General features: G+C 34.4%; 1 protein-coding gene across 1 annotated transcript; it reads left to right on the plus strand.

The window, feature by feature from the left end:
- The first annotated feature begins 2503 nt into the window (after positions 1-2503).
- Positions 2504-55370, plus strand: LOC136032457 (RNA-binding protein 28-like). Its single transcript, XM_065712768.1, has 12 exons — positions 2504-2645; positions 3972-4180; positions 6750-6780; positions 16460-16734; positions 25544-25712; positions 26796-27072; positions 29995-30214; positions 36133-36307; positions 38478-38695; positions 44263-44412; positions 52888-53229; positions 55191-55370. The coding sequence occupies exons 1-12, from the start codon at positions 2504-2506 to the stop codon at positions 55344-55346; spliced, it is 2364 nt and encodes a 787-aa protein (XP_065568840.1). The 3' UTR covers positions 55347-55370.
- Positions 55371-72089: the final 16719 nt, after the last annotated feature.

The raw sequence follows: 72089 nt of genomic DNA on the forward strand, positions 1-72089 counted from the left end.
TCTGAGTAAATATCTAGAGTAACAAAGTATTCAGATAGGCTAGCTAAGAAACAAGCTTAGCCTACCACTAGAATCAGAATTCTATTCTCTATCCAAATATGACATTTGTTTCCATTTCGAATTGAATTTAGCCTATCCTTTCTAAAATTACCATCATATATGGCTCATATGATATATTCCCTATGCATTTATTTATTCTTGATTTTGTCACTGTCAATTTACAGTTAAACCAGTTTTAACAAAATTGATGCTAACATAAGTATATAAGCTATCTAAAATTAGAGAAAACAGTATCATACCTTAGGGCCTGTAAAGGGTTTATGAATGAATTTACAATAGAAACAAATGTCATATTTGATTTAGGATAAAATTCTAATTCTAAAGGTAGGCTAAGTTAATTTCTTTGTTATCTGAATACTCTGTTAATCAAGACATTTACAATTTTTTGAACTAAACAGCATAATTGCAAAATAGTAGCTCCTTCCAAGCCTCTATTTAACCCTGTTTCTTAATACAGACATAGAGATAGACAATTACTAGGGTAAATAGCTCTTTTTGGGAAAGACTATTTTTCTTCAATATTCTGGAGAAATAGAGGCCAGTTGTGAGGGAAGTAACAAGAGCCCTGCCTTAATGAGGAAACTTTCAACAATAATTTGTCAGCATAAGTTAAAAATGTGGTCTTTGTTTTGACAAGCAATTGAAAAGAAAAAAAAATATATTTAATATTCCTGGCTTATAGAATAAATACATCAAGCCATAAAAGTTACATTTGTAGAACCAGAAGAAAATCATCTTTCTATTAATATGTGATTAAAGCTGAAACACTGAAAGGATATATACATCAAAATAGGGTAATTGGCATTTCCAAAAAGAGGTCCTTGCTGGTAAGTAAATTAACTAATAATTTCAAGTGTTTGACCTTAAATAGCTATAGTAATAACCATATTGAGGCATACCTTAGATCTTTAGCTATTCATTGATATGTACAACTCTTCTCAGTTCCTCTTTGGTAACAAAATGTAATGGTTTTAGTTTTACATAATTTTGCTCAATTGGATCCTAGTTTTTTACCTTATTAGTCAACTGACAGCTGTATCCAAGCCCCCTTTATGAGCTGAAGCAAATTTACTAAACCAATAAAAATAATATCATTAGCCATGTCAGTCATTGTTGCAGGAGAATGTCATGGAATCATAGATATATTGGTACCCCTTTAAGACGTGTAAATTGTTCTATAAGTAGTGTTTCCATTTGTGATAGTACTAGTGAAGTTGGCTCTACAAAATATACAGAAACTGAATTATATGTTAGTGCTAGATCAGATACCAGGAATTATGAACCCATATTGGATACTGTTTCTTTCTGGATCAAGCAAAGTTAATGATGACAATACTATTATTGAAGGACTTATGGTATTATATAACAATGTAGACTGTATTACTACAAAGATGAATGAGATTAAGTTGGTGATGTCAATGAGGCATTAAGTAAGTTTTTTTGCCTTCACTGAGGTGAAACCTAATCATACTGCATTTGCTCTTACTGATACACAAATTCAAGTGCCTAGATTTTAGCTACTCACCAATCTGTCAAAGCCAAATGGTAGAGGGATAGCAGTGTTTGTCAAATCTCTGCTCCAGGTAAGAGCTCTTACAGTAAATTCAGATTACAAGCCTTAGGTTGAGCAAATATGGATAAGGATTCTGCAGTGAAGTCTTCCTGTAGTCATAGGCTGTTTTTATAGAAGTCCCAGCTCCCCTTGTAAGACAAGTTCCCTTCTAGCAATTGCATATTCTATTAATAATGTCATGAAGCAATATTATAAGAATGTTCTTATTGCTGGAGATTTTAATTTACTGGAACTACAGTGGATTAATGAGTTTGCTGTTGCACAAGGGGTTGAAAACTCAAATTGCCCACTTCTGGAGTGCCTTCATGAACATTTGCTATACCAAGCAATTGATTTTCCGACCAGGTATAGAAGTGGGCAGAACCCAGCCCTAATAGACCTTTTGTTTATTAATGACTATGAGATGATCATTAGTATTGGCTCAGAACCACCATTTGGAGCAAGTGACCATGTTGCAATTACTTGTAGGCTTAGGTTGTACCCACAAAAGGATAATTGGATTAAGCATGTGTACACAAAGTATAACCAGGTTAGACAAGAGTTGGCACACCAGGATTGGTCATTCATTGATGATAAAAATATGGAGGAGGCTTGGCTTGAAATTAAAAGGGTTTTAATCAAAGCAACAGAAAAACATACAGTAATTTCCTTGAAAAGAAGACCCAAAACCTTAACATTTATCACTCATGTTGTCAAGCAAGCTGTATGTAAAAAGAAGAAGTATTGGAGCAAATATTAAACTAATCCCTCCAATGAAAGCTATGAGAATTTTAAACAATCACAAGCTCTGTCTATCTGTGATGACCCAGTGTATTTTATTTGTTATGCATATTATATTAATAAATTGAATTGAATAAAGTTAGGTATCTCATGAGAAAGCTTACAACAGAATATGAAGAGGGATTGACATTAGATTCAAAATCTAATCCTAAGAGATTTTGGAAGTATGCTTCAGCTTGGAATCCAGGGAGACACTTAGTTACAGAACTACTTGTGAATAACAATATAGTTAGTATCCCAAATGATATAGCTGAATTGAGTTGAAAATTTAAGTCAGTGTTCACGCCTCCAGATGGTGCCCCCTTACCAGAGGCACCAGAATATTCTATTAAGGAACCTATGCAAAAGATAACTGTGGCTGCCTCTGGCATGGAGTGGCATCTGAAGCTGCTTAATCCTAACAAATCAGTTGGTCCTGATGAAGTTCACCCATGAGTATTGAAAGAAGCTCATGCGGAAATAGCCCATCCCCTTACGAACATGTTTCAGAAGTCTCTTGATACTAAGCAGATTCATCATGGTCAGGTACTTCTTGCAGGGCCCCACAAGGCACAAAATTAGCTGGAATAATTTTCCTGGCTGTAATTAATTCCCTGCTTAACCATCACGACGACCATTACAAGTTTGTAGATGATCTATCCATAGTGCTTGCTTACCTGGTCAAAAACACTATCATAACAAAGCAGTTTTCAGACCAGTTATTTGATCAGCTAAAGACCAAATGCTCAAGTCATGATCTTACCATTAACGTAGCCAAGTCGAAGATAATTCGTTTCAACCCTCTGAAGCAGAATATAGATATGCCACTAGTCCCTTTCCCGATTGTGAACGAAATAAAAATCTTAGGAGTAACTTTCACTAGTGATTGTAGTTTCAGTGCCCATATTAATTTAACCATCCACAAGGCTAATGCAAGCCTTCAGACACTTACCAAAATGAGGCGTTTTGGGTATGATACTAAAAGCCTTCTCCATGCCTACACGTGTTATGTTTGCCCATTGCTCGAGTATGCGTGCCCGGTGTGGGGTCCATCTGCTATTCGCACAGTGTACCTATTAGATGACATAGAGTGCGTCCAGAAAAGAGCAACAAGGATTATACTCCAAGACCATGGCATACCCTACGATCAAGTCCGCACTAAATTAAATTTATCTCCACTTGAAGTCCAGCTGGAACACCTTATTCACCAATTTGGAAAATTCATCCTAGCCAATAAGAGCCACCGATCACTACTACCCAAACCAGCCCCTCCCAATAGCCGAACTTGATTACAAAATAAACTTGTACCCCCTAAAGTACGAACCAATCGATAAGCAAACTCATTTGTGCCTTTTTTCACATCAGTTTTTAATGCTGAGTTGTAGTGTGTGATTTTTGTTTAAATGTATGATTTTTGTGAAAAAACTGAATTTAGCTCTATGCTATGATAGTTTTTAAATATACCGATCTCTCTATCACTCTCCTCAAGACTGGCGGAATGCTAACATTACACCTGTACACAGAGGGGGTAGCCACAACAGAGTCTCCAATTTTTGACCCATTAGTCTTACATCTGTAGCTGGTAAAGTCTTGGAAGGAATTGTGAATACTCACATTGTTGAACACCTGACCACCAATGAGCTGCTCAGTGATAGTCAGCATGGCTTTAGACATGGGCACTTGGTTGAAACTAATTTGATTGATGCATATGATTATGTTACTGAGCATCTAGATCAAGCAATCCCTGTTGACTTGGTTCTAATGGATTTTGCAAAAGCCTTCAATAAAGTATGTCACCATCCACTAAGGACCAAGTTATTTGCATTTGGAATACATAACGAAATTGTAGAGTGGGTGCTCCAGTTTCTTTCTGGGACAAGGCAAAGGGTGGAAATATTTGGAAAAAATGGACAGGTATTCTTTTTAGAGGAGGTGAAGTATTAAGTGGAGTGCCCCAGGGAACCATCTTGGGACCAACTTTATTCAACATTTATATTAATGATGCACCAGCCACAGTCAAAAATAAAATAAGTATTTATGCTGATGACTCCAAACTCATTGGACCTGTAGATACACCTGATAGGAGAGCCTCTATGCAGAATGATCTGTGGGTACTTTCCCATTGGGCAACTTTGTGGAGGCTTGAATTCAATGTAAATAAATGTCAAACAATCCACTTTGGAAGAAAAATGAGAAAAATGCCCTTATCCTCTGTTAGGGATGGATGGATCAAGAAAGACTATTATCTCGTCTGAAGTGGAGAGAGAATTGGGGATCATAGTCGATAAAGAATTAAAATTCACTATACACACACAGACAGCTGTAGCCAATGCACTCCAAACCCTGGGCATTATAAAAAGAACAATCACTAGTAGGTCGCCTATGATTATGACTAAATTATATAAGGCATTGGTCAGGCCTCATTTGAAGTTTGGCATGGGTGTTGCTAGCCCCCTCAACAAAGATGGCCAACAGAAGTTAGAAACAGGCTACAAAAGCAATTGAGGGATACAAATACTTAAACTACTCATCCTGTCTGAAGAGGCTGAAACTCCCCACTCTTGTTTACACACGTAAATAGGGTGATATTATTATGATCCATAAGCTCCTGAATTATAACTCTCCATTAAATATTACTCCATTTAATCCTTATTTCACTGGACAGTGTGATTTAAGGTAATTAGATTCTGTAGTTTTATGAGGTAAATTCTAGTTCAGAGGCTTTTTGTTATTTTTGGAAGCAGTCTAATGAAGTTTGGTGAATAGATCTCTAAGGAATAAGTCATGAACCTTAATGATCTTCTGGGAAGATAATTTTGATTTACCTACCTCTATTTCTCCTTCTTCCAGAGAGCACTTACCTTTCGTGACCTTTCACAAACTTTTGTAGCCTTGGTTATTATAAAAGTCGAACCTTACACAATAAATTTTCTGTTCAAATAAGACACAAAAAAGTGTTTCAAGTGTATAAATTTGGTAAATCACAATTTATAAGGTTTTAAAGGCTTGTATAATCATTCTTATGCTTAGAAAAAAATGCTGGTAAATTTTTGTTTGTTTTTATATAGGCTTATTTATCTAGAAAAAAGTGAATCCATCAATCCTTAACTTGTTTCCAGCTATGATTTTAGGTATCACTCAATGCCTTTTTTATGCTCTTTTTAAATCTATTATTGCATCCATTACTTAAAATTTATGTATTCCAAATGTAGCTAATGCAATCCAATTCAATAAGCTTTTGAATTTAACATTTGTATTGAAAGGCCCATTTTCTATCCAATAACTTTACTGTATTATGACAGTAACAATTAGAAAAGATGAGAGAAAAATAACCAATGGCCATATTTGTTCAAAAATTATGGAAATGAGGCTAAATTAAAAAATGTTTCAATTGACAGAACTACAAAACTAAAAAAATTAAAAGAATATATATGAGAAACTGAAATGAATTATAAATTTAATAACTGAAGAAAACTAAATATAAAAGGAAAAATACCCTTGTTGATGTAGTTACAAAATATATACAATTAACATAATTTGATAATTAACATAATCAGGCTAAGAAATTGATAAACAACACTAATATAAATGTGCTGATACTTTTTCTACAACTTCTTCTATTTTTTTTTATCATTTTTGTTGAAGGTAAAGCAATATGTTATTTTTCACTTAGTTTTTCTTTGTATTGTTGTTAGGCTAACACAAAGTTCATTGCACAGAAAATGTAACCCTTTCTTCAGAGATTAGAAGAATATTCAAAAGTTTCAAATAGTCTAATATTAATAACTTCAATTTTTTGTGGGATTAGATTACTATAAATCAGTGCCTTTGAAATAGTCAACTTTTGAACAATAGATTCATAAGCAAATGGTACTTCATGTTTCTAACCATGTTTTAAATCCAGTTTTAGCAACTGTTGCTTTTTATGTAATGACAAAAATAAGTTATCTTCTGGAACACCCTTTAAGGGCTTAAGATCCAACTTCCCCAAGAAGGAATAATTACATGTAGAAAGAGAAAAAGAGACATCATTGCAACTTGGAATCTACATGGGCATAGCTAGCAGGGGCTCCAGATGGGCAATCCCTGTTCTAGGAAACTTAGCAATATTGAAAATTAACTCCAATTATATCCCCAGTATTAACCCCGATTTCACAAACATTGGAGATAAGACTTATTTTTACCTAGGCTTATAACATTTTGTGCTATGGATACAGGGCTGCCAAGAGATTTTTTGGATGACTTGGTTTGCACCACTACTGATAGTTGTTTGAGCAATCTTGCATTTGTATAACATTATTTTAGAGAAATAGAGAAGTCTTAATCCTTTTTAATAGGTGGAATTATTATCTTAAAGGTGTTTTTGTCTGAGCTAAATTCTTGGATCTGTAAGCTTTCTAGTGATTTTTGGAACATTGTGAACATCTCTTAATACCAATGGCAAAGCATGTAATTCTTTGTTTGGGTAGGAATGAAAAATATTCCATATTTTGTTTATATAAATTGTTTTATTGAAATTAAAATATGCAACTACAAACACAACACACAGCAAATAGCAATTTTTCAAGATTATTCTTGCTTGTCGTAACAGACATGATCTAAATTTGAAAAATAAAATTTTCTCTGTCTCAATTTGAAAAAAAATATGTGCAAAACTAAGATTTTTTCTTTAAAAAGAACTATATATAAAACTCATTGTGAATTCCAGAGGCTGACACTGCTCAACCCTTAATTTCTTAGGAAATCTGGTCTAATTTTCTTGAAATTTGTATGCTTATTTCTCGTGTAACATTGACACACTTTTTAATGTCAGATTTACTTTCTTTTGATACCCACCCTTTTGCCTACTAGCAGTGTCTACAAAAAATTTGTCACTGCTAGATTTCATACTTAAGATTAAGAAAACTTGTACTGGGTAATTTTCCATATATTCCCACTCTGCTTAATCTTTTTTATGCAATATAGTGAAAATTTGAATAGGGCAGTAGTAGTGCTGAATAAACAGTTTTCAGAAACTGTTTTTATCTTTTGGATGTTGAACAAATTATGAAGAGGAAAATATATGTATTTTTAAATGGAGTACACCAAATATTATTGCATTTTTGGGTTCTGCAAAAAATTCTAGATGTTTTTCAGGCTTAGTGTTCTGTAGGCCTGCCTATCTTTAACCATTTATAGGATAATGATAGTTGGAAGTCAAGGGAAATGGTTTGCACATTCCTATTCTAGTTTTTTTTTAAGCTATGTATAATTATTTGCTGGTAACACCAAATGAGGTTTCAAAACCGATACTTTGTTTGAACCTTGTTTGGTACAACCTACAGATAATTTCAGATAGCTTATAAAAAACTAAGATAGAAATGTGCCAGGGGTGGATCTGGAGCAATGTGACAGGGGTGCCAATGAGTAAATTCTTGGGGGAGGAGGGCAATGTGACAAAGGTGCCAATAATTGACAAATTTATTCAAAAAAGAGTAAAGAAAAGAAAGAAAACAGGATAAGAGGACGCCAGAAAAAATCTTGTGGGGTCTCCCCTGGCCCCCCGGATCTGCCAGTGGAAGGTGCAAACCATTCCTTTTAATTTTTCAAGGCTAAAGTTTTAAATACTGTCAAAGAATCAAAATGGTCAACTTCTAATTTTTAATATGTTGTAAAAAGTAGGAGATAGGTATGGGGCATTACATATGAAAAATGTCCATATTATATGTAGAAACCAAAAATTCATTAATATGTAGGGTATTCTGTTTAAGAAAAATATATTTTTTGTTCTCCACACTTTTTAGATTGCCACAAAAAATTTATTTTCTAAAAACTACTTTAAAAGTTGTCATACTCAAACATTTCCTCTGTATTGGACCACAAAAAAGCTAAGGGGGTGGGAGAATACCAAAAATGACCCTGTACATATATCAGCATCTTACCCTGTGCTCCCTGCACTAGTCATCTTATTCTATGCATGATCTTCCTTTTAATTAGATTATCATCATTCTTTCTACTGCTATCCACTTTCTAAAATTATTTTAGATGATATTTTATCCACATTCTATTGTAATTTGCTTAGGCTTAACTATATTTATTTTTAAGTTGAGGCTGCTGAAGCCTGCTTGAACAAAGGACCCATGATAAAGCTTATTTTGAGGTTTTATTAATTGAGAAATCTTCTAAGGGCTACGTCTGGGACAGTCAGGGGAGTAGGATGCATTGTCAGAAAAGCAAATGACATGTGGAAGTAGCTTAAGATAAGGAATCTTATGGTTCTGCTTTCATTTGCTTAGCGTCTTTCATTAGAAGTGGCCAACCAGTATATATTCACCTAGAAAAACATTTCTGATTAAGAAATTTCTTTTAAATTGGGATTAGGTTACTTTGCATTACAAACCTGATGCTGATGGAAAATAGGTTAGGGTAAGATACCCAGTAGTTGGACAACCAATCAGTTCAACAGTAAATTTTCTGTCATGTCATCTAAAAAGTGAATTGTTTTCCTATTAGATTTTTCTAATTTTTTTCAATAAGTATGTAATTAGCTTGAATATGTAACCCTAACAATTTGAGTATGCACATCATCAAGCCCAATTTTTGACACGCTTTGAGCTTTAGCGTAGAATCTTAAAGCTAGAGCAGATTATTCGAATCATAGACGTTTGTTGTCAAGGATTCATTAAGTCTAAGGCAAGTGTTTGAAGCAGAATCAGTGTATGTCAAGGTAAGTATGACTGTCTCTAATATATGACAGTGTATGGCTAGGATGTAAGGGTAACTTTTGTCCAGGTTTAAACATTTTAGGTTTTCTCAGATTGTAGTTAGACAATCATAACTAGCCTAGTCTCACCTATCATTCAATCCAAATATCTACGTCTTGTGTGAGATTAGGAAATTTTTGTCCATGTTTGTAAAAGATGCATTTTAATCAAACTTTTTGTCCAAGAATATGCACTGTCCAAGCACTGTGGGTATTACCTTAGCCAATCAAACACACCAACAGAATCAGCAAAGTTTTGTATATATTCTTTGGCCATATCTGGCCCATTGCTGGGGATGGATCATATATACTATGGTGGGTTAGTACCTATTATGTCTGGAAGCAGTGTTCATTTGGGAATCAAAAGTATTGTTCTTTGTATTATCATAGAGACCAGGCCATGCAAAAGAGTTTTACCAGAAATAAATAAAAAAACAAGTTTTTTTTAAAATGAAAATAAGGAGCGCCATTAAAACTTAAAACGAACAGAAATTACTCCATATGTGAAAGGGGATTTTCCTCCTCAACGCCCGCTCTTTATGCTAAAGTTTGACTCTTTATCTTAACACTACTTTTTAAAACAGTGAAAACCTTTAGCGTAAAGAGCGGGACGTTGAGGAGGAAAAGCCCCTTTCACATACGGAGTAATTTCTGTTCGTTTTAAGTTTTAATGTCGCTCCTTACTTTCATTGAAAAAAAAATTGTTTTTTTATTTAATTTCTGGACGTTTTTGAATTAATACATGTTTTGATCTTGGCTCTCTGTACATAAATAATTAAAACGAAATTTGCATATTAATTTTTTTTTTGGCTAAATGGCTTTCTCATTGTTTTAATCGGAAGATTTAGAGAAAAAAGGAGCGAGGGAGGAAGCCTAGTTGCCCTCCAATTTTTTGATTACTTAAAAAGGTAACTAGAACTTCTAATTTTTTACGAACGTTTTCATTAGTAAAAAATATACGTAACTTACGAATTAACTTACATAATGGACTTCTGTATTTGTATGTTTTTATTGCGTATTTGAGGGGTTTACCCCTCGTCAATACCTCACTCTTTACACTAAAGCTTAAATTTTATCCCAATTCCTTAAGAATGACCCCTGAATAGCAAAGGCCGTAGAATAAATAGTTGAAATTTATAAAAATGCTTTAGCGTAAAGAGCAAGGTATTACGAGGAGGTAAACCCCTCATATGCCTAATAATTTCTGCACGTTTTAAGTTTTAATGCTGCTTCTCACTTTCAGTAGAAAAAATTTCATATTTATTTTTTCATCGTTTGTTTTTAAATAATGCTAGAAAATCCTGCGCCCCCTTCATTGAAAGTCTCTTCCCCCATGAGAAGTTCCTCCATGGAAAGATCCTCCCACGTAACCCCCCCCCCCTCAACTCTCCCTCCCAAACCAAAAATATCCCCCTGAAAATGTCTTTACACTTCCCAGTAACCTTTACTATATGTAAACAGAGGTCAAAGTTTGTAACTTGCAGCACCTCCCACGGGGACTGCAGGGGAGTAAGTCGTTCCCAAAGACATTGTTATTAGGTTTTTCGACTATGGTGAATAACATGGCTATCTCAGAATTTTGATCCGGTAACTTTGGGGAAAAATGAGCGTGGGAGGGGGCCTAGGTGCCCTCCAATTTTTTGGTCACTTAAAAAGGGCACTAGAACTTTTAATTTCCGTTAAAATTATCCCTCTCGCTACATTCTAGGACCACTGGGTTGATAAGATCACCCCTGAAAAAAAAAAAAACAACAAAAAAACAAATAAACACTCATCCGTGATTTGTCTTCTGGCAAAAAAAATGCAAAATTCCACATTTTTGTAGATATGAGCTTGAAACTTCTACAATAAGGTTCTCTGATACGCTGAATCTAATGGTGTGATTTTCGTTAAGATTGTATGACTTTTAGGGGGTGTTTCCCTCTATTTACTAAAATGAGGCAAATTTTCTCAGGCTCGTAACTTTTAATGGGTAAGACTAATCTTGATGAAACTTATATATTTAAAATCAGCATTAAAATGCGATTCTTTTGATGTAGCTCGTTGTATCAAAATTCCATTTTTTAGAGTTTTGGTTACTATTGAGCCGGGTCGCTCCTTACTACAGTTCGTTACCACGAACTGTTTGATTAAATAAAAAAAACAAGTCTTTTAACTGAAAATAAGGAGCGACATTAAAAGTTAAAACGAACAGAAATTACTTCGTATATGAAAGGGGCTGCTTCCTCCTCAACGCTCCGCTCTTTACGCTAAAGTTAGACATTTTCTCTCAACTCCACTTTTTAAAACAGTAAAAAACGCTTCTAAGTATACTGCCTTTGCTACCGTAAATCTCTGCATATCCAGTATCCTAACCCAATATCTCACCATGGTCACTAGCCTCATAGATCGGAGCGATACTAGCCGAAAAGTTTTTTTTTACTGTTTTTAAAAGAAGAGTTGAGAGAAAGAGTCAAACTTTAGCGTAAAGAGCGGGGCGTTGATGAGGAAAAGCCCCTTTAATATACGGAGTACTTAATATACGGAGTAATTACGCTAAAGATTGATTCTTTCTCTTAACTCTACTTCTTAAAACAGTAAAAAACTTTAGCGTAAAGAGCAGGGCGTTGATGAGGAAGCAGCCCCTTTCATATACGAAGTAATTTCTGTTCGGTTTTAAGTTTTAATGTCGCTCCTTACTTTCAGTAGAAAAAACTTGTTTTTTTATTTAATTAACAAGAAGAAACATAAGCGACATTATATTTGTCATGGGTAGGCATGTGTGTTGCATTGGTACTCGTAACCTGGCGAATAAGAAAAGAAATAAGACGAATCGAGCGTTAAAGGGATAAGGAAGAATGCCCATTGAAGAGATAAAAAGAGATATGTTGAAGAGATAAAAAAGGAAAAGAAAATAATTGGCATGGTTGTAAAAACTAAAATAATTATTTGCTAGTTTATTTTCCTTGGTTGGGATTTCTTTTGATTTGAACGTGTGTATAAAAAATAATGAAAAAAATTGTTCAAGGGGGAAGACTTCACAGCCAATTTCCCAGTTCAGGTCTTTGCACTCAAGCCAAATTTAATGAATTAATTGCGGTTTCCAACAAGAATTTCTGTAATGTTTGATGAAAATCGAGTCACAGTCTTGCAGAAATGAAACAACACATAGCAATTGAGCCATAAGGCTCTTTGCCACAATTCTTGACTCTTTGCCACAATTCTACTTTTTAAAACAATTAAAAACTTTAGCGTAAAGAGCGTGGGACTGCGGAGGGGATAACCCATTTCATATACGGAGTAATTTCTGTTCGTTTTAATTTTTAATATCGCTCCTTACTTTCATTTAAAAAAACTAGTTTTTTTTATTTAATTTCTGAACGTTTTTGAATTAATGCATGTTTGATTTTGGCTCTCCGCACATAAATTATTGAAATGAATTTTTTTTGGCTAAATGGCTTTCTCTTAGTTTTGATCAGACGATTTTGAGAAATAAGGGGTGGGGAAGGAGGCCTAGCTGCCCTCCAATTTTTCGGTTACTTAAAAAGGCTACTAGAACTTTTAATATTCTACGAACGTTTTTATTAGTAAAAAATATACGTAACTTAAGAATTAACTTACGTAACAAACTTTTATATTCTTATATTTTTATTATGTGTACGAGGGGGTTTGTACCCTCGTTAATACCTCGCTCTTTACACTAAATCGTAAGTTTTGTCCCAATTCTTTAAGAATGACTCCTGAATCTAAAAGGCCATAGAATAAATAGTTGAAATCACTAAAAATATTTTAGCATAAAGAGCGAGGTATTTATCTCCTCCTAAATACCTCGCTCTTTATGCTAAAGTATTTTTAGAACCCCTCATATGCGTAATAATCTCTGTTCGTTTTAAATTTCAATGCTATTCCTTACTTTCATTTGAAAAAACGTTTTCATGTTTATTTTTTCATTGTTTTTTTTATAGTAATGCTAGAAAATCCTGCGCCCTTTTCATTGAATTTTTCTTCCCCCATGACATATTCCTCAAAGGAAAGATCCTCTCACAAAGCCCTCTCCCATCAACCCCACCCCCCAAACCAAAAAATCCCCATGAAAACGTCTGTACACTTCCCAATAACCATTACTATATGTAAACACTGGTCAAAGTTTGTAACTTGCAGCCCCTCCCTCAGGGATTGTGGGGGAGTAAGTCATTCCCAAAGACATAGTTATTATGGTTTTCGACTATGCTGAACAAAATGGCTATCTTAAAATTTTAATCTGTTGACTTTTGGAAAAAAATGAGCATGGGAGGGGGCCTATTTGCCCTCCAATTTTTTTGGTCACTTAAAAAGGACACTAGAACTTTTCATTTCCGTTAGAATGAGCCCTCTCGCGACATTCTAGGACAACTTGGTCGATAAGATGACCCCGGGAAAAAAAAAACAAAAAACAAATAAACACGCACCCGTGATTTGTCTTCTGGCAAAAAATACAAAATTCCACATTTTTTAGATAGGAGCTTGAAATTTTTGCTATAGAGTTCTCTGATATACCGAATGCGATAGTGTGATTTTCGTTAAGATTCTATGACTTTTAGGGGATGTTTCCCCCTTTTTTCCAAAATAGGGCAAATTTTCTCAGGCTCGTAACTTTTGATGACAAAGACTAAATTAATTGAAACTTATATATTTAGAATCAGCGTAAAAATTCAATTCTTTTGATGTATCTTTTAGCATCAAAATTCCGTTTTTTAGAATTTCGTTTACTATTGAGCCGGGTCGCCCCTTACCACGAACTGTTTGAAAAGAAAATAATTCGGTATTTCGGGGCTTCTGACATTATTACTCCTTTGCGGAAGTTAGGCTCAAAATTGAAAAAGGATTATATTTTTTCTCTGGGCCCCTTCCACCTCTTAGTTCGTTTATTTTCCCGTTAGTTTTCACCTGTTTTCGCTTTATAGTTGTGTTATCTTTTAGCAGTTCTTTCGTTAGTTGAGTTATGGTTGTGGTATATATGTTTTATCGCTCGTATAGTTGTGTTATTTTCAAATTATACTCCATAATAGAGAGGCTCCGAACACCCAGCATTGTATATTAAGCTCTCAATTTGACGTTTTTCTTCTAACGTGACCAGATTCGTCCTGCGCCCTTTTCATTGAATTTTTTCCCCCATTGCATATTTCTCCAAGGAAAGATCCTCCCACATAGCCCCCTCCCTCAACCCTACCCCCAAAACCAAAAAAAATCCCCCTGAAAACGTCTGTACACTTCCCAATAACCATTATTATATGTAAACACTGGTTGAAGTTTGTAACTTGCAACCCCTCCCCCAGGGACTGTGGGGGAGTAAGTCATCCCCAAAAACATAGTTATTATGATTTTCGACTATGCTAAACAAAATGGCTATCTCAAAATTTTGATCCGTTGACTTTGGGAAAAAAATGAGCGTGGGAGGGGGCCTAGATGCCCTCCAATTTTTCGTCACTTAAAAAGGGCACTAGAACTTTGCATTTCCGTTATAATGAGCCCTCTTGCGACATTCTAGGACCACTTGGTCGATACGATGACCCCTGGGAAAAAAAAACAAAAAAAAACAAACAAACAAATAAACACGCACCCGTGATTTGTCTTCTGGCAAAAAATTCAAAATTCCATATTTTGTAGATAGGAGCTTGAAACTTCTACAGCAGGGTTCTCTGATACGCTGAATCTGATGGTGTCATTTTCGTTAAGATCCTACGACTTTTAGGGGGTGTTTCCCCCTATTTTCCTAAATAAGGCAAATTTTCTCAGGCTCATAACATTTGATGGGCAAGACTAAACTTGATGAAACTTATATATTTAAAATCAGCATTAAAATGCGATTCTTTTGATGTAGCTATTGATATCAAAATTCAATTTTTTAGAGTTTTGGTTACTATTGAGCCGGATCGCTCCTTACTACAATTCGTTACCACGAACTGTTTGATACATTTCTTTTGATATCCTTCAACTTTCTGAAAACTCACTAAGAATTTCACGACTAACAGTTCTTACCAGACGTTTGGTGTTTTCTTGGACAGGGCAATTCCACCAGTTATTAGAAAACGATAAATTCAAAGACCACACTGCCTTTCCATGACGATAAATAAAAAGTTCATAGATTACTATGTACATATCAATGAACGTTGGAACATAACTGCAAGCATAAGTTGCTCTGAATGAAGGATGAAGCCTAAAGGGATCAGAAAATGCATTGAAAAAGAAATGAAACCAGAAATGAACATAAATTACCACAAATAAATATGGGATCTCTGCTTGCCCCCTAAAGTTTCCTTAAAGTATTGAGTTCCATTTGTTATCTATTGGAAACTAACTACATTAATTAAATAGAAAGTTTTGTCGAGCCAACTGTCTCTTTTAAAATGAAAATAGACACAAAATTATGATACAGTTCTAGATTTATTGTTAGATCTCCTGTGTTTGCAGTTTTTTGGTTTTTCTTCCTATAGAATTGCTGGTGTTTGTGACATAAAACTAATTATGCTTATTACAAAAAGACAAATTGATAAACTGTTTGGCAGATAAAAAGCCTGAATGCATTTTAAATTTAGTAGACAAAATTGTGTCAGGAATCCTAAGTCTTCTGCAACTGAACTTTTCTTAAAGTTTAAAATCTTTAAATTTTGAAAAGAAAGGTTTTGATATGATGACACAAAAACTATCTTGGTAGGTTTTTTTTGTCTATTTTATTATGAATGAAACTGAACGTTGAGAAGGCAAAAGAGATCATATGGTAGTATATGTTAAAAAGAATACGATTACGCTTATACTTTTGAATTGGTGACTATGTAAGCGAGATCCCAAAGGGATAACCATAGATGACCATGGGGAATGCTGGGAACTTCAATACCTCTCTAAGAATACACAAGAATGGCAATGCTTTTTATTAACGTACTTCTAACATTTAAGATTTTCTTTGAAAAGGTCTTTTCTTCGGTCTTAACTGTCTTTTATAATATTTTTTTTAAGGTTTTCATCATGTCAGTGGTGTTATTTTATTGAAACTAAGGGGGTAAGACTAATTTTTTCTAAGCTTTTAGGTTGGGATAATCTTGTGGTCTCTTCCATGATCTCAATATACATTCTAAAGGAGCTATCTTCAAATGAAAATACTATGACAGTCAGTTTTTAAAATCAATAGGGATGGGGGAATATCCCCTTCCTTTCATTGACATCTCTGCCTCATCTGGAAAATTTTCCTGGAAAGTTTCTAATAGTTTAGCATATTTATGTGAACCTTGGACAAAATTATGCGATACAAAGCAGAATTGAAGAAAATATTGACTTTCGAGTTTGTTTATTAATTTGTCTTATTTTTATAGATGACACACAGAACAAAATTGCCTATATAACATACAACAAGAAAGAAGACTGCACCTTGGCAGTAGAGAAGCTGAACAAGACCATTTTCAATGGTCACCGAATTACTGTCAGAATCAGTGGTAAGAAAAAGTTAGAAGGAGAAGAGAGTAAAGACATTGAAACTACAAAAGTTCAAGAAATTTATGAAGATAAAGAAAAGGAGGTACTAGACACAACCAAGACTGAAAAAATTAACCGGAAGGCAAGACTGATAGTAAGAAATCTGTCATTTAAGGTAAGAACTTTTTAATTCTTTGTTTAAAACTGCAAGGTAGGTGCAGAAAACATGGTCAGCGTGCCATTTCAAAGAAGTATGAGTAATTTCATGGCCAGGAAATCAACATGCTCATAAAATAAACAAATGAAAAAAATACAAAAAGAGTTTTGTCTTTAAAGTTGGTTTAATTTCAATTTGTTTCTGTTTTTTTTTTAAATTAGATTGATTAAACTGGGTTTTAAACAAGAACCAAGAGCTCATATGGCACCTGTGACACGGTCGGAACCTAAAACTAGCCTCGGTACTAGAGTTATCGATTTTGCTGTTCTTTGTTTATGGCAATTATTACAAAGATTAACTTGCAAATACGGTGTTCATGTAGTCTCTCCTTGTTCGGTATTCTACCTGTAAAATGACTGTTCTCAAGTCCATTTTCGCAGGTCCCTGACATACCTGCCAATTTTCATTTTCATAGCAGGTCGAGAAGCACCGAACTCGCCAAAGCACTAGAAATCCCTCCAACTCCCACAAAGAGATCGGATCTGGCCCAGTTATGTCAATCACGTATCTAGAACTTGTGCTTATTCTCGAACTCACCAAAGCACTAGAAATCCCCCCAACTCCTCCAAAAAGATCGGGTCCGGTCTGGTTATGTCAGTCACGTATCTAGAACTTGTGCATATTCTTCCCATCAAGTTTCATACCAATCTCTCCACTTTAAGTGTTTTCTAAGATTTCCGGTTTCCAAAATTTAAGCTTCCCATCTCCACCCCCAATGTCCCCAGATTTGATCCGTGTTGAAATGGAGCATCTAAGACATGAGATCTTTCTATATATCAAGTTTCATTAAGATCTGATCACCCATTAATAAGATAAACATACCTCAATTTTAATGATTTTTCCTCCCTCCAGCCCCCCCCCCAAATGGTCGAATCGGAGAAACGACTGTTATCAAGTCAATTTTGCAGGTCCCTGACACTCCTACCAATTTTCATCGTCCTAGCATGTCCAAAAGCACCAAACTCGCCAAAGCACTGGAACCCCCCTCCCCCAACTCCCCCAAAGAGAGCGAATCCAGTCCGGTTATGTCAATCATGTATGTAGGACTTGTCCGTATTCCTCCCACCAAGTTTCATCCTGATCTCTCCACTCAAAGCATTTTCCAAGATATCCGGTTTCCCCCTCCAACACCCATAAATGTCACCAGATCCGGTCGAAGTTTAAAATAAGAGCTCTGAGATACGAAGTCCTTCTAAACATCAGATTTCATTAATATATGATTACCTATTCGTAAGTTAAAAATACCAAATTTTTTCTAATTATCCGAATTAACCGTCCCTCCACTCCCTCCCAGATGGTTGAATTGGGGAAGTGACTATTTCTAATTTAATCTGGTCTGGTCCCTGATAGCCTGCCAACTTTCATTGTCCTAGCTTATCTGGAAGTGCCCAAACTAGTAAAACCGGGGCCGACAGACCAACCGACAGACCGATGGACAGAAATGGCGATTACTATATGGCACTTGGCTGACGGGCAAGTGCCATAAAAACTATTTATTTACTTTTAGTAATAATCTTTTTCGTCATTTTCGTATCAATCCTAATTTGTTGGAAATATCCTGTCAAAGTTAATTCAATAAATGCACAAATACCCTTAAGATGATGGAGGAGGGGGAACAAAAATACTAAAAGGGTATTTTAAGACTCACGTTTTTTTAAGTTTTTCTCCATCCTTCCCTTTGTGTTTATGTTTTGTAAATTCCTGTGATGAAGGTAAACAAAGTGGTGGTCCCACTTCGCAGCTGAACTTCATAGACTATAGAGACATTGTCTATGAAGCAATCCTTGAATTTTAAGCTCAAGTGTTAAGAATTGATGCAAAATAAGGGTTTCTTTATAAGTAGTACAATTTTTTTTTGAATTAGCAAGCACATTTTTATATTTGAGATTAGTTATATGTATGCTGCAGATACAGTAACAGTAGCTCAACCTTAATTAAGAGGAGAGGGTGGAAGATCTTTCCAAGAAGTTTGTGCAATGCCTAATATTGAAATTTTCTAGGAACTTATTCTTTTTCCTGAACTTTCTCTCCATGAAATTGTTCTGAAAAGATTCTCTCTCTTAGATTCATTTTTAAATGAACCTATAAATGGTTCAATCCCATCCTCTTTGGGTCAGACCTGCCTGTGTCTGTTACCCTAGTAATATAACTTGTTGGTGAAGCAATGGGTACTCTCCACAAATGTGTCTTATAATGTTTAAGTGGCTTGTTGTAAATCAAAATCGTGATCAGTTCCCTATTCTGTGTTAGATAAGTTACACTAAAGCTTGCTTACTTAGACTTAGGGGGTTCCCACGTCTGAAGGCGCATAAGGCAGCAACACTGGTTCGCCACGACGACCTGTCGTGAGCCATCGACCAAAGCTCCTCCATCGAAGACACCGCCAACTTCGCCTTCTTCTCTAGCATCCTGCCAATGGTTATTTTGAGTGTCCCTGACTTGCGGAGGCCAGGGGGTGTCCAGCACCATGTGTCATGTGGCAGCCGTCTATCAGCCATTCGCATCATGTGCCCCCAATACAACCATCGTTGCTTTCTAATGACATCGAGGACGGGGGTATGATTTGTCATGCTATGAATCTCATCATTTCTTATTCTCTCCGCCCAATGTATATTCAAAATAGATCTTAGGCAGTTATTACTGAATGCCCGTAGCGGTTTTTCTAGTTGCGCAGTGATGCTCCAAGTTTCACAGACATATACAAGGACGGAAAGGATATTGCTATTATAAATTCTGAGCTTTAGCTTCTGGGAATATTTGCTATTTCTCCAAGCATTTATAAGACAATTGAAGGCAGAGCCAGCCAATGCTATTCGGCACAAAATTTTTCTTTCAGGATTTGCATCTTGCGTAAGAATGCTGCCGAGATATTTGAACTCTCTCACTACTTCAATTTCCTCTTTGTTGACCAAGAGTCATTCAGCTAAGTCAGGAATGACGACATTTGACATTGATTTAGTCTTGCTAGCGTTTATGCAGAGTCCAATAGCGTTTGCCACACGCCCAAGTTCATTTATATTGTGTTGTATAGCTTCTGATTTGTGAGCGAAGAGTGCAATATCGTCCGCAAAAACAACATCATGAAGTTCCTTTAGTGGGTTTAATTGTAGACCCCCACTGAAGCTACATCCACGAAGCACAAAATCTATGACTGTGGCAAATAATAATGGCGATAGAATGCAGCCCTGCCTTACACCTGACTGAACGCTGAATCAATCCGTTAGGCAACCTTCTGTTTGTACTGCGCACATAATAAATAGGTATAGTGCTTTAATTATATTTATAGTTTCAATCGGGATCTCGTAATGCATTAGAATTTTCCACATGGTCTCTCGGTGTATCGAGTCGAAGGCCTTGAGAAAGTCTATGAATTCTATGAGAAGTTGAACTTGCCATTCCTTAGATTCTTTGAGCAGGACTTTCAGGCTAAATATTAGGTCGCAACACGATCTGTTTTGGCGGAATCCATGTTGTTCATCTCTCAGAACTTTCTCAACTTTACTTTGAATTCTATTGAGAATATTTGGCACAAAACCTTGCTACCAACTGATTGTAAAGCGACGCCTCTCCTGTTATCACATTTAGTCTCTTGTCCTTTTTTGAAGAGTTTGACAATTACTACCTTTGGCCATTCACTCGGGACTTTTTCATCATCCCAAACAGGCGACAAAAGTTTAAATAAGGGGACTGCTAGGGCGCTTCTACCATATTTCAACATTTCTGGGGGTATGCCATCGTTGCCGGCTGCCTTTCCGTTTTTCAAAGTCTTTAGAGCCTCTTTTCCTTCACTCAGCAAGAGAGGTCCGGAATATATTCCAAGATCGAACAATGTTTCTTCAGGGATATTTAAAGAAGTTGTGGAGGCACCTGATTTAATACCTCGCTGAAATGCTCTATCCAGCATCGGATTATGTCATCCGTCTTGGTTAATAAGATGCCTTCTTTGCTTTCAACTTGGGTCGAAGAAGACTTCGAAATACCCGCAAGCTCTTTCGCTATAGCGTAAACAGTACGACTATCTGCCCGCCTGGCGGCTACTTCAGTCTGCTCAACCATAGTTTCGAGGTACGCTCTCTTATCATTCCTAGTCCGTGTTTTGACTTGTTTATAGAGACGCTTATACTGCGCTTTCAGATCATCTAGATATTCTCTAGTGCATTTAGTGTTATGCTCATGCCTATCTACGAGAATTTTGACTTCTGCCCTTTGATCAATGATATCCCAGGTACTTTCAGATATCCACTACTCTTTCTTCTTCCTGTTATATCCCACAACTTCTTGTGCCACCTCTTTCAGGGATTCGACGGTATTTTCCCATTGGTTATCAATTGACAACTCGTCCCTTAGCATGGGAAACTTATTTGACAAAGTAGATGTATACTTTTGTAATACATACGGGTCCTGCAGTTTTCTCACATTAAATGTTTTTACTGACCGCTGGGGCTTTATGACAGTTTTTAGTCTCAGCTTAAACTTAGCAACAACAAGTGGATGGTCGGAATAGCAGTCGGCACCTCGAAAGGTCCTAACATTCTCTAAACAACGTTGTCTGTGCTTGGCAATTAAAATATGGTCTATTTAATTTCTTGTTAAACCATCAGGCGAGTTCCAAGTATATTTGTGTATTTGTTTATGAGGGAACATTGATGTGCCGAAGATAAGTTCATGAGTCAAACAGAAGTCAATTAAACGTGTGCCATTATCATTGATTTCCCCCAGTCCATGCTTGCCAAGGATAGCTGGGGCATAGGAGGCATCACTTCCAACTTTAGCGTTAAAGTCACCATACACGGTCACAATATCATGCCAATGCGCTTTAGCACCAACATTTGACAACACGCGATAAAAATCATCTTTGGTTTGATAATAGGTATCATTGGTTGGGGCATACACAACAATAACTGTCAGTTTGGCCTGCGAAGTGGCAAAGCGAGCACGAAGGATCCGCTCATTAATAGGTTCCCAGTCCACTAGGCATTTTTTGGTCCAACTGCTTAATGCCATTTAAACACCTGCCTCTTTTCTAGTTTCAGGTCCAGAATACAAAATATGGTATGTCTCACTATTCAAAGTACCAAAACCGGTAAGTCTGGTCTTAGAAAGTCCAGTAATGTCAATACGGAACTTATCAAGGCAGTATTTACATCTTCGCCAACTTTTTCCCCGCTCGGGCCTTAGACGTTCTGACAATTTTTCAGTGAAAATAATAACTAAATTGCCACTAGGAGGGAAATAGAATCATCAAATGTTTCAGGAATTTCTCAAGATATGTGACTTGTAAACTTTAGCTGAGTATTATTTTTTTTCATATCTCTTTTTGTTTGTATCTAGGGTATGTTACAATTGCAAAAACAAGACAAAGAGCTTACAATGTATTAAAGTAGCTGTGTCTCTGTATCTATTCTTTAATTAAACTAAGCGCTGTCATTACAGACTTTTATAATTTATTCTGTTGAGTGAGAACTATTGTTCTTATATTTTCGTCTATTTACATGTAACTCTTCTTTTTTGGTTTATTCAAAAGGTTTATATTCCCTGAAAACCAATCCTTGTACTTATCGGTCGATAATTATAGACTTTTGATTACAGGATTAGGGCTAACGCCCCTCTATGCCTTCTAAAGATTATAACCCCATCTGTGCATTGATTAAAAAAATACATTTTAAGCTATTCTATATAACGTTAACAAATCCAAAATAGTCAAGACTTTCAGGAATTAATATCAGAATAACTTAAATTGTACCATAACTGGTATTCTACCACAACAATACCATAACTTAAATTGTCAATCTACGTTCATTTATTCTTTTTAATAACCTTGGTGATTATGGTATTTTTATTCTGTTATGTCAAGACGCATAAAAACATATGGCTTATATAAAAAGTGCAGTTGACATTCTCGTCTTTAGAAGATATTGGGGGTGATAGCCTTTCTTCTGTTTGTGGCAATTTCAATTAGTTTTAAGTTTGAATAGGTTATTTACTGCAATTTCTGTTCTTCATGGGTTCATTTGTTTATTAATAATGATTAATGATCGTTTTATGCATGAATTATTATTTGACTTTGTTTCTACTCATTGCTGGTTTGATATAGCCCTTTATTTTTCTTTGAAACACTGCTTTTGGAGAAAAAGTTTTTTAGATTACTCAGGTATAAATCTCATTACTTCAACACTTTAACATGTAACTAGTGAAAAACAAAACTCAGTAATTAAATTAAATTAAAGAACTTGGTCATTCATCTCCAATCACAAACAATACTGATACAAAATCAAAATCCTTTTTTAGAGGGTTCTCCCTGGAAGGTGTACACTTTGGCATTCTGAATAATCGTGGATGGGAGGGAGGCGGACGTAAAGATAGCCACTTCACAAAAAAGAATCTATAAAATATCCGTCCTTCACCCTCTCATATGCCAAGTGAATTTTTAGACCACAGTTAATTAGCGTATCGCGTAAGAAGGCTTAAGAAAGTTTGCAATGAAAATTGGGAACGAAAGTCAAAGAAAAGGGGAATTATGAAAGGAAAAAATGGACGTTTATCTAATGAATAATTGGGGCTCCAGGCCCACCACACCCCCATGTCCTACTGGTCAAAACACCAAGAAAGAAACCAAAAATACAAAGAAGCTAATCTACAATATTTCAAACTTTGCAAATCTTCTCTTCTTCTACTCCTCATCTGTGTTTAGTCTACGGGTTACCAATTATGCTTGGAAGAGCTTGACCTAAGATTCACTGCCATCCGTCGTGTTTCAAGTACTGCACCATTGGAATAACGGGCTGTATAACCATCGTAAACATGTTTTTATTTTGAAAAAGATAATAATCCTCGTAATTTAGCGTAAATACCGTCGGGATTGGCCTGCCGTGTGAGAGAAAAAATGCATATACCCAACGAACCACTTAGAAAAAGGGACAGTATCTTGTGGGTTCTAAGTAATTAAATAGTAAGGAACTTGCGGCACGAGTAAAGGTGAAGGTCTTGGAGGAATATGTCCTAACTAGTAATGGGAAGAGTATCTCCCAGGGGCCATAATTTGGATAGGCTAGACCTTGGTAAGGTAATTAATTGCTCATGCAAGGCCATAATCCTTTATTGGCTGAGGGGAATGACTGTCATATCTGACCTCCAGATAGGGTTTCCTCCCCACCACATACTGAGGTCAACTACCTCAAAAAGTTCATAGGACAGACCTCCAACCCCTTCTCATGCTCTCGTTATGCACCTTCAGTACCACGTGAATTTTTCAATACCCTTTGTTGTTCTTCCCCTTTTACATCTCGATATTCTCGGTTTTACACTAAGAAGTTCTAGGGTTTCTACTCCCCTTCAAGCTCTCCTTCCCTTCCGCAGTTGCGAGCTGAAAAAAATGACTTCCGTATGTTTCAAAGTGCTCTCCCGAAGATTTAATTAATACTCGGTTTGATTTTTAAAATTGCTTGTAATGCCTTTGAAAATCTGATGCCATTGTAATCTATGGATTAAGATGAAAGCCCTCCCCCCAAAATCCCCAGAAAATTTCGACTCGGTTTCTCTTGGCAATCTCGAGATATTCGAATTTAAATAGTTCCTATTAGTAGCCCCTCTTTTTTTAAATGTTTTTTTTTTTATTTAGTTTCATTTCTCAAATACGTTCTTATTTAAAGAATCAATGGACTAGAGCAAACCTTCAATTTTAGCCATATATTTAGGTTTCATTAAGCACAAATCACATTCAGGCCTTTTTGGATTTTTAAGGGTCTGTCAACATCGCACATATTTGCGGTGCTTTACGTTCGTTGTAGTTTTGAAGTCATTGTTTATTGTAATTCCCAAAAACCCTGTTTGCATGTTTAAGGTAATATGGGGCATTGAATATGGCCGATCCTGGGATTCCAGTTCAATTGTGACTCCAGGAGGTTTTTCCTTTATATATACGCCAAAACTGCATACATGGGTAGAGATTAGGAATACCATTCCAGGACTTTCTAACAAACAACTCAACCTTAAGAAAATATATTAAACAATCTTTAGAATATGGAAAGAAGTTCGATATTCAGACTAAAAACACATTTTCTAACAGCCTCCTTTTTTATTCAAGAAAAGTTCTCTGATTTCTCCTCCTACTCACAAAGGAGTATTTTGTAGTATATATATTCGTAAAAATTAAGTTCACACTCTTTTCAGGGATATACGATTTTTTTTTATTCTTAATGAACTAACCTTTGCCTTTCCCACTTCGTATCCTGCGCTGATGTAAACGAGAAGACGAAGATGATAGTTTTCTAGTAGACTGACTAAAGTATTCTAACGGTTAAAAACTTAAATAAGTGCGCTACAAAGAGTTTATAAATAAAGCAGAGTACTGATCACGTGACTTTTATGCACCAATGCACTTTTCTTTAAAAGGGCTGGAGGTTTCATGGCGATTTTTACAAAAAGCTTGCATAATCTGCAGAAATTTCAGGTATTGACTCATTTTAAAACGTTGAAGTACTGTGGTGTCATGAGATTCACTTCAGTACATTGCTTCACTTTGTAAATCAGCATTATCCATCATTTTATGTTTACTAAGTTGATTATTAACAAACATCGTCACTCCGAATTCGTCTGAATCTAAACCAGTACGCCTTTTCCATCCTCAAAGCCCATTGCAGCGGGTCTCTCCTCTGCAAAGGCTTTCAATCTTAAATGATGGGTGCTGGCCCTCTACATTTTATATCTCTATTATATGCCTTCGTTGTAGTGTAATGCATTGTTTGTTTCATTATCATCCTTCATTTAGGCAACAGAAAATGAAGTCAAAAAATATTTCAGTCAGTTTGGAAAGGTTTTAGATGTGAATCTTCTCAAGAAGGATGACGGAAGACTCAAGGGATGTTGTTTTATTCAGTTTGAAAAGACAATGGAAGCGAATAAAGCTCTTATGAATGCAAATGCCAAGGAGTTCAAAGGTAATAGTCTTCATGTATTGTCTAAAAGGGCTCCTTAACCGTAGTAAACATTTACTTTCCTAAATCCAGTATTTCACCTTATCCCAGGTTATATAGACTATCTGATGCTCATGAAAAAAAGTCTCATCTGAACATTTTTTTTTAATAAAAAGATTACAATTAAAGTTAAAATCGTGATTCTAATCCTGAACCAATTGCTAGTGGCACGAAAAATATGTAAGGATTTTTTGTGAGTAAATATCCTTGACCACAATGTTAGAATTAATTCATTGTATATTGATTTTGCTCAACGGATCCCAAGCAGTCTTTACTTTACATCAGGGCTCTCATGACGGTTCTTAACCTCTTTTATGCTCATAGTTATGAAAAAAAAGACCCCTTGTAAGTCCATCCAAACGACCCCCTTTAAATCTATTTGTATTTATTTAGTGGCGCTTTTGAATGTCAAGATAGGTGAATTTTAAGCACTCGCCCCTATATTTAAATAATTCAAAATTTTTCTTGTAATATCGAGACTGGTTATAGAACCTTAGCTATTACCTTTCTCAAGCAACTTTCAGACCCAGTTCCTTATTATTTTTTTTTATATATTTTATTCTGTAGCAGTCATCCAATTGAAAATATCAAAATTTAATAAAGAAGAGGTTGGATACTATTCCTGTAAAAGTATGTTAAAGAAGTTAATTGTCATAATCACATTTGGCATTATTTTATATGTGTCTTAATTAATGCAAATAAATAAATTCTAGTTGTGTCAGCCTATTTTAATGGCTTTACATCAATGTATCCTTACTAAACGAGACCCTGTAAAAAAAGTACAAACAAAAGATACCAAGATGCATATCCCTGTAACAAGGACATGACTGCAAGTTATTTTCGTATCTAAGATACCATAAAAGCCATTTTTATATCAAAGATGAATTTTTGCACTTTTTGCTATAAGGAAGAAAAGTGAAACGTCAAGAAAATTTGTTCTTTTTTGTTTTGTTTTTGTAACTGGATCTAGTAAGCTAATTTACTATTTTGTAGTAAATAATTTAGAATATCTCTACAAAACTTGGTCCCATTATTTTATCTTTCCAGGCAGACTGATTGCTGTAGATTGGGCATTACCCAAAGCTAGATACCTGGAGGGTAAGGCAGAAAACACTGAAGATACCACTGAAGCTGCTAACGACACTACGGAAATTACGTCTGAAGATAGACTAAATAATTTGAATTCAAACGCAAGTGATGAAAGTGACTCAGCTATTGAAAGTTGCAATGACTCCCAGGAAAATGATGCTGACACTGCGTTGGAAGAAGAAGATGAGAATGATGACAATTTTGATGATAATCCCGATGACGACGACGATGACAGGTACACACACGTCTAAGGTTCATGCTCTGGAATCTTTTTATGGGAATGGTGCAAAATTAATCAAACAAAAAAGATTTTTTAGGGAATTTTATTAGTTCAAAATAAGTATCACGAGCCTTCAGTACCCCCCACTTTAGCAATAGCTATAAACATTTTTTTTCGTAAACTTGAAATTTAGATAGATGTTTTTTACGTATTTAAAAATTGCTAATCCGTCTTATAACGAAATAGACGAATCTTCAAATGTGGAGCTCCTCAGGTAATTCTTGAAAAACCCCGTAGTCATTTTCCTTGATGCTCACAGTGAAAATTCAGTAATTATCGACCAATAAGTACTAGGATTGGTTTTCATGGATTGTAAACTTTTGAATAAACCAAAAAAGACGAATTACCTGTAAATAGACGAAAATATAAGAGCAATAGCAAAAATTCTTACTATAGTAAAAACAATAGTAAGAGCTTTTGATGAAAGGAAGGAGAAGGGCGAGGGCTCGAAGCATCTTAATCCCTGCGTTCCTGTCTGCTGTTGATGAGGAGTGATAACAGTGAAAGCTGCTATTTTTTTTTAGCTGAGTTGAATTATAGTGGTTTATCTGATATGTTTTGTTTTACTAATCTACTGTACTGCTTAAAAAAATATTAGTTTTTTATAATGGAATTGTGTTGCGAGAGCAACACTTTGGTTTTGTCGTGTTTTTTTTTTTTTTTTTTTGTTCCTAGCACCCCGATTTCAGCTTATTCCTAGAAAGTGGTAAGGGTCTAACCTCTGCGGTTTTTACGGAAAGTGTGGACCTTAGGCCGGATTGATGAATATGACTTTACATTTTGGAAAGCTTCGTAGAACTCTTGCCTGGGGCCAAAAAGGATGGTTTTTGCTTGTCCTTGAGCCAGAGCCTATAGTGTGTGAAGTGAAGAGGAGTTGTATAGCCTATGTCAGAGAGGACTATCTGAAGTTATGCAGCCAAGCTTTCGTTTCATCAAACCATGTTTCTGCTTTCGAGTGGAAAGCTCCGTTCTAGCAGGCAAGCAGGCAGGCACCAGTTTCAAATTGAAGATGGACTAAAATCTATAAGTGTTAAATATATGCGACAGTTACCCTGCCCCACAGCCAATATATCTTCTTTGAGTGATAAATAGAAAAATTTAGAGAAGCAAAAAAGCGGCATTTTCCCACGGGTCCGAAAGTGCTGCCATCTATTGTTTCTACCCATTTCTGTTCGTGATTTCAGCTGAGTTTATCATTCGGTTTTTCGCACTTGGGATTGCGGTAGAGAAATGGTATCAGATGTGCCTCTTAAACTTTAAAAGTTCTCTCATTTCTAAAGAAATTAGAGTTTATCCTTTGCTCCTTTCTAAGTGATGACGTTAGAAAGTTGGCCTACGGCAAAAAAGTCAACTTTTGAACTAAGACAGATAGATTTTTTTTTTTTTGACGGCAGTCGATAGCTTTTGATGAGCTGATCAAAGTATATGTCATCCATTTTTTTGTACAAAAATTCCTTCATGAGATATACCAGTTTGAAAGTTTAAAGGGGTTGACAACTTCAGTAGTAAGGTACACACTGAAACCAAAAATAGGCCGATACCAATTGTGAGACATAGGGGAGTTGTAAGCAACAGTCGGCTGTTAGCTCATAATCATCCTCGGCAATGAGGGGTTCGCAACTCTTTCTAGTTGGTGTACCTATTTTTTGTTTCCGTTGTATTTGATGGTAAGACCAATTTGGTTCCAGTGGTAAGACATGTAGGGGACTTGTAAGTAATAATCGACTGTAAGGCTACAATCATCTTTAGCAATGAGGAGTTTGCAACTTTTGCGAGTTAGTGTACCTAGTATGTATTTTAGCATCCTTACAGATTAACAACTTCAGCGTTTAGTCGCAGCGAGGAAACAAAACCAAAGTGTTGCTCTCGCAACACTTTACTCGGCGAAGCCGAGCAAAGGTTGCCGCAACACCTCACGTTGCCCATGCAACGTAGATCTAGTTTTCCCTGTCATGCAGCTTCGGAGAAAGGACGCTTGAATTTGTATCTAATTTTGTTTCATATCATATCTTTCTTGATTCTTGCTTTTGCGCTCAGGCATGTAGGTAGACTTCAGCTTATATCTTATTCAGACGATGGCTTTTAGGCTCTGCAGCAGCATATTGATGATATGGCAAATTAGTTGATAACTATTATATCTTATAATATTTTCTAGAACTCGACAGGACAATCTTTGATATAAACAAAAGCGTGCCCTGTGGCAAGTCTGAAAAAAACGAGAACCTGGGAGAGAAACGAATTATAACGGAATTTTATTAGACTAATCTATTCGGGCAACAGTTTATAACTTTGTTCAGCCAAGTCAATTTTTTTAAGACCTATCATTCCGTCTTTTCTTCGATTAGATGTAATTTATTGTTATCATTGATGTCTTCTTAGTTTAAATTTATAAGCTCATTCTAATATGCATCCTCTATCATAAACCGTTTGAAGTTACATTTCAAAATTAAGATTGGTAAAACGTATCGAATGCGGATTTTTTTGTAGCATAAATTTGTTAAATATATGTAATTAAGTTAATAGAGGCAAGAGGTTTCATATGTAAACAAAACTTAGTCTGCAGAACCTGAGTATGTTTCTATGATCGGTCTTTTGGAGACCATATTTTACGTTAAATACGTTATATATACGTTAAATAAAGTTTCATTTTAAAACAACTATCAGAAGAAAAATTGCCGAGCTTTGGTTGTGCAGAACCATTGATAAATAAATATCAATCATCAGAATAATCCTTGTGTCAGTTCAGTGAAATTTCTATCTTATTAGTGATAGGGTTAAGGTTTTTACAAGGTCATAAGCTCCTGTTCTTCTCGATTCAGTTTATTTGTGATTTATTGACAATGTAAAAATTCATTACAATATTTTTTTTTTTAATAGCGAAGGTGAAAGGAGATGGGAGGGAGAGAAGCATAAACAGGCACATCAGCCTAGTGACGTACAAGAAGGAAAAACTGTTTTCCTTTCAAATCTACCATTAGATATTGAGGAAGATGCGTTAAAACAAGAAATGGAAAGTTTTGGGAAGGTCATCTACGCCCTAGTGTGTTTGGATAAACTACTAGAGAGACCAAAAGGCACGGGATTTGTAAAATATCAGGTTAGTTGATTCGTGTTTGTGTTTTCGTTTTCAGCTCAAAACCGCTCAGCTGATTAGCTTTGTACTCTTGAATACTTCTGTTTAATTCTCACTAACCTTTCACAGGCTTGCCGTTGATTTTCATAAGAACCCCTTGAATTTTCACAGGAGACTCCTGCTCGCTTTTGTTTCTCCAATCATACAGAATGGAAATCGTTGTTTTACCAAAATTCTGCTTCGATCGTCTGGAAGCGCAGAGTAGCACATAGGGTGAGATCGTTCCAAAATATTTGAAATATCATCTCTTACAACTTTGGAGTTTTGTTTGTTTGTTTGTATCTCTTTATGAAACCTGTTCGTTTATTTTAGTTCGGATTTCATTTGCTCTATTCTGAAGCTTATTCAATCAAATAGAATGCATAAGCAAGAAGAATTCTTTCAACTAGTCATGTAGCTTCTAGCGTGTTTTTAGCGTATTTTCTGAATAAATTTTCTCTGCAAGTAGTTATAAGGAACGAACCCCTGCTCCTCCAAAAAACTAATGCGTCTGTAAGAATCAAAATTAAATCAACAAGATTTAAAACTCCTTCCAACAAAATTCAGATTAAATTGTAATAAAAGCTATAACACAAATTAGAATGTTGAAACAGACCTTCAGGCTAAAATCCCCATGACTTGCCCAGTAAATTACTGGGCATACCATGCTTTCCCATTAAACGGCCCTCCAATGATTGTGATTTTTTTTCTCAAATGATTCTGTTTTCTGTCTCTTGCACCGTCACGGGGTCAGTATTGTCTTCGTCTGCTTCTTTTTGTGTAAATTGTTGTGGAGACGATTTCGTAAAATCCCATCATCTGAACCAAATTTTGGGTCCTGTAGCGAGTTGCTGCATCTGAGTTTAAACTCCTGGTCTTGGGTTACCAAGCAGAGAATTCCACCGCACCAATTACAAGATAGTCAGTATTGTCACTTATTGAATTTTTTTTTCTAAATGACTTGTCTGACCTGCTTGACGATTTTCATCAATCTAATAATTCTAATATACCTTGATAGCCAACTGGAAGGGGAGTATCTATTAGAATTTACTATGTAAAATTGAATATACAGTTGAAAAAGAAGAGTGACATTTTGAAATAGATACAAATAGTTTTTTTTTGTGCGCCTCTTTGGTAGCAAAAAGACCTTCGCTCTAACTGAGTGGCGCTCGGGAATTTGGCCCTTTGTGTATAATGCCACGCAGGATTTTCTTTTTTTTTTTTTTAGCGAGAGGGGAAAATGAATATAGAAGAAAAAATTAATGGAGAAAAATGGAGACACCAAAATAAGTGATAAACTAACTTGTACTCACTTGTAATTGCTGTGGGACCAGACGTGAACGCCTCACCCGGCATCTAGAAGACTCCGTATGGTTAACTTCCATTTTTTTTGCGATCCAGTTCTCAATGAACTGGAGCCAGCAGTTCCCCCACTTTCTGCCAATTGTCCAAAATCCACCAATGGTATCGTGTGTCATTTTTGACAGTTATCCACCAATTCTTCAGTTGACCCCCAGAACGTCTGCGCCAATGTGGCAGAGGAGCATCTAGAAGCACTTTCTTGATAATGCAGTCATTGGGTCTTCTCAGGATATGGCCAAGCCAATGCAGTCTTTTCTGTTTGACAGTCATGACTGTGGGTGGGATGTTACAGCTGGTGATGCAAAGCAGCATTTGAGATGCTGTCGGAACATCGAAACCTCAGGATTTTTCGTAAACAGCGGTGGTCAAAGAATTCCATACCATGGCGATGAAGCGCCTTCAGTGGCCATGTCTCAACTGAATAGAAGAGAGCAAATTTAACAGCCGCTTTATAGACAGAAATTTGTGTCTATAACACAAATTTGTGTTTTGTCATCAGTCTCATCTCCCGTCGGTTCCACAAATGGTATTGGAGTTGAGAGAATATGGCCTGGGCTTTGTTGATTGTGTTCTTCATGTCAAGGTCACAGCCTCTACGAGAGCCTATTGGCGAGCCAAGATAAGTGAAGCTATCAACTGTTTCCAACTCCTGTCTGTAAAGCACAAGTTGATAATCGGACTGTATATTTAGGTTCTTGACTTTAGTTTTTACCGCATTAATTTCCATACCCAGTAGCTTAGAGAAATATGCTATTTCATTTAACATTGCTTGGACAGTTGCTGGATCAGCAGCAAGAGCAACGATGTCATGTGCCGATTTCAGGTCAGTGCACTGAATTGTGTTGCGAGAGCAGCACTTTGGTTTTGTCCCGTTTTTTTTTTGTTTTTTTTTTCCTATGCCGTCGATCTCAGCTTATTCCTGGAAACTGGTAAGGGTCTAACCTGTGCGGTTTTTACGGAAAGTGTGGACCTCAGGCCGGATTGATGAATATGACATTACATTTTGGAAAGCTCCGTAGAACTCTTGCCTGGGGCCAAAAAGGATGGTTTTTGCTTGTCCTCGAGCCAGAGCCTATGGTGTGCGAAGTGAAGTGGAGTTGTATAGCCTATGTCAGAAAGGAGTATCTGAAGTTGTGCAGCCAAGCTTTCGTTTCATCAAATCATGTTTCTGCTTTCGAGTGGAAAGCTCCGTTCTAGCAGGCAAGCAGGCAGGCACCAATTTCAAATTGAAGATGGACTAAAATCTATAAGTGTTAAATATATGCGGCAGTTCCCCAGCCCCACAGCCAATATATCTTCTTTGAGTGATAAATAAAAAAATTTACAGAAACAAAAAAGTGCGATTTTCCCACGGGTCCGAAAGTGCTGCCATCTATTGTTTCTACCCATTTCTGTTCGTCATTTCAGCTGACTTTACCATTCTTTTTTTTTCTACTTGAGATTGCAATAGAGAAATGGTATCAGATATGCCTCTTAAACTTTAAAAATTCTCTCATTGCTAATGAAATTAGAGCTTATCATTTGCTTCTTTTTAAGTGGTGGTGTTAGAAAGTTGGCCTCCGGCAAAAAAGTCAACTTTTGAACTAAGACAGATAGAATTTTTTTTTCAACGGCAATCGATAGACCTTGATGAGCTGATCAAAGTGTATGTCATCCATTTTTTGGTACAAAAATTCCTTCATGAGATACATCAGTTTGAAAGTTTCAAGGGGTTGACAACTTCAGTGGTAAGGTACACACTTAAACCAAAAATAGGCCGATACCAATTGTGAGATATGTAGGGAACTTTCAAGCAACAGTCGACTATTAGCTTATAATCATCTTTGGAAATGAGGGGTTTGCGACTTTTGCTGATTGGCGTACCTATTATCTGTTTCTGGTGTAATTGATGGTAAGAACAACTTGGTTCCCGATTGTAAGACATGTAGGGGAGTTGTAAGTAATAGTCAGCTGTTACGCTACAATGATCTTCAGTGATGAGGGGTTTGCAACTTTTGCTAGTTGGTGTACCCATTATTTTTTTCCGGTAAACTTGATGTATATCACGGGAGAGGGACTTGTAAGTAAGAATCGGTTGCTAGAGAGGGTTCATCAGAGGCTAAAAATTTGTGCAAATTGGTGCACATCTATGGTATTTGATCCTGAAAAGTTACGAATAGCTTTATAATACCAACTAGATTATATAAGATAATGTTCCAAGTTTCCATCGGTCACGATGTCTACGATTGAAAAGGATAAAGTTCAACTGGCTGCAAACTCAATTTAGTCCCTTCTTCCGATATTCTTTTGCTGTTGTTTTTTCAACGCTGAAGAACTTTATCATGTGATTACTGATTGTGTTCTGCTTTGAATATGCCGTTTTGAATGCTTTGATAGTTTTGACAACTTCAGAATTTAACCGATAGCGAAGAAACAAAACCAAAGTGTTGCTCTCGCAACACTTTTATCGGCGAAGCCGGACAAAGGTTGCCGCAACACTTCACGTTGCCCAGGCAACGTAGGTCTAGTTATATTTCATTTAAAAAATGGGACGTAAAAAATGGGAAGTGTAAAAAATGAGAAGAAAACAAGAGATTTTCTCCTCTCAGATATGATTGCTGCTAGAACTATTAGATCGTTTTTCTCTTAAAAAATTTCTTATTTGGATCACAACAGACATATGCAGGCATCCCGTTTTTAAGGGCTTGGAAGACTGTGTCTGATGCTTAGCTCCTGCTGAACACTTAAACTAGATATGTTTTAACATAAAAAAAAATAATCATGCGTGAATATGGTTTAAGTATTTGGCCTAAAATAGTTTTTTTTGTAGATTTTTCTTTGTCAGAAATTAAGGTTTTTTCTTTTTATGGATTTTTGATTTTCTTGAAACTTTGAAGCAGCAAATCTACTTAAACGCCCAACAATTGGTTGCATGTACTAACGCTATTAAGATATGAAAAAAAAAAATGTATTTTTGGCTCCATTTTTCTTTTCTTTCTTTCAAGTCTTTTTACATTCTTTGATATGAAAACATTTTCTGTACTCTGTTTTTTCCTGTATTCGATTTAGATTTCAACCTCGAGGATGAATTTAATTTGTGGGATTTTCTTGGCTTTTTAGAATTGGTTTATGCTTGTTTAATTGTATTAGTTGATATGTTTTTTTCATTGTAGATAAAGTACTTCAATTCAAAAGACAGACAAAACAGAAACCATAAGATATTGATTATCAAGATAAATATTATATAAAATTTTTTTGAAATTAAAAGAAAATTTTATCGAAAAGTAAACAATCAGCATGCCAAATAGGAAATCTGATAAAGAGACGTTTTCATACAGTCGGTACATAATGGTAGGGAGTAAAGCTCTGGTTAGAGTGGGCTGTTGAAGGAGGTTTTTTAGCTTTGTTGACCTTACGTAGCTTGACAGTCTGATGAGTTATTGTTAGTATTAATAGTAGTATTAGCACAATGTGACTTGTTGCGGCAATAAATGAGGTTGATGCAATGCCGATTAATACTATAGTGTATTTTGTTTATACCGCTTTAGTCAAAAGTTAAAACAAAACTGCTATCCAAAAACTTTAACATTGTTTTACCTTTTGTTTATTTTTTCAAAGTAGATAAAGTGTGAGGCCCGTCAAGGCATTTAAGGGGAAATGAATATTAAACCATTTATATGTTGGCCAAGATAATGATATTTTTATTGTTGTGACTCTTTGAAAAAAAGGAAAAAGACCATTGTTAACTGGTGTTCCATTATATGATGAATAAATTCAGGAGGATCCAGAGTGTGGCAACAAGACGTCTCGGGAGAACAGAAAGATAAATGCTTTTAATCCATCCTGTCGGGTGCAAAACCCTTGCCTTGACTGTGTCCAAAGTATTTCATCTGGTGGTAGTGCGTTTTAAAATTTATGCTTAGCCGAGACGCTGATTCGTTCATTGCAAGTGACTCAATTCTTTTCGAACGTTTTTATCATTCTTTATAAGGCATTGAGAAAAGAAGGAAGGTTTATCTGGCGCTTCACTGAAAAATTCTTATTATCCTGGCTTGTAAGAGCTCTCTGAAGGGCAAACTTTCAGAGACCATAGACACTTCATAAAGGTTGACGAGTAACTGGACGAAAACGAGGTATTGTTAGCTCAAAGACTATCTAACATGAGTTATCTGCTAGAAACTAATTCAAGTTAACCTGTTCATCTAAACAACGCTATGTTTACATATTTTTCTTTTCCAAATTTTATGAAAATCGCCATTATCATTAAATTGTTCAAAACATGCTGTTAATGTCTTGCAAAATTAGGAAGGTGAGAGATACAGCCTATGGTTTTTGTCATGACGATTTATATTTTTTTCTGTTATCGTTTTAGTAACTCCTCCATGACAACCACTTTGTTTTGGCGTCTGAGTAAATGTCATTTAAGAGTTTATTCTTGTCTTTTGAGGATCAAGGTTTGTTAATTTCAATGTCTGCTTTTTTTATAAATAAAGCAATATTGCTGAGATTTAGCTAATTAGGTTCGTTCGTGTATTCTAATGATTTATTATTATTTTCATCAGACAACAGAATCAGCTCAAGCATGTATAGAAGCAGGAAAGAATAAATCAATAGTGCTAGATGGCCGCCAAATAAATGCAGTTCTGGCGATGAGCAAAGAATACATCGTAAATAAAGGACAAGATGCAAAGAAAAAAGGAAAAGATAAAAGAAACCTTTACTTGGCGAGAGAAGGGAGTAAGTAACTAATATTAAATATACCAGTTAGAAGTTAAATTTATGAAGTCTATTAAACGAATAAATAAGGAAATTGATACAAAAAAGATATTTTGCTAAAGTAGCAATACCAGTGAATGTGAAAAAATGCTCAAGATTGTTCGACGTTTGCTTATCTCTGAGTATGCTAGGAAAACTACTTAATATGCATTGGGCAAACTGTATTTGTAGTTTTTTATAGGAATCTTTCTATTTTCAGAGAACATGATTATGAACTAGCAAGATAAATGATCAATCTATTTCTTTAGTATGAAAGGAAAGAAAAAGAAAACAAAATACACGTATTCTGTTTAGAATATAAATCAACATAGTTACCCATAGATCAGAACCTTAAGGGGGGAGGGATAAGTTAGAGTATTTTATGGTTCTTAAAGGTTGTGTCACAACAAAGAAGCGGATATTCTGGCCAGTTTTCACGTTTTACATGAGAGCCTTTGGACCAATCTTAAGGGATCCGCCCTATAGGTCTGAGAAACCTCACTATAGGTATGAAAACAACTATGTGATCCATGCTACAAGAAACTTGTAATCATCATATGAGTATCCCGTCTTCCTTGGTTGCGATTCTCCACAGTCTTTATGTCCTGGTGAAATCTTTTTATCTTATTTTTCGTTGGTGGTATTTGAATTTTCTGGCAAACAGTTTTGCTGGCTATGTAAATAGTGAATTTTATTGCTTATCATATATGCAACTATAGCTGCAACCTAGTAAAGAATTACAACCTAGAAGTTCACTATTTGACTTATAAGCAGCTCATTTACCAGCATAGCATAATTTTCAGCTTTATGGTAACCCGAAAATTTTTTTGTGACTTTGCCCATGCTTTTTGCTCAGCATCATTCGTGGAATTAATAAAGGTGCAAGCATTCATGAGCCGTTTAGCTATCTTCTATCAATCGGAACTCGGTTTTTAATTTTTTCTCTTGTCTCTTGAGACGTCTTTCTTCCTGTGTGCACAGCAAGATCCGTTATAATCTAGATCCTTTATAAACTGCTGGGTTACCACCTGGTGAAAAAATCACTATTTTTTTTTCTAATCGAAATATTCGGTTTAATTTTTATTTTTTTTCCTTGTCGATTCAAAACCTCAGTTTTTTTCCCCAAGAAATATAAAAACTATTTTCTTTCTACTCACTTAGTTCAACAAAACTTAGTTCAACAAGATAAGATTGTTTTCTTTTATTACTATTTTTTTAAGTACATAAACTGTGAGAAGCTTAATCAAGGCATTTAAGGGAGAGGGATAATAAATTATATATTGACTGTGGAATTATGGTGTTTTTATTTGTGATTCTTCAAAGAAAAAGAAAAAAAAAGAACAGGACTATAGCCAGTTGATATTCCATTGTTGGAGGAAAAAAATTCAAGAGGGTCCAGATGGTATCATAAGTTTACTCTAGGAAGAAGATTTTTCAAAACTAAAACAGAACATTTTCAATTTCGTTTATTAAAATAGCCTCGGAGGCTATTCCTCCCTTTTCAGTTTGTGTACGAATACGCCTCTGAGCATATCCGATGGATAAGAACTTGGCTTGTATTAGGGGATTTACGGATTTTAAATTAACTCTTATTCTTTTATGGCTGCTATCAACAGAAAATGAATCTGTTCTTTCAGACCCTTTTGGAATTTATTTGTCACCCTTTTAATTTATGAAGAGTATCATATTTTTTACAGTAAGTAGTCTCTCGTTAAATGTTGGAGGCGAGATGTCTTTTGGAACAGAAAAGTTAGTTCTCACAGTTTGAATAAAGTTAAACTTGTTTAGGTTTGCCAATCACAGGCACCACTGAAATAAAGAAGGATTAAAATGTTAATCCAGATAATTGTGAAAGGGACTAACAAGTCCTATATAAAAAGATACTGCGCATAATTTACCCAAACAGATTTCTTCGGAGCAGAGGTGAATTCTAAATCATGTTTTCTAATAAATGCCTGTTAAGGAAGAATCGTTGGTCTTAATGAAAATTTCAGGGTATTAGTGACTAAACGACATAAATACCGAATCGTCGCTGCGTATAACCTTAGCAAGCTATTGTTTAAATTGATTTTTTTTTTAGTTCATATGTGTCTTAATATTGTTATTACTTTTTAATTGAATAATTCGATTGTCTAACCTTGCTTTTTTTTAGCAATTAGGATGGGCACTTCTGCAGCTCAAAATGTTTCTAAATCTGACATGGATAAGAGAAGTCAGCTTAATCGATTGAAGCGTCAGCTGTTGAGTAATCTTCACATGGTCGTATCCCCTGTCCGGCTCTGTATAAATAACCTTCCTCTATCCTTAGATGACAACGGACTCGAAAAACTGATTAAAAAATATGGTCCTAAAGCGGCTAGAATCACTGAGGTAACTTAACAATTAAAACCTTAACTAAAATCACGAATCAGGCTGGCTAAGCTGTTAGGTTTGTATTTTTCTTCTCGCGATTTCTAAACACAATTTTCTTTGCATTCTTATTGTAATGTCAGCTTAATCAGTTTAAAGCATTAATGCTGCTTCTTACTTCTAGGTAAAAAAAACTTATTTTTTTTTTAAATTCGAACTAAAGGATTTATTTTTATATTTTATTTCTTTTAATTCTCCTTCTCTTGTTTTTGGGTCTGGGGGTTGAATGATCAGAGCAGGGTAAGATAAAGGCTGAATAAATGAATTTGCTTGATTGTTTGAAAAAAAAAGCTCTGTAAATCTTAAAATTTCTTGATTCTGACTTGGAGTTTGACTCTATGTTATTGAAAGTGAATGAAAAAAAAAAAAAAAGTTAAACACCATAAATGTACTTCGGATTTGGGATGCACTAAAAGGCTTCAGTGTAAAGAGTGATTTGTTGAGGAGGAGGCAACCTCCCTCATAGAGTAAAATTTCTGTTAATTCAAAGCTTTAATGCTGCTTCTTACATTTAGGTTAAAAATAACTTTTTTTTAAAATTCATACTATAGGATTTATTTTATATTTTATTTCTTTTGATTCTTATTCTCATGGTTTTTGGTCTGGGGCTGAGTGATCAGAGTAGGGTAAGAAAAAGGTTGAATAAATTAATTTGCTTGCTTATTTGAAAAAAAGAGCTCTGTTAATCTTAAATTTTATTGGTTCTGACTTGGAGTTTGACTCTATGCTATTGAAAGTGAATAATAATAATAAGGAAAAAAATAAACACCCTAAATGATCTTCAGATTTAGGGATGCACTAAAAAGCTTCAGAGTAATGAGCGAGAGGTTGAGGAGGGGGCAACTTCCCTCATATAGAGAAACATTTCTGTTAGTTTAAAGCTTTGATGCTGGTTCTTACTTTTAGGTGAAAAAACGTTTTTTTAAATTCATACTAAAGGATTTATTTTTAAACTTTATTTCTTTTAATTCTTCTTCTCGTGTTTGTGGGTCTGGGGGTTGAATGATCAGAGCAGGGTAAGAGAAAGGTTTAACAAATAAATTTGGTTGCTTATTTGAAAAAAAGAGCTCTATTAATCTTAAATTTTCTTGATTTTCACTTGGAGTTTGACTCCATGTTATTGAAAGTGAGTTTAATGAAAAACTAAACACCCTAAATTTACTTCAGATTTAGAGATGCGCTAAAAAGATTCAGTGTAACGAGCTAGGTGTTGAGGAGGGGGCAACCTCCCTCATATAGCGAATAATTTCTGTTAGTTTAAAGCTTTAATGCTGCTTCTTACTTTTAGGTGAAAAAACTTTTTTTTTAATTCATACTATAGGATTTATTTTTATATTTTAATTCTTTTAATTCTTCTTCTCGTGGTTTTAGGTCTGGGGCTGAGTGACCAGAGCAGGGTAAGACAAGGGTTGAATAAATTAATTTGCTTGCTTATTTGAAAAGAAGAGCTCTGTTAATCTTAAATTTTATTGGTTCTGACTTGGAGTTTGACTCTATGTTATTGAAAGTGAAAAAAAAAAAATACACCCTAAGTGAACTTCAGATTTAGGGATACACTAAAGAGCTTCAGAGTAATGAGCGAGGGGTTGAGGAGGGGGCAACTTCCCTTGTATAGAGAATAATTTCTGTTGCTTTAAAGCTTTAATGCTGGTTCTTACTTTTAGGTGAAAAAACTTCTTTTTAAATTCATACTAAAGGATTTATTTTTCAATTTTATTTCTGTTAATTCTTCTTCTCGTGTTTGTGGGTCTGGGGGTTCAATGATCAGAGCAGGGTAAGATAAAGGTTTAACAAATAAATTTGGTTGCTTATTTGAAAAAAGAACACGATTAATCTTAACTTTTCTTGATTTTCCCTTGGAGTTTGACTTCATATTATTGAAAGTGAGTTAAAGAAAAATTAAACACCCTAAGTGTGCTTCAGATTTTGGGATGCACTAAAAAGCTGCAGTGTACCGAGCTAGGTGTTGAGATGGGGGTATCCTCCCTCATATAAAGAATGATTTCTGTTAATTTAAAGCTTTAATGCTGCTTCTTACTTTTAGGTGAAAAAAAAACTTTTTTAAATTCATTCTATAGAATTTATTTTTAAATTTTATTTCTTTTAATTCTTCTTCTCGTGTTTGTGAGTCCGGGGGTTGAATGATCAGAACGGGGTAGGATAAAGGCAGAATAAATTAATTCGCTTGCTTATTTGAAAAAAAAGAGCTCTTGTTAATCTTAAATTTTTTTTTAATTTGACTTGGAGTTTGACCCCATCTTGTTGAAAGTCAGTTTAAAGAAAAATTAAACACTCTAAATGTACTTCAGATTTACGGATGTACTAAAATGCTTCAGTGTAACGAGTGAGGTGCTACGGAGGGGGTAATGTTGTTAAAAGTGAATTGACCAAAAAAATTCAAACGCTCTAAATGTACTTAAGATTTAGGAATGCACTAAAAAGCTTCAGTGTAACGAGCGAGTTGTTGAGGAGGGGGCAACCTCCCTCATAGAGAGAATAATTTCTGTTAATTTAAAGCTTTAATTCTGCTCCTTACTTTTAGGTGAAAAAATGTTTTTTTTTTATTTATAGTATAAGATTTATTTTTATATTCTATTTTTTTTTTAATTCTTCTTCTCGTGTTTCTAAGTCTAAAGGTTGAGTGATCAAAGTGGGGTAAGATTAAGGTTGAATAAATTAATTTGCTTGCTTATTTAAAAAAAGAGCTCCATTAATCTTAAATTTTTTATTCTGACTTGGTGCTTGACTCCATGTTTTTGAAAGTGAGTTTAACGAAAAAGTAAACACCCTAAACACACGTCAGATTTACGGATGTACTAAAAATCTTCATTGTAACGAGTGAGGTGTTAAGGAGAAGGAATGTTGTTAAAAGTGAATTGAAAAGAAAATCAAACGCTATAAATGTACTTCAGATTTAGGGATGCACTAAAAAGCTTCAGTGTAACGAGTGAGGTGTTGAGGAGGGGGCACCCTCCCTCATATAGAGAATAATTTCTGTTAATTTAAAGCTTTAATACTGCTCCTTAGTTTTTGGTGAAAAAATGTTTTTGTTTTTATTTATACTGTAGGATTTATTTTTAAATTTTATTGCTTTGCTTGCTATTTAATTGCTATTAATATACTAATTTGCTTTCTTATTTAAAAAAAAGAAGCTCTGTTAGTATTATATTTTCTTGATTCTGACTTGGAGTTTGACTCCATGTTATTGAAAGTGAGTTTAAAGAAAAATTAAACACTCTAATTGTACTTCAGATTTATGGATGCAGTAAAAAGCTTCAGTGGAACGAACGAGGTGTTATGGAGAGGGTAATCTCCCTCATATAGAGAATGATTTCTGTTAGTTTTCAGCTTCAATGCTACTTCTTACTTTTAGGTGAAAAAAAACTTTTTTTTAAAATTTATACTGTAGGATTTATTTTTATATTTTATTTCTTATAATTCTTCTTCTCGTGTTTTTGGGTCCGGGGGCTGAGTGATCGGAGCAGGGTAAGATGAAGATTGAATGAATTAATTTGCTTGCTTATTTGAAAAAAAAGAACTCCGTTAATCTTAAGTTTTTTTATTCTGAGTTGGAGTTTGACTCCGTGTTGTTGAAACTGAATTAAAAAAAGAAAAGTTAAACACCCTAAATATACTTTAGGTTTGGGGATGCGCCAAAAAGCTTCAATGTAACGAATAAAGTGTTGAGATAATTTCTGTTAGTTTAAAGATTTAATGCTGCTTCTTACTTGTCGGTGAAAAAACTTCTTTTCTAATTCATGCTACAGAATTTTAATTTATATTTTATATTCAATTATATTTCTTTTAATTCTTCTTCTTGTGTTTTTGGGTCTGGGTGTTGAGTGATCAGAGCAGGGTAAGATAAAGATTGAATAAATTAATTTGCTTGCTTATTTGAAAAAAAGAGCTCGGTTAATCTTAAATTTTTTTTTATTCCGACTTCTAGTTTGACTCTATGTTGTTGAATGTGAATAAAAAGAAGATATTTAAAGTTAAACACCCTAAATGTACTTCACATTTAGGGATGCACCAAAAAGGTTCAGTGTAGAGAGCAATGTGTTGAGGAGGGGGCGACCTCCCTCGTATAGAGTATGATTTCTGTTATTTTAACGATTTCATGCTGCTTCTTACTTTTAGGTGAACAAACTTTTTTTTTTAATTAATACTATAGGATTTATTTTTATATTTTAGTTCTCTTAATTCTTCATCTCGTGTTTTTGGGTCGGGGGGTTGAGTGATCAGAGCAGGGTAAGCTAAAGGTTGAATAAATTAACTTGCTTGCTTATTTGAAAAAAAGAGCTCTGTTAATCTTAAGTTTTTTTTATTCTGACTTTGAGTTTTACTCCATGTTGTTGAAAGTGAATTGAAAAAATGCACTAAAAAGCTTCAGTGTAACGAGCAAGGTGTTGAGGAGGGTGCAAACCTCCTTCATATAGCGAATAATTTCTGTTAGTTTAAAGCTTTAATGCTGCTTCTTACTTTCAGGTGACTAATTTTTTTTTAGTTTATACTATATTATTTATTATTATATTTTAATTCTTTAACTCTTCTTCTCGTGTTTTTGGGTCTGGGGCTGAGTGATCAGAACAGGGTAAGATAAAGACTGAATAAATTAACTTGCTAGCTTAATTGTAAAAAAGAGCTCCGTTGATCTTAAATTTTCTTGATTCTGACTTGGAGTTTGACTCCATGTTAATAGAACTGAATTGAAGAAAACAAAAAATTAAAACACCTAAAATATACTTCAAACGGGAAAACCTTCTGATTGAGCAAGATTGAGTAAGTTTTGCGAACAAGTTTGATGACTTTTGAAAACTTTCTTTGCTTTCACTATTGCTTGGCAACTTGATATGGGAAGCTTGGCCAATTTCAAATTTGCTTAGCATTGACTTAGAGTTTGACTCCATGCTATTTAAATTAAGTTAGTAAAGGCTAATCGTTAATTAAACTAAATTGATAAAAAGGAAAAATATAACATTTACCTTAAAGGTATTTCAAATGATGATACTTTATTATGTATTTTCCTAGTTATTTTTCTTTTCTTATGCATTTTTTTTCTGCATTGTTTTTCTTTTCCTCATTATTTTTACTTATAATACTTTTTCTTGGCTACTTAATTTTGCATGGGTAAATTTTCCACGGTATGAAATTTTTTACGAGGCGCAGGGAATGCACATAGCACGTTCTATTCTGCCATTGCATGTGAGCTACACGAGACTCATGACTGTATATGTTTGTTCTCTCTTTGTTGCTTGTGTATTATGTTTTCATGTAGCTCCCCTGGAGTGCGTGCAAAATTAGCCCAAACAGGCTTGATTTTGTAAACTTCCTAAGCTAGATTAGAAGCATTTGATGCTAGAACTCTGGTAGCCATCCTGAAGTGGACGAATTACCCTCTTTTGAAGAGGTTTTCTGTTTAATCCCTGCCAGCGTTTCGGTTACAATGGTAATTTGTCGTTAGTCCCCGCCTGGTCTTGCTCATTCTGGTAGTTAATGAAGTTATTTAACTATTTGGAAATTATTTTTAGGCGCGGGTTATGAAAGACCTGAAATCTGTCGACTCAAAAGGGAAACGGCTTTCAAAAGGTTATGGATTTGTGTCCTTTGTCAGGCATGAAGACGCTCTGGAAACTTTGAGAAGAATAAATAACAACCCAGAAGTGTTTTCAATCAATAAGGTATGTTATACTTTTCTTTATTCCATAAAAAGAATGTCACTTAATAATCTTTTTTTTTCTTGTCTTAATATTGAAGACCGAAATTCTAAGTAAATTTTGTCACCAATATGTGTGTCGAAGGAATTTGCTTTTCATGGAGATCCCATGTATGTAAAATAAGTTTAAGATTATCCGTCAAAAGTTATTAGTATAAGAAAAAGTTTTAGATTAAAAAAAAAGAAAACACCACCTAAAATGCGGGGAGGGAGGTGGTGATGTTGATAAAAATTATACCTTTAATTCCAGCCCATCTCTTAACACTTAAGTATCAGGTTTCACGCCTGTATCTAAAATTTACGAAATTCCGTATTTTTCTTCTGAAACATAATACTGTGACGTGTTTTTTTTTGTTGTCTTTTTTTCTCAGGGTGATCATTTTATACCAGTGGTCGTAGATTGATAAAAGAGGGTTCGCTCAAATGCAAGTTAAAAGTTTTACTCCCCTTTTTGAATAACAAAAGAAATCACGTGACGATTTTTGACTTTTCATCGTGCAAAACAACAATGTTGGCTAGAACAATGCTAAACTTCCATCAACTGAAAACCCTGTGACATCTTATATTTCATGGGCTTGAGGAGGTGGAAGCTCCGTCCCCCTGCCTCGTAGCTAAATTTACTGTTCGAAAGCTATTAATTTATAAGATTTCGCATAATCACTTAAAGAAGAGCAAGAAGGGGACCGTTGATTGGGATTGTAGCCCCCCTTTCACCGCTCTTTAAACTAAATTCAATTCTTTCTCCCAATGCTTTATAAAATTTTCCTGAAACACAAAATAATGTGATAGAAATTCCATTTTTTCAGTGCTTCAAAATTGAAGAGCTTATTTTTGATAATTCCATTAAATTGAACGTTCAATTATACTGCTTTTAAAGGCAGTTGATAAATACTTCTAAAACTCTTGTATTTACTATCTGACTTTATGTGTTGCACTCAAAATTGCTTTCAGTAAACTACTAATGTAAAACTAGCGTGTGTTTGGGAGAGGAGCGTCTAGTGGGGTAGCAACCCGTTTGCATATACAGTATACCTAATTTTTTGATTTCAGCTATAATGATACTCTCTACTTTCATTTTGAAAAGGTTTTTGCTAATTAAATAAAATGGAACCAGGAAGGTAGAATAAAAGGAGTGAGAGGAAAAATCGTGTCGTCGGCTGTAAAGTATACCCAAATGCACATTCATTGGACAGAAAAAATAACATGAGACTCGTGACTGCATATGTTTGTTCTCTCTTTGTTGCTTAGGTATTATATTTTCATGTAGCTCCCCTGGAGTGCGTGCAAAATTAACCCAAACAGGCTTGGTTTTGTAAACTTCCTAAGCTAAATTAGAAGCGTTTGACACTAGAACTCTGTTAGCACATTCATTGGATTCTCTGTTAGCACATTCGTTAGCACATTCATTCAAATACACATTCATTGGGCAAAAAAAAAAAAATAGATGCAGAGTTAATAAACAGAAAGAGGAATTGTTGAAGTGCAACTGGCCCATTGCGGTCCCCAAAAATTTGCAGAAGCGTTGTGCTGTGGTAAAATTTGTTGTAATTCAGAATCGGCAAAATAATTTTAGCTCGTTCTTAGTTTAATGCCTCTCTTTACTTTCATTTCAAAAAAAATGTTTTTATGCATTTAATGATAGGTCCACCGGGCGTTTCGTTTATCTTGACTATGGTCTTATCAACTATGGTCTTATGGTCTATTTACTATGGTCTTATATAATCAACAGTTTTATCTAAGCTAATGATTGGATGCGGGTATCTAAATAATGATTAGATTCATGTTTTGAACTGATAGGCCGGTGAGTTTAATGTGCCCTTTAACTGGGGTGGGCGCTGATGACATCTCGGACATTTTAAATGGTAACCTCTATATGTTTCTACTTATTTTTGGTCTATACGATAAACGAAAATCACTTTGTCCAATAATTTCTTGGTAGAAATTCTCCTGTCAAAGGTCGTAAGTGCTAAACAATTAGGTCGTAAGTGTTTTTTCTCATATCGGGTAAATGAAATACACGGACAACACTAAGCATTTCCTGAGCTTGTTTAAAGTCAGAAATCTGCTTATGCCCATTCATGGGCAGCGATAAAGCTAAGGATTCTTGTTTTTCTTGGCAATAAAGACTTGACGTATAATTTTTGACAAGAGCATTTCTCAACAAATTATTTTCATTTTTTCCATAGAATCCAAATGTAAAAATATACAGAAACTCCAAATTGAAATTTTTACTTGTCTCTCTTCCATGGGCCTCTGAAGGGGACATATTTGCCCTTCCCCTAAAGTCTCTGTCATGGTATATCTCCAAGCAAGTTATGAACATCCTTCGAAAAAAAAACTGCCCCCATTCATTACTTTCTTAGATATTTGGCATTGGCAAGATAAAAAGGGGAACCTGTAATTAAAATGGAACAAAGAAAATAATAGGAAAAGACGATGGGATAAAAGAAAAAAAATCACACTGGCTTGAAATGTGACGAATAAATTATCTACAGGGTGCTCTATATAAATCCTTACAAGTCAATAAATGAACAAATAATTTTTGGCCATAACAATCTCTATTGAAGTTGAAAAAAGAATGACTCGTTGCATCTCAGATGGCCTATTCAGGGGTAAATTCAAAGCCATCGGCAACCTCTTTAAGGTTTTCATATTTAGAATGTACTCGAAAGAAGAAGTAGCTCTTGTCTTTAAATTCTTTATTGTTAAGTAGTGTGTAAACAAAAAGTTACAAAAGCTAGGAGGTGAAAATCCCTCCATACGACACGGGGAGGGGTGATCGAATTTTAAAACACTACCGCTTCTGAAATTTTATATTTTAAGGTAAAATGAAAATGTTCATTATTTGAAAATGTATTTGAAATGTAGGTTAATTTGAAGTATATTCTTTGTTTAAAAAAAGATTTTGAGACATATTTGACTTTTGCCCTAAGCTAAAGTATTTTATTCTGACAGTTACATGTTTATATATTTTTGTATGAATATTTCTCCAAGAGGGCTGCCGATGGGAATTTTGAATGTTCCTTTCGTGACTTATGAAATTGGAGGGGTTGAAGTCTCCCGTCTGTTGAGGAATTTGGAGCTGAGATTTGCGAGTGTATGAAAATTGTAATGGCTTTTGACTTAGTAAATACTTGATCCAGTTTTGGTGCTTATAGCTTGCATTTGTAAAGACTGGTTTTCTAGAACATGAATATCAATTTTTTTTTTTTTATCTTCTTAGACTAACGTGTATATATTACTTTATTTGGTCACTATTTCAAATTTTTTGTTACCTTCTATTTACGGCAACTTTGTACCTTATAAATCATATTTTAGTCTTTTCCCCATAGGCTAAATGGCTTTAAAAAGGTTTAGATCCAACGCATTGGTTTTAAAACATTAGCTTTTAAAGCTTCAAGTGGGACTCCCTGTATGCATAATAAAAACTAGAAAGGGGAGGGGCCGGCCTATAGCCTTGGGCTTTCTTGCCCCTTACCTGCCTGAATTAATATTGTATGCTTCAGCAATAATTCAGTTTCGTCTCTACTTTAGAATTAATCAAAAAAATTCCACTATATAAATTTTCGGAAGAAAAATAAAGAAATCCATTAAACCAAAAGTGAGCAAAAATAAAATCAACTAATCTACCAAGCATGAAACTACCACTAAGTAAGCATCGATAAATAAATGAAACCCAAAACGAACAGAAATTACAATAGATAACTGAGTCAAACTCATAACGTGCTGAAATTAATATGGGCAAGGCTCTAAACCCCTATGCCTTCCCAAGGCCAGAACATAATTTGCACTTTACGGAGAAAAATACAAATGAATGTGCATTGTCAGTTAATATACATGTACTTATATTTATTAATAATTAATGTTAATAGTATTTGATTTATTAAAGTTATAAAAGTAAAAATATTGACATTTTTTAGTAGCAGTATGTACATAGCACCTTTTTTTTCAAAATCCCCTTCAACACACGATGAATCAACTCGTCAACTTTATGCCATCAACCCGTCAGCATTGCTGATAAACCCTCTTAACAACCTATGTGGGCATAGTGTGTTCCGATTTATTTCAATATAGTTGCAATATTGCCCAAAATTTTCGCCTTATTATTCTTAGGTTTATAAGCAGTAGTTGCAGCACAAGTAGTTCTAATAATAGCAGTAAGTGTAGAATTAAGAGTAGTAGTCAGCTTTAGTAGCAGTAGTAGTAGTAGCAGTAGTAGTAGTAACAGTAATAATAATAGTAGCTGTATTAGCAGTTGTAGGAGTAGAAGCAGTATTATTATGATGCAAATATTGTCTTTTGGTTAGTTCAACATCTCCCACAACAAGCGTTGTAAGTTTTGATTTCATACGGATAACTGTTCCTAAGATATTGCTGATATGCACTTTTGACAACCTGCTTATGGATGGCAGGCTGTCATCCGCACAACAGAAATTATCAAAAATATTCTCTGAAAATTTCACCTCTACACCCTTAGTTGTATTTGTAATAGTAGTCACAGCAGTGGTATAACTACTCTACTTAATACAATTATCCATTGCTATGACATAGTCGATTTGCTCTTTTGATGACCTGTATATTCATATACTTCTAAAAATTTTCATCTTAATGCTCTTAATCTAACAAGTAATTGCGATAGAAGTAGTAGTTGGAGCAATAGTAATAGCAGTAGTAGAACTAGTAAATGTAGCAGTGGTAGTAGTATTAGTAATAGTGTCACATATTGCCTTTTGGTCAATTAAGTATCCTCAGAGAGTTCCAACTTAATGCATAAATTCTCAAGATTCACTATTTTCATAATCTGAATGCACATAGTGTCTTTGGTTAGTTCGAATTTGCCATCAATATTGCCTCAAATTTTACCTTCATAGACTCAGCCTTAATAGTACTATTCTCAAAGTAGTTTTGGTGGTAGTAGAAGTAGTTGTAGTTTTGGTTTTGTATTAGTAGTAGTAGTAGTAGTAGTAGTAGTAGTAGTAGCAGCAGTATTAATAGCGGTAGTAGCCTATGCATATTGCCTTTTGCGTCAGTTGAGCACCGCTTTCATGATGCCCCAGAAGTTTCACCTTGGCACGTTAAGCCGTTCCAAAAATATTTTTGATGTGCGCTTTTGACACCCTTTTGACGACCTTTTCACCTTAACTCTCTAAGCCTTGCAGGTTGTTGCAGTTGAAGTAGTAGTTGGAGTAGTTTAGTAGCAGTAATAGTATTGGTAAAATTGACCGTGGTATTAGTGCTAGTAGTGACATGCATATATTACCTTTTTGTTAATTGATCTTCCCCTTTAAGTGTTCTCCGAAACTTTCAACTTGATACCCAAATCAATTCTTGAGATATGCCCTTTTGACAATCTGCATGTGCATAGTGTGTTTTGATTTAGTTCCAATTCCACCTCAATATTCTGTCAAATGTTCACCTTCATACATGTAGCCTTAATTGTACTAGAATCATAGTAGTAGCGGTAGTAGTAAGAACAGTAGTAGTAGCAATAGTGTATTATTATTAGTAGTAACAATAGTAGTAGCAATAGTGTATTATTATTAGTAGCAACAGTAGTAGCAGCAGTATTAATATCTGTAGTAGCAGGTACATTTTGCCTTTTGGTCAATTGAATATCCCACTCTTGATGCCCCTGAAGATTCCTCTTGACATGATAAGGCGTTCCAAAAATATTGCTGATACGCCCGTATCAGTGATCTGTATACACAGTATGTTTTTATTTATTTCAACTTCCTCCTCAATGTTTCCTCAGATATTTTTTTCAGTACCCTCGATATCCTCAGCTTTAGTTGTACTTGCTACAGAAGTACAAGTTTTAGTGATAGTAGTGATAGTAGTAGTAGTACTTGTGGTAGAAGTAGAAGCAGCGGTAGTTGTAGTAGTAGTAGCGTGCAAATATTGCCATTTTAGGCAATTGGTCATCTCCCTTATCATTTCCTGAGAATTCCAAATGAATATTCTCAGTCATTCCTGAATTACACCCTTTTAGCAACCCATTTATTCATAAAATGTTTTGATTTAGTTCAACACTCCCCTCAACATTCACTGAAAGACTCATATTAATGCCCTTCGTATTTTAGGAAAGTAGAAGTCAAACATGCATACCTTTTCTCAATAACATATGCTATTGCTAACAATGAGCAAATTCCATAACTTGAAGTCTCTGCCCCGAGGCCTTGGGGGCGGGGGGTTGACATCCGCAAGCACATAATTACTTAGCTTTTCAACAATACTGAAAAACTTTAGGTTTCAAACTTTGTTTGGATATTTGTTATGGAAAATGATGGGCGTGGGGGGGGGGTTCTTAAGGCCCCCTTAGACCACTTTGACTCTTAAAAAGGACACTATAACTTCCAATTTAAAATGAAATTAGATCCATCTGAATTTAATACGACCACCCATTCCATAAGAACCTTACATGTGCCTAGGGCATAACTTAAAGCCCTCTTCTCAGTGCTCTGCGGGGATGTACCAACCGTGGAGGCATTGTTAAGTGTTCTTTTGACTATTTGAAACAAAATTGTTTTCGCAAAATTTCAATCATATACATCTGGTGAAAAGAGGGGTAAGTTGGGGGGGGGTCTAGTTGACCTCCATCACTATTGACCCTTAAAAGGGAACTAGAACTTCTTATTCAATCAAATGAGCCACCTCTAAAGTTAATACAACCATCCTTTCTATAAGAACCTCAAATTCCCCAGGTGCAAAACTTGCAAGCCTTGCCCTTAAGCTCTGGGGGTTTGTATCAACCTCAAACCCCTTGTTACATGATCTTCGGACGATTTTGAATAAAAGACCTGTCAAAATAACCAGGACTGGTTGAACTTCGTTGAAGTAAGGATGCTAGGGCTGTTTTTTAAAACAGTTTTTAACATTATTAGTTTTAATTTTTGCATTTTAATGTAAGTTTATTTATATATACATATTTTTTGTTTTTCTCTCTCTTTCTCGTATTGTGCTGAAGACGGCCCTTGGACATAGGGGCGAAATATTCACAGAGTTGATTTCCACTGTCTTGAAAAGATTTTCCCTATTGTTTCAACTTTGTATTTGTTTGGTGTGCTTGGGAGGGGGTTAGTTGCCCTCCAATCACTTTCGACTATTAAAAAGGGCAATAGCCGTTTCAATTTCCAATGAGCACTTTTTGAATTTTCTAAGACAACGCTTTCTATAAGAACCTTATATGCCCCCAGGGTATAACTTACAACACTTGCCCTGAAGGCTTTGGATGGGGGGTTGTCATCCTTAAACACATAACTTCCGGACCTTTCAACTGCGCTGAACAAAATGGCTATCTCAAAATTTCGATTGGATGTGTTTGGGGAAATTTTAAGCGAGGAAGGGGTGTTAGTTACCCTCCAATTACTTTCGACCATTAAAAAAGGCACAAGTTCTTCCAATTTTCAATCAAATGAGCCATTTTCGAAGTTTTTACGACAACTCCTTCGATACGAAGTGTCTTGGTCTAAAAGAAAAAAAAATACATTGTGCCGACATGGTTGGCACAAAGGCAATTACTTTTTTTAAAATCATAAAAAGTGCAAGATTAGAAGGAATCAGACGTCAAGAGGCTATTGGTGAGTATTACACCCTTTCTTGAATCGGTGATTGTTCTAATGTAAAATCCATTTTGACCTTTAGTTCACTAGACACCGAGTGATTTTCTTTGTTTATGTTTTTTTTTCTGAAATCGAGATGTTTTTCTTGCCATGTAATTTATCGTATAAAACTGGACTGAGAAATATGCTGAGAATAAGATTATAACATATTAAATAGAAGATTCTTCTTCTATTTAATATGCTTCTTCTCTTCTATTAAATAAAAGTGTATGAGAAGTTTATTACATTTCTCATTAAATGAGAAGTGTAATAACTCTTCTTCTCTTCTATTAAATAAAAGTGTATGCGATATGCTGTTTTCCACCAAATTTGAACATTTAATCGAAATTTTCATTTCTAGCAATATTTAATTGCAAGAAGCTGAGACGCTACAGAATTCGAACACGCTGAACCAACCAAAACTGTGGTAGATATGCCTTTAATAAGCTTCTCGTCTCCAGAACTCCCCAGTACTGTATTACTCTAAATCAACAAACTTAATTCTCCTTTTGCAAAATGTATTGTTTCCAGGGATTTTTTTTGTCGTTTAGTAAAATTGTATTTGGTGAGAGCTATGGCATTTTAATATCACCCTTTTCAATCGACTGTTATTTTTGCGCCAACCTTATAACTTGAACATATAATGATGTTTTTTTTAGCTTTAACTCTTTCTGTCAATAACACACACTTGCTCAGCAGGCATAGTTCCTAGCAGCTGATTGGATTCTACCACTACAGCAGCAAACATTGCAGTTAGGATATTATGAGCAATGACGTAGGGAAACTACTAATAATTTTTTCATGTGTACTATTGTTTATGTCCTTTTATCTTCTTTTCCTAGAGACCTATCGTTGAGTTTTCTGTTGAGAATATGAAAGCACTTCGTGCTCGAGAAAGAAGGCTTGAGAGAAGTAAAGAAGTTCTTGAAGCGAAGGAAACTGGCACGCCGACTGGACGGAAAGGAAAGAAGCGAAAAATTGACCTTCAGCATACTCCGGTGTCCGATAAGAAGGAAAAAGACAAAGATTACGTTGGGGCCTTATCAGATCCAAAAGACAAGAAACTGTTCACTCATATTGGTCCGAAAAATCGGCATGACAAGAAGAAAAATAGAATTTCCAGGAACTCACTTAAAAAGAATAGAAGGCAGAAGAAGCAAGCTATCAAATCTTCGGATGCGCAGGTAAGATTTCATTTCCTTTTTTTTAACCAAGTATGCAGCCTAAAAACCTAACTTCAAAGAGACTTGTATACATATGTTTGTATATTTTCTGCTTTTCTTCTTCTCTTACCTCTACATCTACGCTGTTTGTTAGGGACTTTATGATTTGATAAAAGATGTGCCTTTTATTCACAGGTCACATATCTACATTTTAAAGTACCGTATTTGCAATAATCTTTATTCATTGTTGTAATCAAGTCTCAGAAATATTACCCTCCCTTTCTTTCTCTCTTTTCTTATGCCCCTTTCCGCTCCCTCCCTGCTCTTTCTCTCTCTATCTCTCTTTGTAACTCTTTCTTGTTTTTCTTTAACTCTGACTTGTTTTCTTAACTGTTTATCTACAGTAAAAATACTGATTCCTTTAGGCTCATGATTTTAACCTTTTTGTCTTCTCGTAGAATTTAATTTAATTTTTTTGCAGGGAATCTCGTAAGAGGAACTACTGAACAATGAAAGTTTTCAGGCTTCTAGTGAAATTTCAGAATTTGGAAAGATACTTGAGATATTTCAAGCAAACGTTTCTTTTTTTCTAAGAAGTGAAAAAAAATAGCTCCTAATTAAAAAATAAAAATGTATGAGTGACAATATTATCCCCTCCTTCATTCAATTTTATACCGTGATTGTCCTATTGATGGCATATGTTATGGGGGATATTTTGAGTTATACAATATTTCTCGAAAGTTAACTAATAAGGTCGAGTGCTTATGTGTTCAAAAACGGAAAGTATGTTCAGTGCTGATGCGTTGGACGGACCTATTACGGATATGCTTTGTTGGTCATTTCACCGATTTAAATTGCCTTCTTATATATTAGTAGTTTTTTTCCAGTGGTTTGTTAGAAAAGAACAAGCATTGTCTTAATTTTGGGTGGAAGCAGCATACTCAGCATGGTGATACCCATTAGATTATGTGATGCTGTGGGTTAAAGTTTAAGAGAATAACCGAGTGGTTTTACTAAAAACAGTTGATGCTTAGTAATTCTACGTTCTGATCAATAGTTGAAAAGATGTCTAAATTACCCCCTTAGTCTTGAGTTTTATTTATTCTGTACATCTATTTTGTTCAGCTGATAGAAAAGCTATAGAAAAGGTTCTATCCTCAGATGGTATGCTCATATGTGCATTAAAGTGACTTGCACTATATACGAGAGTAATATTGTAGTGAAAAGGGAAGGAAGTGGCGCTAGTTGCTACTTTGGTGTTGGGTTAGGAGTTAAACGAAGGTTGTGTTTTATCTTTTTTATAAGGATTGTTTTTATTAATTCTAGAGGAATTGTCTAAGGGTAGTAGAGATGCTTGTTGGAACGATGTTAGGTCAGACAATAGTGTGTAAAAAAATATGGTTGATTCTACTGTCTTGGGTTATAATGAGTGTCAGGTTTCCAAAATTTATGCCGGTTGGAAATCAAGGTTGGGTCAAAAGCTCCTCGAAGTTGGTTAATGTTTTCATAAATAAAGATTCAAAGGGGATATGAAGTCAATGGAAGGGAGTAAGCAGTGAAGCTCTGAATAGAATGAGGTGGAGAAGCTTGTATTTCTGAATGGGCCTCAGCTGGTCTGCCACTGATAATTTAACAATATCCTTAGACTCACTTGCCAAAAATTTCTAGTTTTGAAGATAATTCCAAGAAATTAAGGAATAATAATATATACTTTCCATACGTTTAGAAGTCAATTTTTCATATAAATATATTTTGCCCAAGATCTCAAACTCAGGAATAAAATTTCAGTGTAGCCTATGCTGGAAAAATTCCAAGGACGGTTAGCCCTGTGCCTCAGGTGACTGGGCGATGTGCTGGGTTGTCAGTACTTGTAGTTAAATCTTTGCAATGAATTAGATTATGAAGCTAGAATAAATGTAGATTTAACAGAAGAACCTATTAGTGTAACTTTGAAGTGTCTAAAACAGTCTAATGTTTTTCAGGAACCAGTTGCAAAAAAGGCGAAGAAAGAGAAAGAGAAGAAAACACCGAAAAAGATGATTCCAGATAATAGCCAGTTCAATTCTTTAGTGCAATCTTATAAAGCTAAACTCAGTGCTGTTCCAAATTCTTCGCGTCAGAAATGGTTTGAAACATAAAAAATAAAGGCCCTCGCAATTTTACCTTTGTATTTTTTTTTAAGAGATTTGGCTGTATTGTCAATACTATTTGGGAATCCGAATAGACTTTGTGCTTACGCAGAGAATAGGTCTTTTACGCCCCCTACCTTTGAATCTGGATCTTTTTACGGGTTTTCCCAAATTATCCTATAGTATATATATGTTCCATCTGGTTTTTTTTTTTTGCATTTTTGGTATTGACACCGTCCCCTTTTTTTCGACTTTAACCCGTTTTCTAAAATAAATTTTTGTTTGCTTCCTTGCAATAAGCACTTGAAGGACACTAAAAAGGATAATAAAGTCATTTGAGCTATTTAAAATTCTATATTGCTGTTTACCACTGAGAAGGCACAAAATTACTTGATAACTGAGGTGGAATATATCTCATATTTTAAAAAGATTGTCTTTCTAGAATTCTAAGGGTATTAGAACTTCCGAAATTGTTAAGTGTTCCCAGAGATGAATTTGGCCTTGAATTCGGTCACATTCAGCCTCGTGAGGGCTGAATTGTATCAAAAAAGGAAACAAGAGGATAATTCCACAAAACTATTTAAGAATCATAAAATTTTTCAAACGTTCTGGAAAGAAAAAAGGCCTTGTTTACGTACTTGGTATACAATAACTTTTGTTTTTTTCATCGAAGATTTGAAAAACTTAAAAGCTTTAAAAACTTCAATGGACATTAACTTGAGTTAATGTCCATCGAAGTTTAAAAATTTACAGTCATTTTCTGATGGTCAGGTAATCTAATTGAATCTCCCAAGTAAATGTCGATGTATCTGCTAAAGCTAACATCAACGAAACTGCAAACGCTTCATGATCATTTTGAAGTCTTTTCAGTTAGAATTTTTGAGTCTTTTCAGTTAAATATATTCTATGGTATACCAGAAAAATACATTAAAGTGATTTGCGCTATGTACGAGAATAATACTGCTGCGGTTAAGGTAGGAAATGAGGTTAGCAACTGGTTTTGTATTAAATCAGGAGTTACGCAGGGTTGTGTTCTATCCCCCTTTATATGGATCATTTTGATGGACTTCGTCTTAAGGAGCACAGGAAAGACAATTGGATACCATGGAATCAAATGGGGAGGAAGAACGCTCCTGGACTTTAAGCATGGATGATTTAAGCATATTAGATGAAAGTGTGAGCAAAATGAATGAATTTTTAGAGGTTTTACGAGTTCAGGGTGCTAAAATAGGCTGGAAAACTAATGTTAAGAAGACTAAGTCACTAAGGCTAGGAATAAGTGAAGATGAACAGGTGACATTAGGAAACAAAAAGATTGATCAGGTTGGGAGCTTCAGTTACCTTGGTAGTATTATTAGTAAAGATGGTGGGAGCAGTGAAGATGTTAAAAGTAGAATAGCTAGGGCTCAGGGTGTTTTTTCACAGTTAAAAAAAAGTTTGGAAGAATAGAAAGATAAGTCTACAAACCAAGATTAGAATATTGGAAGCTACAGTGATGACAGTGGTCAAATATGGCTCTGGAGCATGGGCACTCCGAAAAACAGATGAAAATTTACTAGATGTTTTCCAGAGAAATTGCCTACGGATTGTTCTGGGTACCCGGCTGATTGACCGTATTTCAAACAGTAGGCTGTACGAAAAGTGTGGTTCAATCCCGCTTTCTGGGGCTATAATGAAAGAAAGGTTGAGATAGCTAGGCCACGTTCTACGGATGAAGGATGACAGATTACCGAATATTGTCCTTTTTGGCCAACCGTCTGGGGCTACACGGAAAGCAGGTCGTCCTTGTCTGGGTTGGGAGGATGTCATAAATAAAGATTTAAAGGAAATGGGAACTTCCTGGGAGGGTGTAAAGAGGGAGGCTTTTAATGGATTAGGTTGGAGGAGGAGCGTGCGTAGCTGTGTTGGCCTCAGGCGGCTTGGTGCTGCAGTGAGTTATTTGTAGTAGTAGTAGTAGTAGTTTAGTACTGCAAGAAATGTCCAATAGCTTTTACCATATCAGAGCGCTGCTTATTATGTGCTACTCTTTTAGATTTCGTCAGTATTGTGTCTAGTGATGTTTCGTGTGGGATATCACAGACAGGAGTATATTTTGAACCTTCTTTAACCCCCCCCCTCCACTAGAATTTTTACTTATTTACTTAGACTTACTGCTCCAGTTGGTGGTCCAGCGTAGAGAGAGAAGCCATTCATCGCCTCCAGTCAAGACGATCCTGAACTTGCATAGGTCCTGAGCCGCCTTCTGACAAAGCACTCAAGATCTTAGCCATTTACGCCTGTCAAAAGTCTTTGCAAGCTTCCCTCCCTCTCATCTTTCTCTCCTGAACTTTTTTGCACATGCACACATGATTCCCTGCCAATATTGGTAAGTTTATTGCCAAAATAATGGTCTTTATGCCTATAGCCTTGATGGAGAAGTCATTTTTCGTCATCCTTGTTTCGTATCTTTGTCTGTTTGCATCTGTTCTAATTGCTAAATTTTCCTACTAAAAATAATGTATTAATCTTTTTTTTGATTATTGACACCTTTGATTCTGTTAGCTTTATTCGAAGACTTTTATTATTGTTATTATTTTTTTAATATTACTAGACAGTTACACAAAATGCAATAAAATAATAGGAATCATACATACATCCACTAAGCTAAAGCCTTGTCAAATTTAGTTTAACATACACACATTTTTGGCTTGCTTACGATTGATTTTCTTATCTTCAAAAATATTGAAATTATCCCTTATTGAACTAAAGGCTTTTTACATGTCTTAATCTTTTTTAAGCCTTGTCGGAGCAGCAAACTACATAATTGATTTGTCATTGGCTTGCATTTTCACTTTGCAAAATACATAGTAAGGAGCCAGTAGCAAGGTTCCTTTACCCCCCAGCAAAGCGGCGAGAATTCACCCACCATCGCCCTACACGGCCATGATGCAAGGTGCTCTGCCTCCCACATGCAAGAAGTCACCGGGCCTTCAAGACCCCCATGCAATGCGAGAATACGCTTCCTTCGCCCCTCCGTACGCAAGCTACTGACCTTAATGTAAGTCTAAATTCTTTAATATTTCTCATAAAGATCATTTATTCCCACTAAAAACTTAATATTTATTCTAACTAATGCAAATTCTTGTTCAGACTAATACTTTAGGATCTAGCGCAAGACAAGAACTTGAGATGTTAGGACAATGAGAGAGCCCTGCCTCTGAGAGAGGGTGGTTTCATAATATTGCCCAAACCAAAAATATACTTTCTTTGAAGGGCTTTTCACTAAAATTCTTCTGGAAACAATTAATGCTGTCCCCCTATCTATATAATGTAACGCATTCCTTTTAGTTTACTGTAGGAACCTTTTTGCCATTCTTTCAGCAGTAAGTAAGATTTTGAAAATAAGGTATTTTTAAGATCATGCATTCTACTGTTACCTCTAAGAAGGAGATTTGATCGTGGTTGCCGAAGATTAAAAATGGGGGAAAATATTTGGGCTCTCACTGAGGGAGACCCTAGGAAAATAACAAAAAATAAGATATTCTTTTCAGGTTAACAACTAAAAAATAATGCATTCTAGAGTTGGAAATTTTCAAAGTTGGAAATTGGAAAACGCTTTAGGGGATTTAATGGTCTTTCGATTTATGTTTCTTTTCAGAATAATAACAAACCCTGTCCCGTTAGTTCTGAAGGTGGGGGGGGGGAGTTGAATAACCTGAGATTAATATTCTTCTTACAGTTTAAAGTAACAAATTCTTAAAAGGGAATTAATATTTTTTTTTTTCCAGGCTGACAATGATGATCTCCCCGCTTGAATCAAGGATCTGTTGACAGATTGACAGAAACCAGTACCTTCTCAGTAAGTTTTTTATGACTCTTTAGAACTTCATAATACCTGAAACGTAAAAGGGGACAGGTTGTGTGGTTATTTCTGATATTAAATTTATAGTTCGTAGTGTGGCGGGCTATGGACCCAAAGTGTCCATGTATGGTCATTAAATTTGTAGCTCATAGTGTGGGGAGCTATGGACCCTCAGGGTTCATATATGGTCATTAAATTTGTAGCTCATAGTGTGGTGAGCTATGGCCCCGAATGGCCCATGTAAGGACATTAGATCTTTAGGTAGTAATGCGGCACACTAGGGTTGTGGCTAGCTAGGGATTTAAAGAATGTGTCGACATAATCGACCAGTATGCTGACAGATGCAGATGCACAAGCCAAATTTCCAAGATAAATTTTCTGAAGTGTTGACACGCTGCGGCGACATCTTGGAACTCCCAACCTCAAAACACCCTCTCTCCGCCTTAGCCAAATCCCTGACTGGATTTCATGGTTTTAACCGATTGATTCTTGGATCCTTCACACGCGAAAGTGAATATTCATAAAACAGAAATGTGTGATTAGTTGTATCCTTTTTAGTAGAGGATGTATGTTCTTGAAATCACCGTACATTTAAAACATTGATGTGCTGGGAATGTATTGACAAGCATTGACAATAAGTATACTTTGACTTCATTAGACTCACCTGTGCTGTTTCTTCCACAATGGTAAGACTTTGTTGGTGGCTCCACCCTCAAGTACTGGACAAGCAATAATTACATGAAAAAATCTGGTGCTGTCCTTCGGACAAGTTGTAAACGCAATTTCTTTTCTTTATTTCGATTTGAATCAAAGGGAAGTCAATCAGTTATAAAAAGCAACGTTTAGAACAGCTATTTTAATCACACAAATATTTTGACAAACATTGGGAAAAAAACCCGATTCTTGTTAACAAATTTTCAGTTCTTGATTTATTTTTAAAGTTTCAGTCGGTTTTCTATGCTGGTGAATTATCTTTCGTGATGAGAAGATATATATCGTGACGAAGAGAGGCACCAATGCCACTCTTCGGGCTTTAGCGATTTGCCACTTCATTATTTGCAAATAACACCTGTAAAAATGATACTTTGTGGCAGCCAAAGTTGGTAGAAGCAGCTCTGCCTGAATGAAAGCATTTGAACTTGTAACCTGCAGCGTGAGTAACCGCACCCGGACATTTTCCAGGGTCTTCTTGTTTATTTTCCCTTTGCATGTGTGAAAAAAACTTTTTCGCGAGCTTCGCTAATCTCCTGGTGGTTGGATGTTTGTGTTATGCAGATCTTACGAGCATTCTTAAAAATACCATCTTTAAGGGACAAGAATGCCACTGCTTGATTCCCTATACCGTGAAGTCTAGCTGTTGTATTCCAGTAAAACCTTGCATGGCAAATGAGTAGAGTTTCTGCTGATTCAGTTCTTGGTTTGTTCTTGATCCTTTTTATGTCATATGCTCGTCGGTTATTTTCATGGGTGCCCGTCTGAGTAAAGATATCACATGCATCAAGTTTGGCATGTTACAGCAGAAGGACTATTTTATTTATTTACTAGCTGACCCCTGCCACATGTTGCTGTGGCGCGCAGAGCCAGCTATTAATTTCTTTTTTTATTATAATGGATGACTTATAATTATAATGGATGAGTTTGCAATATATTTGCAAATCTGAGCGTCATTAACAGTGAATAACCTGAAAGAACCTCAACAGGAATTAATGTCAGGTTTTTCTTCTCACTTTATTAGACTATCTGTCTTGGCTTTTTCTACAATTAGCCGTGACTTGATGCCAAAAACTATTCCAATTTAATTCAAATCCTAATAAGAATTTGAATTGAATAAAAAAAATGAATTAAAATGGACTAGTTGTGGGCAATTAAGTCATGGGTAACTGTAGAAAAAGCCAAGACAGATAGTCCAATTGTTTGAGAAGAAAAACCTGGAATTAATTCCCTCCTTATAATTCCTCTCGACCAAGTCCGTTGATTTTTGAATTAAAATGGACTGAGAAGAAAAACCTGAGATTAATCCCCCCCCTCCTTATTAGGATTGTATAAAAAGGAGCTTAGTTCATTTGTTAATAGATATGTCTATTAGTGGTACTTTCTCTTTGAGCTGCAAGCATTAATATTGAATACGACGTCATGTTTTAAAATGAAAGCTTCCTTATATTGCAATGATGCCATGTAGTAACAAACAATTGTTTTTAGTTTCTTATTCTTTTTTTTTTAGTTTTTGATTTTTTTCGTTTTTTTGTTATTTTTTTTTGTTTTTTTCTTTCTTTTTTATAGTTTTTTTTTCAGTTTTTTTTTTATTTTTTAGGTTTTTTATTTTTTTCTTTTTAATTTTTTTCTTTTTTTGTACATATATATATATATATATATATATATATATATATATATATATATATATATATATATATATATATATATATATATATATATATATATATATATATATATATATATATATATATATATATATATATATATATATATATATATATATATATATATATATATATATATATATATATATATATATATATATATATATATATATATATATACATATATATATATATATATATATATATATATATATATATATATATTAATTAGCTATTAATGCGCGCCCCCCCGCACGCGTAAGTCGTTACGCCCCATATTAGTTACACGCCATTGTAGTTGTGTCCCTGTGTCCCACCTGTGAATATATATATTCTATATATATAAAAATAAGCTGTCTGTCTGTCTGTGGATGGATGGATCAGGTGACGTCACCTGAAAAAACTGGATCAGGTGACGTCAAAACTGAAAAAACTAAAAAAAGGCAAAAACTACAAAAAAAACTAAAAACTAATAAAAAAAATAAAAAAGCTAAAAAACTAAAAAAACTAAAAAAAGGCAAAAACTACAAAAAAAACTAAAAACTAATAAAAAAGCTAAGAAACTAAAAAAACTAAAAAAAGGCAAAAACTACAAAAAAAACTAAAAACTAATAAAAAAGCTAAGAAACTAAAAAAACTAAAAAAAGGCAAAAACTACAAAAAAAACTAAAAACTAATAAAAAAAATAAAAAAGCTAAAAAACTAAAAAAACTAAAAAAACTAAAAAAAGGTAAAAAACTAAAAAAACTAAAAACTAAAAAAAACTAAAAAAAAAGGAAAAAACTGAAAAATAAGCTAAAATAGAGGTAAAAACCAATAAAAAACTAAAAAAAAAACTGAAAAAACTAAAAAAAGGCAAAAACTACAAAAAAAAACTAAAAACTAATAAAAAAAAGTAAAAAAGCTAAAAAACTAAAAAAACTAAAAAAACTAAAAAAAGGTAAAAAACTAAAAAAAATAAAAAAATAAAAAAAAACTAAAAAAAAGGAAAAAACTGAAAAATAAGCTAAAATAAAGGTAAAAACCAATAAAAAACTAAAAAGAAAAAAAGGAAAAAACTAAAAAAAGTTTTCATCTAAAAAACTAAAAAAAACTAAAAAAGGTAAAAACTAAAAGAACTAAAAAATAAAAAAATAAATGACGAAACTCAAAGAGAAAGCGACCAGGACAAAAGGAATGTTCGATTAGCAATCAACAAAGCACCGGGACACAGGGAGTATAAATGACGACCAGGACATAAGTAAAAAAAAAAAACTATCTATATATATAAAAATAAGTTGTCTGTGGATCTGTGGATCGTGGATCAGGTGACGTCACCTGAAAAAACTGGATCAGGTGACGTCAAAACTGAAAAAACTAAAAAAAGGCAAAAACTACAAAAAAAACTAAAAACTAATAAAAAAAATAAAAAAGCTAAAAAACTAAAAAAACTAAAAAAAGGCAAAAACTACAAAAAAAACTAAAAACTAATAAAAAAAATAAAAAAGCTAAAAAACTAAAAAAACTAAAAAAACTAAAAAAAGATAAAAAACTAAAAAAACTAAAAACTAAAAAAAACTAAAAAAAAGGAAAAAAACTGAAAAATAAGCTAAAATAAAGGTAAAAACCAATAAAAAACTAAAAAAAAAACTGAAAAAACTAAAAAAAGGCAAAAACTACAAAAAAACTAAAAACTAATAAAAAAAGTAAAAAAGCTAAAAAACTAAAAAAACTAAAAAAACTAAAAAAACTAAAAAAAGGTAAAAAACTAAAAAAAATAAAAAATAAAAAAAAACTAAAAAAAAAGGAAAAAACTGAAAAATAAGCTAACATAAAGGTAAAAACCAATAAAAAACTAAAAAGAAAAAAAGGAAAAAACTAAAAAAAATTTTCATCTAAAAAACTAAAAAAAACTAAAAAAGGTAAAAACTAAAAGAACTAAAAAAGAAAAAAATAAATGACGACACTAAACTAAAAACTAATAAAAAAACAAAAAAATCTAAAAATCTAAATAAGCTAAAAAAGAAAAAAAAGGGAAAAAAATAAAGGAGAAAAACAAAACTAAAAAACGAATGTATATACAGACCGGGACACCGGGATACAAATGACGACCGGGACACAGGGAATATAAATGACGACCGGGACACAGGGACACAACTACAACAGGGACACCGGGGGAAACAGGGGGATGTAAATGACGACCGGGACACCGGGACAGGGAATGGTCGATTAGCAATCACCATCAACAAAGCTCAAGGGCAATCATTAGAATCATGAGGTATAGATCTGAATACAGATTGTTTTCCCATGGACCATTATATGTTGCATGTTCAAGAGTCGGTAAACCTGACAATCTATTTATATGCAAAGACAATGGGACAGCAAAGAATGTTGTATATTCGCAAGTTTTACGTAGTTAAAACCATATATATATATATATATATATATATATATATATATATATATATATATATATATATATATATATATATATATATATATATATATATATATATATATATATATATATATCTATCTATATTCACAGGTGGGACATAGGGACACAACTACAATGGCGCGTAACTATTATGGCGCGTAACGACTTACGCGCGCGGGGGGGCTTGGGGGGGGGCGCGAAGCGCCCCCACCAACTAGGTGTTGGGGTGGCGCGAAGCGCCACCCCAACAGCTAGTATATATATATATATATATATATATATATATATATATATATATATATATATATATATATATATATATATATATATATATATATATGTTTTTAACTACGTAAAACTTGCGAATATACAACATTATTCAATGTCCCATTGTCTGTGCATATAAATAGATTGTCAGGTTTACCGACTCTTGAACATGCAACTTATAACTGTCCATGGGAAAAACAATCCGTATTCAGATCTATACCTCATGATTCTAATGATTGCCCTTGAGCTTTGTCGATGGTGATTGCTAATTAAACATTCCCTGTGTCGCCGTCGTCATTTATATATCCCCCTGTGCCCCCCGGCGTCCCCGTTGTAGTTGTGTCTCTGTGTCCCGATCGTCATTTATATTCCCTGTGTCCTGGTCGTCATTTGTGTCCCGGTGTCCCAGTCTGTAATTTCTCTTTGAGTGTCCCAGTCGTCATTTATATTCCCTGTGTCCCGGTGTCCCGGTCGTCATTTGTGTCCCGGTGTCCCGGTCTGTATATACATTCGTTTTTGAATTTTTAGTTTTTTACCTTTTTTAGTTTTTTTTTTTTAGTTTTTTTTAGTTGTTCTTGTGATTCCTCGGCACGCCTTCTTTTTTCACTTTCTCTTTTAGCATCAAGTCTGGTTTCGCGTGGCTCTTGTGATTCCTCGGCACGCTTTCTTTTCTTACTTTCTCTATCAGCAGCAAGTTTTTTGGCATAGACTCTTTGAGCAGCTTCCTCGGCTGTTGACATCATAGGTTCTTCAGTCATTTCACAATTAAACATTTTTCCGTGAACGAATGTCTTAAATACCTTTAATGACGTCATCGTTACAATTACGACATAACGACCTGATTACATGACTTCACTCGACACACAGACACACAGACAACTTATTTTTATATATATAGATAGATATAGCTTTCTTTATATGAAATTACTAGCTGTTGGGGTGGTGCTTCGCGCCACCCCAACAGCTAGTTGGTGGGGGCGCTTCGCACCCCCCTCCCAAGCTCCCCCGCGCGCGCAAGTCGTTACGCGCCATATTAGTTACGTGCCATTGTAGTGTTGTCCCTGTGTCCCACCTGTGAATATATATATATATATATATATATATATATATATATATATATATATATATATATATATATATATATATATATATTTTTAACTACGTAAAACTTGCGAGTATACAACATTCTTGGCTGTTCCATTGTCTGTGTATATAAATAGATTGTCAGGTTTACCAACTCTTGAACATGCAGCATATAATTGTTCATGGGAAAAACAATCTGTATTCAGATCTGTACCTCATTATTCTAATGATTGTCCATGAGCTTTGTTGATGGTGATTGCTAATCGAACATTCCTTGTGTCCCCGTCGTAAATTAAATGTCCCCCTGTGCCCCCCGGCGTCCCCGTTGTTGTTGTTTCCCTGTGTCCCGGTCGTCATTTGTGTCCCGGTGTCCCAGTCTGTAATTTCTCTTTGAGTGTCGCGGTCGTCATTTATATTCCCTGTGTCCAGGTGGCCCGGTCGTCATTCTTGTCCCGGTCGTCATTTGTGCTACGGTGTCAAGGTCTGTAATTTCTCTTTGAGTGTCCTGGTCGTCATTTATATTCCCTGTGTCCCGGTCGTCATTTGTGTCCCGGTGCTTTGTTGATGGTGATTGCTAATCGAACATTCCTTGTGTCCCGGTCGCTTTCTGTTTGAGTGTCCCGGTCGTCGTTTATATTCTCTATTTCTCAGTGTCCCGGTCGTCATTTGTGTCCCGATGTCCCGGTCTGTAATTTCGTCAGTCGACAAACATGACGTCAGTCGATACACAAACATGGCGTCACTCGACAGACCCACAGACAAACAACTTATTTTATATATATATAGATATGATATCATTCATATTTCATTTTTTCTCTTTTTTGTTTTTTTAGTTGTTTTTCTTTTTTTTCTTTTTTGTTTTTTTTTTTTTTTAGTCGTTTTTAGTTGTTTTTCTATGTTATTATCTTTTTTTTATTATTTTTTTTTATTTTTAGGTTTTTTTATTTATTTTTTTTCTATTATTTTAGGTTTTTTCTTTTTTATAGTTTTTTTTTCAGTTTTTTCTTTTTTTTAGTGTTTTTTAATTATTTTTTAGTTTTTTACTCTTTTTTTCTTTTTAGTTTTTTTCTTTTTTTATATATAGTTTTACTTACATGAAACTAGCTGTTGGGGTGGCGCCTCGCGCCACCCAACATCTAGTTGGTGGGGGCTCTTCGCGCCCCCTCCCAGGCCCCCCGTTGCGCGCCAAGTCATTGCGTGCCATATTAGTTACGCGCCATTGTAATTGTGTCCCTGTGCCCCACCTGTGAATATATATATATATATATATATATATATATATATATATATATATATATATATATATATATATATATATATATATATATATATATATATATATATATATATATATATATATATATATATATATATATATATATATATATATATATATATATATATATATATATATATATATATATATATATATATATATATATATCATGAAAAGAGAAATCACCAATGCTACAGCACAAACACAAAAAAAAAAAAAAAAAAAAAAAAAAAAAAAAAAAAAAAAAAAAAAAAAAAAAAAAAAAAAAAAAAAAAAAAAAGGAGACAGAAGGAGAAAAGGAAGACTGTTTTCCTAAATTAGTGATTAATATAGACCAGCACTTGAATGAGGCCTTAACCCTACTCATCCATACAATCACATAGGTCAAACAGCATAGCCACACACAATCAACCATAAAGAATAATCCATGGACAGGCAGTCATGTCGTCAATAAGTATAAGTCGTCATTTACCAAACCATAGAAAAAATAATATAGACAAATAATTCAGAGGCAACACCCAACATAAGGGCTCATCAGGAGAATACACTGGCCTATATAGGGTTTCGCCACTCTAAATTCCCTACCCAGCACAGTGTTGTGGCTACCACAGAATATCCATGGCATCCCCGCGTCAGGTATCACCCCCAAAATACATGTCTATGAAAAAAAAACAGCAAATGTAAAACAACCAAGTAAAACCAAAACAAGCTTATCCTGTTAATATATCCCTCCCTTTAGCAACAATAGGTAAACTAAATATTAAAAATTTTACCAAATCACAAATATTAACACATTGCAAAAAACCTGAATGAACTAAACAATTATATAATTCATCTTTACCATGTGGCTAATTTTTTAAAAATTCCGCTCAAATAGAAACACAATTCAAAATAAATGGCGCTGTGACAACATTTCTCGAACCTCCGAAATTAGTCAAAAAATTTCTTTAAGTATTTCTAGATAATTCTTTTGATATTTATTTAAAAGTTCGTTATAATGAAAACTAAATTTTTTAAATTGCCAAGTTAATTTATTTGCAGAAAAACCTCTTGATATCAATTTTTGGCTTAAGATTTTACATCTATTTTTAAAATCAATATAATTACTACAAATCCTTGCATAACGAAGTAACTGTGAGAAAAACGCTGAATATGTGATATTTGAGTGTATATTACTTTCAGGGAATGGGAAACTAATCACTTCAAAATCAAAATCATCCGTTTTATTATACATTTTAAAACTTAATTTATTATTATCACAAATATTAATATTTAAATCTAAGAAATGATCTTCATGACCAGCGCCATGACTAGGCTCAAGAATAAGCTCTGATGGATATATATTTTTAGAAATATCAATGAAATCCTTACAATTTAAGACCAAAATATCATCTAAATATCTTTTATTATTTGACAAAGCATGTTTTAAATTAATTGGATTATTCTTATCCATCATATATTTATATTCTAGTTGACTTAAAAACAAGTCAGCTATAAATGGGCTGGCATTCCCCCCCATGGGAATTCCCATAATTTGCTTGTACAAATCACCCCCAAATCTTATATAAGTATTGTATAAAACAAATTCCAATAACTCAAAAATCATATCCAAGCTGTAACATCTCAAGTTAACTGTAGTATTAAAGCAGTTTGTCCATATGGCTTTTTTATTATAACTGTCTATTTTTAAGAACCTTTTACTAGATAAGAGGAAAGATTTCTTTATAACAGTTTTTAAATTATCTAACACTAAATTGAGTGATAAATTAGTATACATTGTCGCAAAATCGAAAGACTCAATTCTTTTAGCTGAAACCATTGTTAAAGAATCTATCACCTGCAGTGAATTATTAACACTCCAATATGGATTAAAATTCGAAAATTTTTTAATACCAGAACAATAGGTTTTAAGTTTATTTACAATTTCCTTTAAAATTAAAGAGAGGTCAGTAGCAGCAATGCGGGTTGGACATTTAGCTGCTCCAGCAATAAACCGTGGTTTAGGGGGATTCTTATGAAATTTTACAGTCCAATATAGGAAAGGGAACTTTTTATCATTGTCATTTATTTTAATATTAAAATTTTTAAAAAGTATTTCTTCAGTCTTTTCAATTAAATTCTCATCCTCTATATTTACCTTTTCATAAACATTAGTTGTGCCTAACTCCCTTTTTAAGATATCACAATACAGCTTCTGACAAATTATGGCAAAATTATTATTAGCTTTATCCACTGGCACAATTACAAATTCATTCTTTAGATTAGCAATTGCTTGTTTAATCTTCGCATTATAAAATAATGATTTAGTGTTACTATTTTTTAAGTTAGAATATATTTTATTTCTTACTCTACTAATAATTAAATTCTTCCAACTTTGAAAACTCTCTTTATTTTTATTCTCTTTCTTACACCACTTATCAATAAATAAATCAAAATCATTTTCCAAGCCATCAAGAACACTCGATGGTTTCAGATGATGAGAAAGACGGAAATTTGCCCCTTTATTCATTATAATTTGAAGATCATCTTGCTTTATTATTGACAAGTCCCCTGTTATAACATGTTTGTAAGTAGGATTTACAAATGGGCCAAGTTGCTTACAATTACAAACCGGTTTCCAATTTATATCGCTATCTAGTTTTTTTAGTATTAAATTATAATTAAAAATAATTTGCCCAATAGTTTTTGAAAATTTATAAGTTAAAACTGGACTATCATTATAATTTAAATTACTAGGAAGGGCCTGTTTCACATGCCGCTGATTTAAAATTTCTGGTAAATTAATATCTTCAATCTGCTTACAAGTAAAATTAATAGGTAAATATAATCTGTTATCCTTATTACTAATCTTATCGAACTTTTTCTTTTTTGAAATAAATTTCGTTTTAGATAGAATGCAAATTGTATCACATATTACTTTAAAATTATAATCAAGAGCTGTATTATTCTTCACAATCCAGAAAAGTTTGATTAAATTCCTCTTGGATAAATTATTTAGACACTTTATTACAGAAATCATACCCCTAGATTCAAGTAGCTGGCATAGATCTATAGAAAGCATATGTACATCTAATTCATTTTTTCTATTATTTTTCCTATGTCCTCTCGATCGTTTTTTACGTTTGGTAGGACAAGTAAAAGAAGGATGGTCCATAAAACCATCAATACATTTAACAACAACATGAGACATGTCACCATATTTTGCTACACGATCATTTAACCCAAAAGGATAAGCTGTACCAAGAGTATGGATCCAGAAATCCTCCTGTTTACGTAGTCTATTATTCTTCTCTTCTTTATTTAAATTTTCTAATTCTAAATTTTCTAAAATTGTGACAGTTATATCTGATATGGAACATTTACCATTACTACAATGTTGAACTAGATAGTTATTAGTTTTTTCATTATTAACTGTTGTCTTGTGTCCAGAAAATCTTTTATATATATTATTAGTTGTTTCCCCCACATATTGTAGGCAGCATTTATTACATTCTAATAGGTAAATTACATTGGTTGTTCTACAATTAACATTACCACGTAACTTGCATGCAAAATTTTTATTATACAATGTACTTTTAACAGAAGTCCGTGGGACAAAATGATCTTGGCAAAGAAAACAACGACTTCTACACCTACTAACTTTCAAAAAATCGTTCCGAGTTCCGAGGCTAATATTTGTGTTTTGTTGCATAAAAAGTTATTGAAAATAAATCCAAAACAAACCAACATCCAAATCAAAATCCAACAATCAAAGTCCAGAAAACATGCCAAGGTCAATAGGTCAATAGGTCAATAAATACATAAGCAAAAAGATGAAAGAACATGAAATTTGCATAAGTGCCATCTCACCAATAATTAACAATATCAGGTTAAAAACCTGGACCAGGGTAAAGGTCTGTCGGGGAGAAAAACTAAAAAAATTTTCTCCACCAGCACTGGATCCAACCTGGAGTAATATCATGAAAAGAGAAATCACCAATGCTACAGCACAAACACAAAAAAAAAAAAAAAAAAAAAAAAAAAAAAAAAAAAAAAAAAAAAAAAAAAAAAAAAAAAAAAAAAAAAAAAAAAAAGGAGACAGAAGGAGAAAAGGAAGACTGTTTTCCTAAATTAGTGATTAATATAGACCAGCACTTGAATGAGGCCTTAACCCTACTCATCCATACAATCACATAGGTCAAACAGCATAGCCACACACAATCAACCATAAAGAATAATCCATGGACAGGCAGTCATGTCGTCAATAAGTATAAGTCGTCATTTACCAAACCATAGAAAAAATAATATAGACAAATAATTCAGAGGCAACACCCAACATAAGGGCTCATCAGGAGAATACACTGGCCTATATAGGGTTTCGCCACTCTAAATTCCCTACCCAGCACAGTGTTGTGGCTACCACAGAATATCCATGGCATCCCCGCGTCAGGTATCACCCCCAAAATACATGTCTATGAAAAAAAAACAGCAAATGTAAAACAACCAAGTAAAACCAAAACAAGCTTATCCTGTTAATATATCCCTCCCTTTAGCAACAATAGGTAAACTAAATATTAAAAATTTTACCAAATCACAAATATTAACACATTGCAAAAAACCTGAATGAACTAAACAATTATATAATTCATCTTTACCATGTGGCTAATTTTTTAAAAATTCCGCTCAAATAGAAACACAATTCAAAATAAATGGCGCTGTGACAACATTTCTCGAACCTCCGAAATTAGTCAAAAAATTTCTTTAAGTATTTCTAGATAATTCTTTTGATATTTATTTAAAAGTTCGTTATAATGAAAACTAAATTTTTTAAATTGCCAAGTTAATTTATTTGCAGAAAAACCTCTTGATATCAATTTTTGGCTTAAGATTTTACATCTATTTTTAAAATCAATATAATTACTACAAATCCTTGCATAACGAAGTAACTGTGAGAAAAACGCTGAATATGTGATATTTGAGTGTATATTACTTTCAGGGAATGGGAAACTAATCACTTCAAAATCAAAATCATCCGTTTTATTATACATTTTAAAACTTAATTTATTATTATCACAAATATTAATATTTAAATCTAAGAAATGATCTTCATGACCAGCGCCATGACTAGGCTCAAGAATAAGCTCTGATGGATATATATTTTTAGAAATATCAATGAAATCCTTACAATTTAAGACCAAAATATCATCTAAATATCTTTTATTATTTGACAAAGCATGTTTTAAATTAATTGGATTATTCTTATCCATCATATATTTATATTCTAGTTGACTTAAAAACAAGTCAGCTATAAATGGGCTGGCATTCCCCCCCATGGGAATTCCCATAATTTGCTTGTACAAATCACCCCCAAATCTTATATAAGTATTGTATAAAACAAATTCCAATAACTCAAAAATCATATCCAAGCTGTAACATCTCAAGTTAACTGTAGTATTAAAGCAGTTTGTCCATATGGCTTTTTTATTATAACTGTCTATTTTTAAGAACCTTT

This window comes from Artemia franciscana, chromosome 10 (assembly GCF_032884065.1).
Source record: "Artemia franciscana chromosome 10, ASM3288406v1, whole genome shotgun sequence".
NCBI classification, from domain to species: domain Eukaryota; kingdom Metazoa; phylum Arthropoda; class Branchiopoda; order Anostraca; family Artemiidae; genus Artemia; species Artemia franciscana.

Excerpts from the sequence above, each read along its gene's own strand:
- LOC136032457 (XM_065712768.1), top strand. The coding sequence starts at position 2,504 with ATGAGAAAGCTTACAACAGAATATGAAGAGGGATTGACATTAGATTCA. Across the intron at positions 25,713-26,795 it reads AAATGCCAAGGAGTTCAAAG|GCAGACTGATTGCTGTAGAT; the intron begins GTAATAGTCTTC and ends TTATCTTTCCAG. Across the intron at positions 27,073-29,994 it reads GATGACGACGACGATGACAG|CGAAGGTGAAAGGAGATGGG; the intron begins GTACACACACGT and ends TTTTTTTAATAG.